Source organism: Gossypium raimondii, chromosome 7, assembly GCF_025698545.1.
Source record: "Gossypium raimondii isolate GPD5lz chromosome 7, ASM2569854v1, whole genome shotgun sequence".
NCBI classification, from domain to species: Eukaryota; Viridiplantae; Streptophyta; class Magnoliopsida; order Malvales; family Malvaceae; genus Gossypium; species Gossypium raimondii.
In genome coordinates, this window is record NC_068571.1 from 21,475,971 (window position 1) to 21,548,059 (window position 72,089).

A 72,089-nucleotide genomic window follows, 5' to 3' on the forward strand; every position below is an offset into this window, starting at 1 on the left:
CCATGTTTGAGACATGGCGTTGGCACTGAGATGAGAGGTCCCCCGTAAGACCATGTCTAGGACATGGCATGGGCACCGATATGAGAACTCCCATGTAAGACCATACCTGGGATATGGCATTGGCAATACAGGAAACATACCATGTAAGACCATGTCTGGGACATGGCTTTGGCTTTGGCTTTGACATGGCTTTGGCATGTTATTATATAAATTCTTTACAATAAGATAACTGATTTTTAGTGAAGAGGGGTAAAAACTATTGAGCAGTGAAATATGGAAGAATTTAACGAATAAACTGTACTATTTGGCTAAACCAAAAATTCTGGAAATTTTATGATAAGTAGATATATGAGTCTAGTTTCAGGAAAAATTTACGGATCTAAATTTCAAGTTTTGTAACTCGATTTATAATTATATTAGTGACTGTTACACAGGTGGACAGTTTTGTTGTGAACAATAAAATAAATTATTTTGATTTGTTTAAGTATTCGGAAAATTTTTAATGTTCTCGATTTGGAGCCGAACCATTTCTGTTGCATGTTTTAGGGTCTCGTGGGTCCCTTTTAGGTACATATTGATTGAAAAAAGCGAATTAATTTTAAAAGTAAATTTTTATGCTCCGATTTAGTAAGTTAAGTTAGATAATGCCTCGTGATCGACTCCGGCAACGGTCTCCGGCAACGGAGTATCAGAAATGAAGATTGATTAGATACTGATAGATAGTTAACTTATTGATGTGTTTCCTGAGGAGTTTCCTGGGTTACCAGTAGAATGGGAAGTTGAATTCGCTATAGAGTTAATGTTTGAAACTGCTCATATCTCAATTGCTGTATGTAGAATGGCTTTGACAGAGCTAAAAGAATTAAAAGCACAGTTGCAAGATTTGATTGATAGAGGTTTCATACGGTTGAGCATGTCACCTTGGGGTGCACCAGTACTATTTGTGAAAAAGAAAGATGGGTCGATGAGGCTGTGTGTTGACTATAGGCATCTGAACAAAGTCACTATAAAGAATAAGTATCCTTTTCCCCGTATAGATGATCTGTTCGACCAGTTGAAAGGAGGCACTATATTTTTAAAGATAGACCTTTGATCCGGTTACTATCAATTGAGAGTTGAAGAATTTGATGTATCGAAAACTGCATTCAAAACCTGTTACAGACACTAAAAATTTCTTATGATGTAGTTTGGTTTGACCAACGCATTTACTGTGTTTATAGATGTAATGAATTGGGTTTTTCAGTCATATTTAGACAGATTCGTAGTTATATTCATTGATGATACTTTGATCTATTTGAAGAATGAGTCCGAGCATGAACAACATTTGAAAATAGTATTACAAACTTTACGAGAAAAATAGTTGTTTGCGAATTTTAGTAAATGCAATTTCTGGCTCAGAGATGTTGGGTTTCTTGGTCATGTGATTTTAGCAGAAGGTATATGGGTAGTTTCGCGGAAGATATCCAAAATTTTAAAGTGGAAACCTCCGAGAAATGTTTCTGAGGTATGTAGTTTTCTCGATTTACCTTGTTATTATCGACACTTTGTTAAGAGCTTTTCAATAATAACATTACCAATGACAATGCTATTGCAAAAAGGTTTTAGATTTGTTTGGTCAGAAAAATGTCAGTAGAGTTTTAAGTAGTTGAAAGCAATGTTGATAGAGGTATCAGTGTTGGCTCAGCCAAAATTTGGGAAAGAATTTATTGTCTATAGCGATGCTTCACTAAATGGTTTAGGTTTCATTCTGATGCGGGACAGAAATGTTAGAACTTATTCATCCCTATATCTTAAACCACACGAGAAAAAATTATCAGACACATGATTTGGAGTTAGCAACAATTGTATTGGCTTTGAAAATCTTGCGACATTATTTGTATGGCGAGAAATTTCACATTTTTACTGATCACAAAAGCCTAAAGTATTTGATGAATCAGAAAGAATTGAACTTGAGACAACGCAGATGGCTTGAATTGTTAAAAGATTATGATTTGGTGATTGGCTATCATCTAGGTAAAGCTAATGTTGTAGCTGATCTACCACGAATTACACTATTATTTACATCCCTTTTTACACATAACTATAACTTGTTAATAGTAAATCAAATCATCTTAGTATATATTTATGTTTTCATGATTGAAGTAGTAATTTATGTTTTTAGTAGTTTTTATTACATATTAGACATTTAAATAAGGTTACATGGTCTTGTAGGATAAATCAAGAGCTAAAGATGCATATTTGGGCTGAAACTGCTACCTATGTCACGACTCCAAGACACCGATGTCACAACATTGAAGACAAAAGCGAAAACAAGTCTTGGAGTGAAACTGCTAGCTATGTTGCGACACAACCCCTACTATATCGCAACATCAGATCCTATGTTGCAACACCGTAGGCCTATGTTGCAACATAACTTCTGGCGACCCAAAAGTCCCTCCATGTGACAACTTTATTTTTTAGGGTAATTAGGAGTATTTTCCTAGTCAAACTCTAAGTACTTAAATGATAGTTTAGAAACTTTAATATTTAAAATTTAGCCTATATAAAGGCCATTGTAATAAGTTTAAACACACTACTGGAGGGTTTGATTCTGAGGTTTTTATTCCATTCTTAGTTTTTATTTAGTTTACATTATGTTCTTGTAATTGAAATATCCTATTCCAAGTTGAGACTTTCACGAGCGAAGATTGTTCTGGTGCCACACTTTCACCGATAAATCCATGAACATCTCTTTCCTTTATTCTATTCTTTATATTTCTTTCTTTAACATTGTTAATTGAATGTTTGTGTAAAGATTAGAATCAATTTATACTTTATGCATATTTCGCATGTTTCAATTGTACTAATCTAATTAATTTACTGACAAGTAAAGATTAATTTGGATTGGTTAGATTTGATTGAGTGCAATTAAACCCTAGGATTGACAACCCTAGGAAGTTATTTATGTAGGAATTAACCCAAGATCAATATTGCCTACCAAGCATCACTTTACAAATTAGTGGTTAGGGAAGGAAGAACGTAAACCCTAGGATTGACAATCCTAGGAAGTCATATAGGTGTGAATTAACCTAAAATCAGTATTGCCTATCCTTGAAAACCTGATTGATTGCAATTAAACCCTAGGATTGACAACCCTAGGAAGTTATTTAGGTAGGAATTAACCCAAAATCAGTATTGCCTACCAAGCATCACTTTGCAAATTAGTGGCTAGGGAAGGAAGAATGTAAACCCCAGGATTAACAATCCTAGGAAGCCATATAGGTGTGAATTAACCTGAAATCAGTATTGCCTATCCTTAAAAACCTTACCCTACCTAGTCTGAATTGTGTCTTTGAGAGGTGAGTAGTTCTTGCCAACTAGTTAGGTTAGTAGAAGGCTATGAAGCCTTGCTAGGTTAATTAGTAGCCAACTATTTAGAACCTTACATTAATAATTAACCAGGTAAAATAATTGGATCTAGGCTAAAGGAATTCATATAATTGAAACAAGGAATAAGAGAAGCCGATACATGAACTTAGGAGTAGATTTATATTAAATTCAGTTTATTTGGTTATTATTATTATCATCTTGATTCCAGATTAACACTAATAATTCGTGACTGGAGTAAATTAGTAGTTATTTTCGATAATTGGCTTAATAGAAGTTTTCCAAAACTACAATCCTTAGGGTACGATCCTCGAAATACTTACCAAGTGTTTCATTATGAACAAGATATATTACAATCTAATCTATATACTTGCGGACTTTTCCTTAATTCCTATATTTAGTTGCAGTATTCTCACTTCTGATGTTGGTACATTGGGAGGTGGTCAAGTTGTTGGTGCCATTGCTGGGGATTGCAACGGTAAAAATTGTAAATTTTTTAATTACTTTGTAAAATAATACTAATCGAAAGACAAACGAGCAAGATAGTGTACTAATTTTTATATTCATTAATTGTGTTCTATCTTATTCTCAATTTTTTATTTACCTTGTTGACTAGAAGATTTAATCATGGAGAAATTTGATTATAGGTGGTTTAATGAGTAGAGGACTTCCTGGGATGATGAATGGAACTACATAACGAGTTGGTCGAACGGAGCCTCGACAAACTAATGGAGCTATGATAGAGAAGGTGGAGAAACTAAATATGAACCTCTGTATGAGTCACATGATCAAGATAATGATATGCTCGAACATTCAAATGATCCCTCTTGTGATTTGTATCAGGTGCCCTCATGCGAAATGGCTAAGCCGTCCAACTCCGAGCTGTTATCAAACATGTTAGACACGGAGGCACAAATAAGGAAAATGCTCCAAGAAATATCTGAGGTGCTAGCTTTAAGGGAAGAAGTCGTGCATGATGTTCCCAACCTTGATCTTGAAGACTATCGTATGATCCTTGACCACTCTGAATTAGAAAATAGCAGCCAGCATGAGTTTTGAATCGGAGATCATGGGGATGAATTGAATATGGCCGAAGCAGTCTTTGATCCAATTGACATAATAGTAGACATAGACTTAGCAGTAACAACTGACACAGAGATTCAACTGATTTTGAGTGAAACTGTAAAAGAGTCGACACACTTTCTAGGCATAGTTGGAGAGGTGCTGACTAAAGGGGTCGAGGAGTTTGAATCATCCTCATTTGAGAATGGCAGCAAAGCTTGAGTAACCAAATATTCATAAGACATGGAGGGAGGAAGCTCGAGGCAATAATACCCCGAAAAATAATTTGGGGTTGGCTCGAATTTGGTACCAAATGGCCAGTAATGTGGATGTTGCGCCGATCGAAAATAATGCAATATCAATGTAATTAATTGAATGGGTTAAATCAGATACATCGGCAATGGAACAAACGATAGATCAAAGTTTTGAGAACCATCTAGAGGTTCTTCTATGGTGGTGACATGGATCGTCTCAGTTTTTAAAGAACTTTTATTTCTTGTTTTAATTTTTTTTATTTGTTTAATTTATTTTTATTAATCTTAGTTGTGTTTAGTTTCTTTCGTCCCATAATAGGTATAGATACCATGGAGTGATAGAATCAAAAAAAAAATTGAAGAAGTCAGAAACTGGGCTCAATGTCGCGACATCTAAGATAAAACGCCAATTTGCAACATTGAATGGCCAAGTTCATCAGAACATTTTTAGATGTCTTGTCATCCATTATTGACACTTTTTCTTTCTCTTCTCATTTTCTTTCTTTCTTTATATTATATTTCATATTTCTTGTCGTAATATTTTTCTTAGGTACTTTTTTGTCCGCCAAATCTCGAGATTATCGAAACAACACAGATTCAACCTACTCGGGGAAGCTTTCTTGTTTGTGCTTTCTAAAGTGTAGGGGGAAGTACATAGGATTATTTTGTGTGTTTACTTTGATTTAGTTGATTATTTATTTACAAAAAAAAAATCATTTGTAATGTGTTAAACTAAACCCGATTCACCAGTTCCGGATTTTGGGTGTTACTACACAAAACTTAACCATTAACAAAAACAATTTACAAGTTCCTATTTCTTTAAACACGTTCTTTGACATTTTCATTAAAAACTTATTACGAGAAAACAAATGAAGTATTTAAAATATATATGGCTACATCAATCTTGATACAAATCTTTATAAGTTAGAAATTTATTTAATACAGACTCAAAATGCGTATTCCTAGACTACGCCACAACTCCACTATATGCATAATAGCCCACTCGCCACCACCTTGGCATACTCCTGGAGTTGTCCCTCCAACCTAAGTCTCCTCTCAGACACTTAAAAAGCAATAATGAATATTATAAATACATTAGTACTTAGTGAGCTCATTATAGCAATACCTTGATGGATACTTTGCAATCTTGTAAGACCTTCTGGGTGCCAATTATTGCACATCTTATAATTCAGCGGATGCCACCACCACGTACCATTATCTTATACACCAACTATCATGCTCTTGTCATACTCAATCTTCCTTATCTAACTAAGGAATCCTCCTAACTGTTTCATAAATCTCTTGTTCCATAATAATTTATTAATAGAACTACCATCAGAAACCACTACCAGTAATCCTTGCCTTAACCCATACTCTGATTTCAAATAGTTGTTCACTAACATTTATCACAGGCGGATACATATATGTTTGAGTTAAGGAAAATTGTTATTACTACAATTTATCACTAACATTTTTAATAGAACTACCATAAGAAACCACTACGAGTAATCCTTGCCTTAACGCCATAATTCCTTATTAAAAAATATTCTCTAAAACTATCTAATTAGAGTACGCCAAATAGGCGATCCATACAGAGTATACCACAAAGGTTGACAGGATGTCACATAGGCATCCTAAAACTACTGTGTTTGCGATATGAATTTGCCTAAACTCACATTGAGTGAGGTTTGCCCATCACCGCCCTAGGACACATAGAGAACCCCATTAGATAAAATATCATTCAATAGTTCTCTTTCAAATTGTGCCATGGCCATGGACTTTTTCCTTCAAAATTTCATATCAAATTTTGTGTTTACTGTCCTGATGGACTTCTTAGCTACCATCGTGGTGACTCGACTCACTCTACAAACTCCACGAACCAAACACATCCTAGACCAAAAATTTCATAGTTTCATAACAATCTTCATACATTCCATAGAACTTATTTTCAAACAGACTAACTTATATCTTAATCTAATCATAAATTTATTCCTATAGTCATATAAGTCTCATAGTCATACTATACCATCCATGATTTCAAGTTTTCATTTTCATCACTTTCATATAGATATACTTCAGTATGAACAGTATACATGCAAGAGTCAGAGTAGAAAGTCACTTGATTCTCACTAACTACAATTGAAAACTCTAGATCTAGATATCAATCTCTAACCAACATCAATGACTTCTTAGAAACATAATTTCACTATTACTACTCTTGTTCATACAAATTACTTATCATATCGATCGTTGACAAAATCATGTAAAAACCTTATACTTATAGTCTTACTGTTTAGTTACGACATATAGACTTACTCATTCAGAACTTAACATACAGAATTGAAATACTTACCCTGATGTGAAATAACCACTGGTCATAAAAGAACCATAGCTTCTAAATCATCGATGTAAGATACATTTAGACTTAAGGAAGGTATCAATAAATGCCACTTAAGGAAGAGGAAGAAGAAAAAAAAAGAATTAGAACTCATATCTCACATATAAATATGACTTAACTTACTTAATTGAATTTAAAAAGTTTCATATGTTTTAGAACATGCTTTCTTAATGGCCTATAGTTTCTGAGAGAAATATTAATAAATGCCTTGCATCATAGTTATCCAACTTGGCTATCCAGTTGATTTACCAAGTTACTTAAAATCTAACTAGCACATTATTCCAGACAAATTAGGCGTACTATACCTTTGGAAAATACTCATTCAATGCTTCCCCTTTATCCCTTAACATAGACTTCTCCTTAAAATAGCAAAATATCATGAAATTAAAATTCTTACTAACTCATATAGCAGTTACTATACGCCTATATGTATACGCTAAACTAACCATTTAGGCAGATATCGCTACACCAAATAAACTATTTACTGCTATACGCTAAAACTTTAGACCCACTGGATTTGGTGTGTTACATTATTATTGTTTTTGTTGTATGGTGCTTAGATTATGTTAATACTGTGAATAGTGGTTGAAAATAATAAAACATGTAATGATTTTTTTCATGCATGAAATTTTTGATTGATATGAGATAAATTGATTATATTTAAGAGGAATTGATTAGGTTACTTAGTTAAATTGCATAATAGATTAGAAGTACCCAAGTAAGAATGTTTGATGATGCTATATGATGTTTGATGATGCTATATGAGATATAAGTCTTATAGATAGTCGTAGAAACATGAATGCTTGAATTGATTATTATTCATTTTTTTTAAATTCGAAACATGAAAGAAATTGTGTATGGTGGGATGCTTAGGGATGACCTAAGGCATTGTTTGAATACCTAGTTCTCAAATGACCATATCTTATTTCTATGAATCTCTAGTCTTCTTATTTGAGCCCGCCAACTCCATTTTGATGAATTAACGAAATTGAAACCCGAAAGCCAAAAATAAATTGAAAACTTGAACTCTTACCTATCCTTGGTCTTTTAATACATTATGAAATAGACGACAGACCATAGATATTGAGGGTTTAGGTAGATACATCATGGTGTTTCAAAAAAATTAGAGTGAAAAAGAAGAAACAATGTGATACAATGATAATAGGTCGGAGAAGAAAATGTGCGAAAAAAATCCAGAAAAAGTAAAGTAAAAATGAGAAGAAAAAGCATAGAACATAAATAAAAGCATTGTGAGCGACGAAAGAGTAAAAAGTCAACTGATAAAATAAAAGGTCACATAAGTGAAAGAAAACTCAATCATCAGTGCACTAGAACTCGTTAAGTCGACCATAATTGTTAGTATTATATTGTATGTTTCTACATAGAGAGATAATGAAGGTGAGAGAGGAGACAAAAGACGGTGAGCTTGAAAGAGACATTTAGGAGGAAGAGAGGGAACAACTTCATGTGCCTAATTATTTCTAGTGTTTGAACAGTTTTGAGTCATATGTTCCTTTGAACTAATATCGTCTTAGGCCTCAGAACATTGTAAGCCTAGAATATCAATGCGACTTAAATGTTCTCTATGCATAACTTTTTGGAATTGGTCAAAATCATACTTAATGAATATTTTTGATTCACTTTGATTTATGTAAATGGTGATATTGTTAAGCATTTGGTCATGGGAATTGCTTTTAATTTGTTAGTAATGTAACTTTGAAAACGAATCCTAATTTACTTCAAAAAGTTTTCAAGGCATTAAACTATAAAGATTAAGTTTCATGTGCAATAAGAATCGTTATACCTTTACTATTTAACAATCATGTTTGTAGTAGTAATAAAATTCAAGGGACGTCTTCTTTTTGCACGCTATATGTCTAGACCTGGTTTGCTTGAGGACAAGCAAAAAGTTAAGTGTGGGGGAGTTCAAGTGTGATCTGCCATGATCTAGGTTTTTATTTACATTCATCTTCACTAACTCTAGCTTGTTTAACGAAAGAAATCAAGTCATTTTAGTTTTAATTTTTTTCTCTCTCCCATAAGTGTGTTTTGGTGACTTAAGGAAAAGTAACAAGTTAAGTGTGGGGGAGTTTGATCTGCAATGATTTACACTATTATTTACATATCTTTTTACACATAACTATAGCTTGTTTAATAGTAAATAAAATCATCTTAGTATACATTTATGTTTTCATGCTTGAAGGAGTGATTTATGTTTTATATTAGTTTTTATTACATCTTAGATATCTAAATAAGGTTACATGGTCTTGTAGGATAAATTGGGAGCTAAAGATGCATCTTTGGGCTGGAACTACTGACTATGTCACGACACTAAGACATTGATGTTGCAACATCAAATAAAAAAGCAGAAACAAGGCTTCCTTTAATAGATATTAGTGACAAAGACTTCTTTTTTATAGAAACCACCACAAAGGCACTTCTTTAAATTGCACAACAAAGATGTCTCCTTATAGATCACCAAAATGGTATTCCTTATCAGAGATTTGTCAAAAAGGCATTTCCTTCATAGAAATAGCCGCAAAGGCTCACTTTTATGGAAATCAGTGTTTTTAAAGATAGGGATTCGCCTAAACTCACCATTGTAAGGTTTGCCCCTCACCGTCTGGTACTTACCCAACTTTCCTTTACATATTTCATATGATGCCATAGCCTAGCCATGGTCTTACACTATATGGTCTTCAGAGAGCCATGAAATTTTCCTTCCAGAGATTCATGTTTTTAGTCCCGATGGACCTCTTTAGACAACTCTGGAGACAGACACATGCTCATCATGTACATTCACACTTGATAGACTTATTCCTTTTAGAATGATTCATGAAAGATGCCTTCATGCTTATAGATGCAATGCACTTCTGATAACTCTTGAAAAGAGTTACATTTTAGGCCTCTAGATAGAATTAATTGTTTGTAATTAAGTAAATACATCTGTATTTTTAGGATGATTTTAGAACATTGCATAACAAAGCTTGGATTGCGTTATAATGGTCATTATTTGTTACTTTTATCACTTGGGGAGGAAGGTGTGGATTTGTGTGAACATAGGTGTAGGAAGAAGAAGAAGAGTAAAAGAGGAAGAATATGAAGAAGGAAATTAAGGAAAATGAAACATTGCCATGGCAAATGGTAAGATTGATTGCTAGCAGAATTGCCTTGGCAATTCGGGAAGATGACTCAGCACTCTAACCACGTCACTCTCAGCCAGCTGTGCATGTACGAGAAAAACCGAACTGAAAAGAGGAATGAGAAATATGTGTTGAGGTGGAATGGATCTACCCAAGAAAAGAAGGAGAGAGAAGAAGAAAGAGGAGGAGGAGAATTTGTGTGAGAAAAAAATCGATGACAACAGTTTTCTCGCTGCACAGAGAAGAACTCCATTGGAAAATTCTAGAGAAAGAAGGGTAGCAGCTAAGAGAGCAGAGCACATGTGTAAAGAAAGGGAAGAGACATCTACCCTGGGTTGACGAGTAATTTGAAGATCAGAGAGAAGCTGGAGTGTGACGAGAAGTTCCTGCATTTTTTCTTTATTTTCTTAATTTTGTAATTCAAACTTATTAGGGAATGTTGATGAATGATTTTATTTTGATGTTAACTTTTCCATCCATGAACTAAATCCTTTTGGGTTGGAGTTATTTTGGGTGACTATTTTATCACATTTAATGCCCACGATTAAAGCTTGCCTATATCACTGTTTCATTCAATTTATGCTTATTTTAAATACAAGCATGCAAGCTCTAGACAAAGTTGATTGTGTGTTATGTTCTTAAGTATTTTTAATTTTGAAAAGGTTAAATATACTGGATCTTGAATCATTTGATGCAAGTAAACACTCAACAGAATATTAGTAGCATTCTAGACATAGATGGTGCGAGTTGCACAGAGAAGAACGTTTATTATGGTTATTAATTCAGAGTTCTATAGACATAAGTAACTTAGATTTTTATCTTAAGATCTAGCTATCAACATAGGCAGATCACAATAGTGATTCTCTGGGCAATAGATTAGACATATTTTGCCATGGCATTATTTTGATATGAACATTTCACCTGAATAATTCAAACTCTATTCTTTCAGCAGCAGAAACAGTCTTCCTTTTCTATGTAATTTTCCATAACATTTTATTTGCCATATCAATTATTTGTTGTTTTTTTCCGCATTTGATTTCATTAATTCATTATTCAACATATTATTCAACTTGAGAATATTTCATGTTATTTAGTATAGTCACTAGGATTATAATAACTTACTCAAATTCTTACCAAATTTCGATCCCTGTGGAGATGATACTTACTTATCACTTTATTACTTGAATGGTGTGTGTAACAACCCGGTTTTGACCCTAATCGGAATAGTGGTTTCGGGACCACAAATCTGAATAAAAAAAATAATATTTTAATATTATTTCATGTGTTTATTATATGTTAATTTACATGTGTGAAAATTTCGTGAATTAATTTTATTGTTGTGTGCTTAATTTAATAAAAGGACTTAATCGCGTAAAATGTGAAATTTACTAATTAATGTGTAAAGTGCTAACTTGCTAATGCCTTTATAATGTGAAGTCCTTAATAGGAAATTAGGCCATTATTCAAGATAGTGGATGACATTATGCTTATAAATTATAGTTTTATATTATGTATAAAGGTTATAATAATATATTATATTATAAAGTTAATATATTAAAAGACAAACAAATTAAAAGCCACACTTTTCATCTTATTTTGACCGAAACTAGAGAAAAGAAAAAGAAAGAAACCTAAGCTAGGTTCGACCATCTTTTGAAGCTTAATTCAAGGTTAGTTTTTGTTCGGTTTTTGATAACTTTTACGTTTTTGAGATCGTTGCTTTGAATACTACCCGACCCATGCTTGAATTTCTAATTTTAATGAATATTTTGAGTTATGCCATTGATGAATATTTGTGCTTTGTGATGTTTGATGATGAATAATGGAAGATATGTCTTAGATTAACATGTTTTGTCTTGGGATTTTTGATGAACTTGAATATTTAGGGCTAAATTGTGAAAATAAATTTTTGAGGGACTAAAATGTGAAATAAATGCAATGTGTGGACTTGTATGAGAACCATGAATATTCGGCCCTTGTGTGGTATGGGCAAATTTTGTGTATTTTGTGTTTTGTGCAAAAAGGACTAAATTGCAAAAAGTGTAAAATGTTAGGGGCAAAATGGTAATTTTCCCATTTATGTATTTTTGGACTTAATTGAATGTTTTGATGAATAAAAAGGTTAAATTTGATTATGTTTAGATCAAGAAACGAAGAAAACGAATTTGGATCGGGGAAAAACGAAAGTAATCGAATAGTCGATCGTGTCCACTGATATCCGAGGTAAGTCTATTAGCAATTAAAAGTTATTAAGTTAATATTTACACATGTATACTAATTGTATTTTGTGTTGAGCTATATTTAAAAGTATATTGATTGAATAAATTTTGAAGTATGGATGATATTTATATATATAGCATGTTCGAATATACAAGTATAATCTTGTATAGATTTATGGGTTGAAATTGTTGGATATATATACATATATATATAAGTTATTGAAATTAGTTAAAGTATGAATGTTGCATAGGTATAAATTCTTGATTTTAAGCAGAGGTATGTATAATACATATATATGGTACGAATATATATATAAGTGGTTCAAGGTATGTTTCAATTCTTGTGAAATGAATCTAATGTTATGAATTAAAGATATTTATATATTGTTCGAATATATGTGTATATAAATATATAGGGTTTTTGAATTCGATTGAAGTATGGAAGTTATGAAAATATGTATATGAAGTCTCAATATATATATGTATATAATTGTATAAATTTTTTTGGAATTGAATTTAAGGTATGAATTATATATTATGGAATAAGTGTGGTTTGAATGGGTATAAACGTGTATACAATTATTTGTATTGAGCTAAAAGTATGGATTGTAAGTACAGATATAACTGAGCTATGGTCTGCCAATTTCTTGAAAGTGTGGTTAATGCTACATAAATTATACGTATATGTTTTAAACATGTGTAATGCCAGTATGAGAAAGTATTCTTGTATTTGTGATATTTAGGTTCTGTACCTAGCAGGCTTTATGCCAGTGAATTTTTTAGACTTTAAGTCTAGCAGGCTACGTGCCGGTGATCTGAATCAGGTTATAAACCTAGCAGTGCTACGTCTTGGGTGATCCGAATCGAGCTATAAGTCTAGCAGGCTAAGTGCCGTTGAATCTGTTTAAATTAAGTGATTCTATGTATTGAGCATAAATATATATGATTTTGTTTATATGAAATGGATAGGTTTATGAACATTGTATCAAGGTGGTTGATGATTATATAATCGTTCAATCTTTGTGAATAGTAAGTATGTATATATATATCGGTTGTTATGAAATTGTTGGATATATATATATATGTGTATATATTTATGCATTCTAGCATAGGTGGGTATAGGTGTAAATGTGCATTCGACACTTATAGTGGATAAGTATAAAAATTATGCTTTTGGTAGATGTATTTGAACAATTATATTTAAATGGATCCGATGAAGTACGAACAATAAGTACTATAGAAATTAGTATATGCAGTTAATGATTATGTTAGTAAATTGATTATATGCATATAATGTATATACATTTGTTCGTTTATGTGTATTAGATAAATACACATCCATTTAGATTTAAACAAAATGACTTAATATAGCAATGTTTGATTAGTAATTATTATTGATAATTGTGATTTCAATAAATTTAATTAAAGAATTATATGATTCTTTTATATGTATTTTAGATATGCTATAGACTTACTAAGCTATAAAAGCTTACTTTGTTTGTTTTCGTCCATTTGCTTTTATAGATTTTGGAGACGTTTACGAGCTCGGGGATCATCAAGATAGTCCATCACACTATCGACTTCTTTTGGTATTTTGTTAAATATTTGAACTCAATCTTATGGCATGTATAGATTTGAGTACGATGTTAATTACATTTTGATTGTAAATTATAATAGCTATGCGAAAGTAATTAAATTTTTACGTTGTGATCAGTTTGGTTTTAAAAATGTTGAATTTGTTCGGTAATGCCTCGTAACCCTAATTCGGCGACGGATACGGGTTAGGGGTGTTACAGTGTGTACACTTGCACAATTGCATTAGTTATTTACACACAACAACTTCACATCAGACTCGTTCACATCTGACTTACTCATGACAGACTCTGTCAGAACAAACTTGTTCATGTCATCAAAACATACATGGATAACTTTATTCATTAACCATTATCCTTAAAGATCATATCCATATTCCATATGAATCACTAATGCAAGTTCATTAGACATACATTTCTCATAGAACGATCACATCATGTAATTTTAGCTTATTTTCACAGAAGGTTCTAACATGCACAATACATTTGCAAGAGTAGGCTTAGGGGCTCACCTTATAACCTAGAAGGTTGTCAAAATTCAGATCTAATTTGTCCTTGTGACAAGAGCAGATTGAGTTTCTAGATATTCCCTTCAACCAGATATTATGGCTTCCTCGCCTCGTCAAACAGAGACACTTTGTTAGAACTCATTTGGGTAGCTTTTTACCTCTACTTTAACTCAGAAATATCACTAAGCCTTATTTCTTTAAAAATTCCAAAATTTAAAAAAAAAAAAAATTTGAAAAATTTAAAGGGGTTTTTTTTAAAAATTTTAAATTTAAAGAATTTAAAAAAAAAAAAAAATAAAAAATTAAAAAACAAAAAAAATTTTTTAAAAAAAAAGGTTTTTTTAAAAAAAAATTAATTTTTTAAAAAAAAAAAAATTTGGGGAAAAAATTTTAAAAAAAAATTCAAAAAAATTTTTTTTTTTTTGGGGGGTTTTAAATTTTAAAAAAAAAAAAAAAAAATTTTTAAAAAATTGGTTTTAAAAAAAAATTTTTTTTAAAAAAAAAATTTTGTTTTTTTTTAAAAAAAAAAAAAAATTTTTAAATTTTTTTTTAAAATTTAAAAAATTTTTAAAAATTTTTTTTTTAAAAAAAAATTAAAATTTTTTAAAAAAAATTTTTAAAAACCCCCCAAAATTTTTAAAAAAAAAATTTTTAAAAAAAAAAATTTTTCCCTTTAAAATTTTTTTAAAAAAATTTTAAATTTCCTTTTGAAAAATTTTAAATTTTTAAAAAAATTTTAAAAAAAAAATTTAAAAAAAAAAAAAATTAAAAAGGGGTTTAAAAAAATTTTAAAAAAAAAAAAAAAAAAAAAAAAAAATTTTTAAAAAAATTTTTTAAAAGTTTTAAAAAAAAAAAAAAAATTTGGTAAAATTTTTTTTATTAAAAATTTTTTTTTTTAAAAAAAATTTTTTTTAAAAAAAAGGGAAAACCAAAAAATTTTTCCAAAGGAAAAAAAAAAAATTTTTTAAAAAAAAACCCCTTAAAATTAATTTTAAATTTATTTTTTTAAAGGGTTTTTTAAAACCCAAAAAAAAAAAAAAAAAAGGGGTTTAAAAAAAAAGGATTTTCCAAAAATAAAAATTTTTTTTAAAAAAAAAATTTTTTAAAAATTTAAAAAAAAACCCAAAATTTTTTTTAAAAAAAAAAAAAAAAATTTTTTCCCAAATGGTTTAAAAAAAAAAAAATTTTTTCCAAAAGGAAATTTTTTTTTTTTAAAAAAAATTTTTAAAATTTTTTGAAAAAATTTAAAAAAAAAAAAAAATTTTAAAATTTTTTAAAATTTTTTAAAAAATTTTTTTTAAAATTTTTTTTTTTGGGGGGAAAAAAAATTTTTTTTCCAAAACCCAAAAAAAAAAATTTAAAAAAAAAAAAAAAAAAAAAATTTTTAAAAAAATTTTTTTTTTTTTTTTAAAAAAAAAAAAATTTTTTTTTTAAAAAAATTTTAAAAAAATTTTCCTTTTTTTATTTTTAAAAAAATTTTTAAAAAAAAAAAAAAATTAAAAGAAAAATTTATTTTTTTTTAAAAAAGAAGGAAAATTAATTATTTAAAAAATTAAAAAAAAAAAAATTTTAAAAAACCTTTTTTAAAAGGTTTTTAAAAAAAAATTTTTAAAAAAAATTTTTAAAAATTTTTTAAAAATTTTTTAAAATTTAAAAAATTTTTTTAAAAAAAACCCAAAGGTTTCCAAAAATTTTTTTTTAAAAAAAATTTAAAAAAATTTTTTTTTAAAAAAAAAATTTTTTAAAAATTTTTAAAAAAAAAAAGGTTTTTAAAATTTTTTTTAAAAAAGGGAAAATTTAAAAAAAAATTTTTTTTAAAATTTAAATTTTTGGAAAAATTTTAAAGGAATTAAAAAAAATTTTTAAAATTAAGAAAAAAAAAAATTTTGTAAAAAAATTTAAAATTAAAAATTTTTTAAAAATTTTTAAAAAAGGGCCAAACCCTTTTTAAAACCCAACCCAAAAAAAAAAAAAAAGGGGAAAAAAAAAAAAAAAAAAAAAGGGGAAAAATTTTAAAAAAGGGCCCTTTAAAAGGGGGAAAAAAAAAAAAATTTTTTTTTAAAAAAATTAAAAAAAGGGCAAAAAAAAAAAATTTTAAAAAAAAAAAAAAATTTTTTTTAAAAAAAAAAATTTTTTCCCCAAAAAAAAAAAAAAAATTTAAAAAAAAAAAAAAAATTGGGAAAAATTTTTAAATTTAAAAAAATTAAAACCCTTTAAAAAAAGGAAAACCCTTTTTTTAAAAATTTTTTAAAAAAAAATCCCAAAAAATAAAAAGAATTTTTAAAAAAAGGTTTAAAATTTAAAGGGGAAAAAAAAAAAATGGTAATTTTAAAGGAAAAAAAAAAATTTTTAAAATTTTCCAACCCTTTTTTTTTAAATTTTAATTTTTAAAAAATTGGGAAAAAACCTTTGGTAAAAAAATTTTTTTCCCTTTTAAAAAAAAAAAAATTTTTTTAAAATTTTAAAAATTCCAAAAATTTTTTTTTTTATTTTTTTTTTTTTAAAAAAAATTTTTTTTAAATAAAAATTTTTTTTTAACCCCCAAATTTTTTCCCAAAGGGAAAAAGGGGAAAATAAATTTTTTTTAAAAAAATTAATTTTTGTTTTTTTTTTTTAAAAAATTTTTTTTTTTTTTAAAAAAAAAAAAATTTTTGGTTTTTAAGGGGGAAAATTTGGGGGAAAAAAAAAAAACTTTAAAAAAAAATTTAAAAAATTTTTTTTAAAAAAATTAAAAAAAAAAACCCCCCCCAAAAAAAAAAATTTTTAAAAAAATTTTAAATTAAAAGGTTTGGTTAAAAAAATTTTTTTTAAAAAAAAAAGTTTTGGGAAAAAAAATTTTTTTAAAAAAAAAAAAAAAAAAAAAAAAAAAATAATAAAAAAAAAAAATTTAAAAAATTTGGGGGAAAATTTTTTTTAAAAAAAAAAAAATTTTAAATTTAAAAAAAGGGAAAAAACCCCTTTTCAAATTTTTTTTTTAAAAAAAAAAAAAATTTTTTAAAAAAAAAAAAAAAAAATTTTTTCCCAAAATTTTTTTTTTTTAAAAAAAAATTTAAAAAAAAAAAAAATTTTTTTTTTTTAAAAAATTTTTAAAAAAAAATTTTTTTTTTGGAATTTTTTTTTTTTTTTAAAAAAATTTAAATTTTTTTTTTAAAAATTTTTTAAAAAAAAATTTTTAAGGGGAAAAAAAAAAAAAAAAAAGGGGGAAAAACTTTAAAATTTTTAAATTAAGGGAAAAAAAAAAAAAAATAAATTTAAATTTTTTAAAAACCCTTTTAAAAAAATTTCCTTTAAAAAAAAAAAAAAGGGAAAAATTTAAAAAAAAAAATTTTTTAAAAAAAAATTTTTAAAAATTTAAAAAAAATTTTAAATTTTTAAAAATTTTAAAAAGGAAAAAAAAAATTTTTGGGAAAAAAAAAAATTTTAAAGGTTTAAATTTTTTTTTAAAAAAAAAAAAAAAAAAAAAAAAAAAAAAAAAAAAAAAATTTTAAAAAAAAAAAATTTTTAAAAAAAAGAAGGAAAGAAAAAAAAAAAAATTTTTTTAAAATTTAAAAAATTTTTTAAAAAAAATTTTAAAAAAAAAATTTAAAAAATTTTTTAAAAAAAAAGGGAAAGAAAAAAAATTTTCCAAAAAAGAAAAAATTTAAAAAAAAATTTTTAAAAAATTTGGAAAAAAAATTTTTAAAAAAAAATTTTAAAAAAAGGTATTGGATTGTTTTGAGTATGGTGTCTTTTTGAATTTAAAATGTTAAATTGAGGTGTCAATTGTGGCATATTGGTTAGGAACTTAGGTTGATTGTTTAAGTGATAATTTTGACATGCTGGAAATGGGTAGGTATGTCCTCAGTTGATGGCTTTTATGTTTATAATTGTATCTAAGGGGTTACACTTGAGTTTAGGTAATTTTGGCTTGAAATATACATTTTAAAGATGATATTTTACCATTTTTACGCTTAAGTATTGATATTTTGGCATTTGGTATCGATACATGGCCATATGAATAGTTTTTAAATAAACAGAATGCCAAAATGGTATCGGTATTTATATGAGTATCGATACTTTCCATTAAATATCGATACCCTTGTTTTGCATAACAAACCGAATTGTGTTTTGGTATCAAATTTTAATAAGGTATCGGTATGGTATTGATACCTAGCTATTAATTATCTATACCAATTTTGTAATTTTATGATTTGATCCTATTTCATGACTGAATTTCACAATTAAGTCCTTGTAGACTTCAATTTATTATATTGTAATGTGTATAAATGATACTTATTTAAATTGTAAATAATTATCTTATTTCTTCATGTAGCATCCTATTATTTGGGTTTGGCGACCAAACCGGGTAAAGGGTGTTACACATTAATGGGTTTGAGGAAACAAAAGATCATAAGGATAAGAGTTTATCGTTGCGTACTGGAAACAGAACAAGCGTGGCAACTAAAGTAGTGAGAGATGTACATCTTTATTTTGATAATTTTAGTAAGATTATTTTAAGAGATGTTTTTTATGTACCAAGTTTCAAAAGAAAATTAATTTCTGTTGCATGTTCATATAAATACAGTTTGATTGTGACTTTTAATAATGGAATTGCAATATTTAGAAATTGCAATCTTATCTGTAATGGATGGATATCAAATATTCTCTATTTTATCAAACCAAAGATGTATACACTGCTTGAGACTGAAATATCAAAGTAAAGACTTAAAACTTCTTACTCTAATGAGGCGTACCTTTGGCATTTGAGACTTGGTCATATTAACTAAGAAAGGATACTAGGCTTGTGAAAGATGGGATCTTCAGTTCATTTCAAGAAGTTGATCTTCCATAATGTGAAACTTGCCTGGAAGGTAAGATGACTAAGCGATCTTTTAATACAAAAGGAATGAGGGCTGGAAACCCCCTAGAACTTGTGCACACTAATGCATGTGTCCCCATAAGCATTAGTGCAAGAGGTGGTTATGATTATTATGTAACCTTTATTGATGACTATTCCAGATATGGTTATGTATACGTAATGCACCACAAGAGAGAAACCTTTGATAAATTCAAAGAGTTTGGTACAGAAGTGGAGAAACAACTAGGTTTACCCATAAAGGCACTTCAGTCTGATCGATGTGAGAAATATTTATCTGATGTGTTCTTAAGGTACCTCATAGAGAATGAGATTTTATCCCAGTTAGCCATGCATGGCATTCCATAATAGAATAGCGTGGTAGAGAGAAGAAATCAAACGTTGTTAGACATGGTACGTTCGATGTTAAGTTATTTGAAGCTGCCAATCTCTTTTTGGGGATATACTGTACAAACGACTTTCTATATTCTGAATGATGTGCCAACTAAGGTAGCATCAACAATCCTATACAAATTGTGGCATGGAAAGAAGTCATATCTTAATCGTTTTAGGATTTGGGGATGCCCAACCCACGTATTGAAAAAAGATGCGAGAAAGTTGGACTTACAAACAGAATTGTGCATGTTTGTTGGATATCTAAAGGGAACAATGGGTGGTTTATTTTAAAACCCGGTAGAGCAAAATTTTATAGTGTCAACTCATGCTACTTTCCTTGAAGAAAATTACATGAATGACTTTACACCGAGAGTAAAGAGGTACTCAAGGAAATTTTGGGAAATATATAAAACCCTACTGAAATAATTCCAGAACCAACCCTACTGAAATAATTCCAGAACCAACTCCTAATAGTAGACCTACAAACGATCAACAGCATAGGGTGTTTCTTTGTAGTGGTAGGGTCTCTCGTAGGCTGGATTTCTTCCAAACTAGCAGAAGTGTTTTTAACATTGAGTTTGCTGAATAGGAAGATGATGACTCACTTACATATGATGAAGTGATGCAAAGTGATGATTCCAACCTTTGGGAAATAGCTATGAAATATGAGATTGATTCTACGTATTCCAACTCAGTGTAGGAACTTGAAGACTTCTCGAAGGGATAAAACCCATAGGGTGTCAGTGGATCTACAAGAGGAAAAGAATTGCAGACAGAAAAGTGGAAACTTATAAGGCTAGAATTCTAGCAAAATGTTATTTTAAGAAGTAAGGTATCGATTACGAAGAAACCTTCTTTTCGATTTCCATGCTCAAGTAAATCCTCATATTATTATCCATTGTGATGGCTCTCAATTACAAGATATGGCAAATGGATGTCAAGACAACATTTTTGAACGACTATCTTGAAGAAAGCGTCTATATGATGCAACCCACTGGATATATAGTGAAAGAAAATGAGCATAAAGTTTGCAAACTGCTTAGATCCATATAAGGACTTAAGCAAGCATCCCGTTCATAGAATCAAAGATTTGATTAAGTGATTAAGACTTTTGGATTTGAATGAAATGTAGATGAACCTTATGTTTACAAATGCTTAGGGGATGGAAATGTGATCTTTCTCATTCTATATGTCGATGAAATTCTACTCATTAGGAATGATTTAGGGACATTGTCATCGGTTAAACTGTGGTTAACCCAGCAGTTTAGCATAAAGGACTTGTGAGAAGCTAATTTTGTTCTAGGCATTCGAATCCTAAGGGATCAAAAGAACAAAGTGATAGCACTATCTCAGGCTTCGTACATAGACAAGATATTGGAGTGTTATTAAATGACCCATTCAAAGAAGGAAATTTACCCTTCGAATCGGGATTTCATCTCTCTTTAGAGGATTGTCCTAAGACAACAGAAGAAAGAGAGAATATGAAAAAGGTTTCTTATGCTTCAAAAGTAGGAAGTTTCATGTGTGCTATGCTATGCACACGCCCAAAGATCTGTTTTACAGTAGGGTTGGCGAGTGGATATCATGCGAATCTAGGACCAAGACACTGGCAAGCAATTAAGCATATACTTACGCATTTACAAAGAATGAGAGATTATATGCTTATGTACTCCGGATAAGATCTCACTCCTACCGGACATACCAGTTCTGACTTCTAAATGTGTTGAGATTTGAGAAGTGTAAAGTAGACTTGTACTACTAACTCCACTATGGAGGCTGAATATGTGGTTACCAAAGAAGCTATCTGAGGTTACCAAAGAAGCAATATGGCTTCGAGAGTCCCTCATAGACCTTGAAGTTATTCCTGGTATGGAAAAACTATCACACTTTATTCTGACAACAGTGTGGCAATAACTAATACCAAGGAAACAAGAAACCACAAGCTGACCAAACATATCAATCGAAAGTATCATATCATATGGGAAGCAATTGTGAACGAAATCATGGATGTATTCAAGGTCACATCTGAGGACAACCTTGCGGACTCCTTTCCTGAGACTCTACTAGCTAGGACTTTTGAGAAACATGTGGAGAGCATAGGAATAAGGAATATGGTTCATCTACTTCACTAGGGCAAGTGGGATATTGTTGGATCTGGTGCCCTGAGTGTAGTATATTTGTTTGTAAACTTGTAATATTTTTAAACAGGTTGATTAATAAAATAAATTCATTGATTACAATTGATATACTTTGTACTGTTATGTGCAAAAGGTTTTTGCATGCAAAGCAAAATGGAAGCAAATGTTGGTAATTGGTTGTCTAATGTTTAACTAATACTAAGCGATATTACGTGGTCGGACCGTAATACTATTAGTATTATTGAGATTTAAAGTTAAACCAAATTACTTTATTGCCATTACAGATCCTCTAATAGAAGAGTGTCTTTGCCTTAGAATTCAGACAAAGAATTCTGATATTAATGATTTACCAGAAGATCTGGCAATTAGTTGGACTTCTATTAGTGAATATACAAATACGGCAGAAGTAGAAATAAAAGAGATTAATAACAAAATTATTGAACTCTTTGAACCAAACAGGTTTACTACTGAAATTCAGCCAAATTATCAGATTTAAGAGATCTGTCAATTCTAAGAGATTGGATCAATAGTTCTAGTACTTCTAAACCAGTTAGTACTATAGAATATATATGTCATCAGGCAATAAATTGTATTTTAAAAACAATTGTATAATAAATACAAATGAAAATTTAGTTTTACCTCTAGTTCTCAACCAGAAGAAGAAGAGGATAATATTAGTACAAATAGTACACCAATAGGAATTAAAACTGTTCAAATTCCTATATTTCCTCCTGAACCTAGTAATAATTCTAGAAAAACTAGAATGGAAGAAATTCAACTTCAACAATTGATAAAAAGTCAAAAGTTGGAATAAATATCAAAGTTACATTTCAGTTTAGAAAATATAAAAATATTCTCTAAATGCCTTGATAGATACTAGAGCTACAATCAGAAGTTGCGAGAAAATGCGATTCTGTAAAAAATGGGAATTAATAAAAACCCATAAAAATAATAGGAATAGATGGTAGTAAAACTATTATAAAACATAAAGCTAAAAATATACCAATCTCTGAAATAATGTTAGATTTGTGATTCCTAAAATAGTATGTTTTCCTAACATGAAGAGAGATATATTATTAGGTAATAATTTTATATGTAAGTATTTACCTTTTACAATTGATAAACATTCTATTTGGCTATTAGTAAAAAAAGACTTTACGGAAATTCCACTTGCAGAAAATAATAAAATTGTGTGTAATAAAAAAATTACACCAATTAAAATTATAATTTATTACTAATACTTGCTGATTTTTTGAGCAGGCCTATTAATGGATAGAGGTAAAAACCCTCTAAAAGAAATTGTAGGTGAATGAACTACCGTTCACATAAAACCCAACAAAGGGAAAGCAGAATCAAACTTCAAAAAAGGATTTGTACCTGCACAAATACCATTTTATCCAAACCAAGGATATTATGTGTTTTATCCAATGGCAAACCAACCACTTGGACCAAATGTTTTAAATTATCCAATGGTAAACCAACCAATTGGAACCTCTTTTTCAAACATGGTGTATCAATCACCAATGTCACAAAATTCGAATTTTGCATCACAAACCAGTTATGCTGAAATCATTAAAGGTTCGGAAAATTTGTTGAAAAAACAACAAATTGAAGAAGAAAAAGAATTTTCAAAAATAAAAGATTTTTATAATCATGGTTTATCACCAGAAAATTATGATTTTATAAATGAAATATGGAAAACCCATATTTCAAATCAAAGAGCTAATTTCAGAAGAGCTCTTACTAGATTTTCATTATTTTTAGTTGGAAAAACAACTAAAGAAAATGAAGCTGAAGATTTATTATTACAATCAGTTTTATATCGAGATTGGGATGAATTCCAACTCTTTATCATGGATATTAAGGAGATAAACAATCTTCTTGATATTATTCAATATTTTATTCATAAAGGAAAAACAATCCTATTATGAATAAAGTATTTAGAATATGTATGTATAATAAAGCTAAGAAATTATTACCTAGAAATATTCACAAAAATAAATGAAGTAATTTGCGATAGCAAATTCAATTTCAAAAAGCTTTTTCATAATATTTTCTACAAGCATATGTTTTAATGATTATTTAGATAATGAATTTCCTACTTTAAATTACAGACTAGATCATGAACCATTTGATATAACCAATATTGAATGGGGTTTTACTAAAGAAATAGTTTTACAAAACATCATAAACAATGATGATTTTTATTACTATTTTCATATTGAAATTAGTAGTTTAATTGGTATAGCTGAACAAGAAAAATTTTATCAGCCGTATCAAATTTGGATAATTAAAAAGATGATTGGAACCCCCTAATTATCTTCTGTTAATGAAGACAAAGAACATTTGTCAAAAACTATGATGAATGTTATAATAAATTTAATCATTATCAAGTCCAAACAGGAATTGATTTATTATCACAAGCCTATTATCTTCTCCATGATGGTGTTTATAAATTATGGACGGATGGAAGAAGGATATTGGTATTTCCTAATGGAAACATCCAGGAGGAAAAAGATGAAGAATCTGTGAAGCTATTAAAAAAGATTGTTGAAATGGAGATGGAAGAATTTCCATCTCATATTACAGAAAAAATAAAAAATACATGGGAAACTTGGAACTGACCACCAAGACTTTAATCAGATTCTTTACATTTGGATGAGATTGAAGAAATGAATCTCAATAATATGCAAGAAGGTTGAAGTCAACAAAGATAGCAACCTGAAAGAAAGGCAACCCACATACCAACAAAAAGTTTGGCAACGTGGAAATCATGATGATGTAAGCCATGATGGAAGCAACCATGAAGGCTAATCAATGACATCCAGATGCAGACAAAAATTCTTGCAATGTGGAAGATATCATCAAACCAATGATGATGCAAGCAATTATGGAAGCAACCATGACACAAGCAAGTGATGGAAGCAGCCATTAATTTAAGCATGCAACGTGGAATCAACCAAGACCATGCAATTAAAGATTTAAGAAGACAAATGAGACGTGGAAGCAACCACATCCATTTGAAACCAAATCCTTATCAGAAACACTGTTCGGGATTCAAAATACAATTGTATAGAATTTTTAATCTCCGCTATAAATAGAGAGGAAAGATCAATTGTATAGACATCTTGTAATTACCTAATAGTTTTACTTTTTAGTTTTCTCCTTTGTAAACTTTTCCTTTTTGCTAATAAAAGAGTCTATATTCCCTTCCGCTCATACAATCAAATCCCTTCCCTCCCCCCAAATTGGTATCAGAGGTGACGGTGTAACGACTTTCTGGAGTAATAATATCGTAATATTCATTGTAAGTTTTCGTCTTTGATTTGCATTTCTGTTTGTTTCACAGTTGTATGTTTTAAAACCCATATATCTGTTATTCTGTCTTCTTGTTGCCGTTGAGTCTAGGGAGGACGTTAGGCGTTGTGTGAAGACGATATAGATAATAGACAGTCTTAGGTACCAGAGACAAACATTATGGAACAAATCGAGTGTCAATTTCAAGATAAAACTTGTAATCATATTACGCATATAAACTCTAGAAATGAAAACAACATGTCATCTCTGAGTAAGGGTATTAATAGTCTTGTTAATATGACTTCTTTTTATTTTTCTAAGTTATATAATAAGGTCAGTTCGGTAGAAGAAAAAGTAAATAATTTAGGTGATATTAAAAATTTAGACTTAAACTATGAGTCTAAAGAAATATTAACTAGTGTTAATAATAAATTAGATCAAGTAATTAATTATAATATTGAGTCTGATGTAGATTTAGGTCCTTTATATTACGGTAATGGTAAAGATCATATATTAGTTTTATCTGAAGAAGAAAGCACTTCTTCCGATGAGTCAACATCTATGTTAAAAAATTATAAAAAACGTAAAAAAGATGATGAACAAAAAGAATATGGTTTCCAGTCCTATAAAATACTTATAGAATATTGGAAAGAAAAATTTACTAATAGTAATGATCAACTAGAAAGAGTTGAATATTTAAAACTAATAGAAGAACTTTATGAAAAACATAAAGATCTTTTTAGTATGTTTAATTATCATTATATGTTAAAATATGATGATAGTAGTAGCTCAAGTAATTTTTAAAACACAGAATTATTTAAGAAACAATTTGATAAAGAAAAAACTTCAACAGATCAGGACAAAGACATAAAGGTCTCAACTTATAATTCTGATGAAGAAACCACTTCATCTGAAGATGAAAATATTGATATTCCTGAACAAACGGATACTGAACAAACAGATCCTTGTGGAAAAAGAAAAATAGAGTCAGATAGTCAAACAAATGATTATCTTAGGTCTTTAAACAAAAATTATAAAATCAATCAAGATACAAATAGTATTTTGAATAGTAAAGTAAAAATTGAACTATTAATAAGATAAATTCTGATAAAACAGAGAGACCTTTTAGTAAAGATTTATTAAGTTTTAATGCTTCAATTAATAAAACTTTACTAGGACGGTTAGCTTTAAAACCTAATTCTTTTCATAGACATAAAAAGAAAATTTATAAATTAGATGGAAGAAAATCGAAATAACAAGTTTTCGATAATAAATATTTTGAGAAGAAAAATTTCTAAAAATAAATTATAAATTTTTTAACTATTAAAGAAGGTCGAATAGTAAAAACTTTTCTAACAAAAGAAGGGATATTAAGAAAAGAATTAAAATTTTGAAAAACAAGATTTTGAAATATGTTATAAAAAAGAAATAAATCCTTATAATATAGAATTTGATAAAAATGAAAAATATTTTTGTTAGAAAATTCTAGAAACACTAGAATTGAAAAAGTAAAAACTATTATTCAACAAACAAAAATTGGAAAAATGATATTATTACTTTTCAAATTTTCAACCTAAAAATATTATACTTATATTGAAATCAAGTTTCAGTTTAGAGAATATAAAAATATTCTTTAATAGTTAAAAAATTATAATTTTATTTTAGAAGTGTTTCTTCTAAAATATTTATTACCGAAAAACTTGTTATTTCGATTTTTCTTATGTCTAATTTATAAATTTTCTTTTATGTCTATGAAAAGAATTATGTTTTAAAGCTAACCGTCCTAGTAAAGTTTTAGTATTTGAAGCATTAAAACTTAATAAATCTTTACTAAAAAGTTTTTCTGCTTTATCGAATTTATCTTATTAATAGTTCAATTTTTATTTTACTAGTCAAAATACTATTTGTATCTTGATTGATTTTATAATTTTGTTTAAAGATTTAAGATAATCATCATTTGACTATCGACTCTATTTTCTTTTTCATATATGATCTATTTGTTCATATCCATTGGTTAAGAATATCAATATTTTCATCTTAGATTTTTCTTCATCAAATTATAAGTTGAGACTTTTATGTCTTCTTTTAAGTTTTTTTTTTCATTAGATTACTAAAATGATCTTTATTTTTCATTTTCTTCTATTATTTAAATATTCAACTCTTTCTAGTTGATCATTACTACTATTAAATTTTTCATTCAATCGATTTTATTATATAACTTTTTTACGTTTTATAGAAAAGTAAAAAGAAGTCATATCAACAAGACTATTATCTTAATATCGTAATATTCATTGTAAGTTTTCGTCTTTGATTTGCATTTTGTTTGTTTCACAGTTGTTTGTTTCAAAACCCATATATCTTTTATTCTGTCTTCTTGTTGCCATTGAGTCTAGGGAGGACGTTAGGCGTTGTGTGAAGATAATATAGATAATAGACAATCTTAGGTACCAGAGACAAATATTATGGAACAAATCAAGTGTCAATTTCAAGATAAAACTTGTAATCATATTACGCATATAGACTCTAGAAATGAAAACAACATGTCATCTCTGAGTAAGGGTATTAATAGTCTTGTTGATATGACTTCTTTTTATTTTTCTAAGTTTTATAATAAGGTCAGTTCGGTAGAAGAAAAAGTAAATAATTTAGGTGATATTAAAAATTTAGACTTAAACTATGAGTCTAAAGAAATATTAACTAGTATTAATAATAAATTAGATCAAGTTATTAATAATAATAATATTGAGTCGATGTAGATTTAGGTCATTTATATTACGGTAATGGTAAAGATCATATATTAGTTTTATCTCAAGAAGAAAACACTTCTTCCGATGAGTCAACATCTATGTTAAAAATTAGAAAAACATAAAAAAACGTAAAAAGATGATAAACAAAAGAATATGATTTCTAGTCCTATAAAATACTTATGGAACATTGGAAAGAAAAATTTACTAATAGTAATGATCAACTAGAAAGAGTTGAATATTTAAAACTAGTAGAAGAACTTTATGAAAAACATAAAGATCTTTTTAGTATGTTTAATTATCATTATATGTTAAAATATGATGATAGTAGTAGCTCAAGTAATTCTTAAAACACAGAATTATTTAAGAAACAATCTGATGAAGAAAAAACTTCAACAGATCAGGACGAAGACATAAAAGTCTCAACTTATAATTTTGATGAAGAAACCACTTCATCTGAAGATGAAAATATTGATATTCCTGATCCAATGGATACTGAACAAACAGATCCTTAAGGAAAAAGAAAAATAGAGTCAAATAGTCAAACAGTCAAACAGATGATTATCTTAGGTCTTTAAACAAAAATTTTGAAATTGATAACGATACTATAAGAATTTTTGGTAATAAAACCGAAAAAATAGCAACCAATGAAGTAAAACCTGGATATCCAGGAGAAACTTCTAATCAACCTATTCAACAGAGAATAGATGATTTAAATAAAAGAAATGTGGCCCAATGAGGAATTTTTTTAGATCTAACTAATACTCCAATTTCAAACTATGAAAAAACTATAGATGATTGGGCACAATCAATGACTATTGTTGTAAACAACAACACATGGTCAAAAGAAAAATTTTTAAATTACTTTGTTGGAACATTTCAAGGAGATGTTCTACAATTTCTCAGACGATGGGAAGAATCTGAGAAAGGTAAAGAACAAAAGGGGCAATTAATCAACCAAATAGGAACCCCTAAAGATCTTTTAAAAGGATTAACCTTAATTCTAAAAACAAAATTTTGTGGATATTTTGATAGAAAAGATCAAGATAGCACATCTAGTTATATCATTTCTAAGATTAAATTATGTGATATTAGATATTTAGAAGATTTTTCTAAAAAATTTCTTCATGAATATCAAAAGTTAAAAAATGAAAATATAGAATTTTGGAAAACCAATATTTTCATAAATTACTCCCACCAGGATGAGATATGTATAAAAAATGTATATCTTATTTAGAGAAGCACAAAAACATCTTGTCTTCCAATAGAAAATTTAGATTCTATAGGAAATAGGATAAATTTTGCATCGTGAAAGAATAACTTTACATTATTTGCAATGTAAAGTCGCTAAACAAGTTAAGCATAAATTAAGTGATAGATATTGTAATAAAATATTAGAAAATGAATGGGAGTTTGGATGTAAACAAATATATCCTAATATTTATAAAAAGAGTAAAAAATATATATTAAGGAAATGGAAACCAGGCAATAAAAAATTTCTTGGTAAAAGTCAAAAAGTAGTTTGGAAAAAGACTTCTAAACCAAAGAAACAAATTTGTAAATGTTTTATTTGTGATGAAGAAGGTCATATTTCTAGCAATTGTCCTAACAAAGGGAAAAATGCTAGGAAAATGATAAAAGGTCTTGAAGAACAAGACTTAGAAATTTGTTTTCAAAAGGAAATAAATCCTGAAGAAATTTTATATGAGTTACTATCAGAAACATACTCGATAATAATGATGAATATATATTTATGTTTAATATAGGAAGTAGTTCTAATAATCAATTAGAAGAAATTCAATTAAAAGCAGGATATTAAATTAGGTAATTTAATCGGAAAGGAAAAGACTTTTCGATGAAATGATAGAAAAGATTAATAAAATCATATTTCTAAAGAAGAAATATATAAAATATCTAAGTTTAAAATAAGGACTCAGAGACATATAGAAAAAATTAGCGGTAACACAGTCGCTAAAGATACAAGAGGAGGATTAACAGAAATCCCTCTCTTTACTAAAGATAAAATGAAGAAGATTAAAAAGAAATATCCTCATGTCAGATATATACATTTAGGTATAATCATGATTACTATTAGAGCCTTATTTAGAAGAGGTCATGATATTCCTATTATAGCTGTCCTTTTAGATAAAAGATTTGAGAATCCAATAAAAGCACTTATTGGAGGAATTCAGTCTAATTTGCATACAGGCGTAATAGGATTTAAAGTTAAACCAAATTACTTTATTTCCATTATAGATCCTCTAATAGAAGAGTGTCTTTGACTTAGAATTCAAACAAAAAATTTGATATTAATGATTTAGCAGAAGATCTGGCAATTAGTTGGACTTCTATTAATGAATATACAAATACGTAAGAAGTATAAATAAAAGAGATTAATAACAAAATTATTGAACTCTTTGAACCAAACAGGTTTACTACTGAAATTCAGCCAAAATTATTAGATTTAAGAGATCTATCAATTCCAAGAGATTAGATGATGGAAAGAATCAATAGTTCTAGTACTTCTAAACCAGTTAGTACTATAGAATATATGTCATCGAGCAATAAATTGTATTTTATTATAGAATATATGTCATCGGGCAATAAATTGTATTTTAAAACAACGTATAATAAATACAAATGAAAATTTAGTTTTACCCTCTCATTCTCAACCAGAAGAAGAAGAGGATAATATTAGTACAAATAGTACACCAATAGGAATTAAAACTGTTCAAATTCCTATATTTCCTACTGAACCTAGTAATAATTTTAGAAACGCTAGAATGGAAGAAATTCAAACTTCAACAATTGATAAAAAGTCAAAAGTTGGAATAAATATCAAAGTTACATTTCAGTTTAGAAAATATAAAAAAAATTCTCTAAATGCCTTGATTGATACTGGAGCTACAAACTGTAGTTGCAGAGAAAATGCGATTCCTGTAAAAAAATAGGAATTAATGAAAAAACCCATAAAAATAATGGGAGTAGATGGTAGTAAAACTATTATAAAACATAAAGCTAAAAATATACCAATCTACATAAATAATGTTAGATTTGTGATTCCTAAAATAGTATGTTTTCCTAACATAAAGAGAGATATAATATTAGGTAATAATTTTATATGTAAGTATTTACCTTTTACTATTGATAAACATTTTATTTGGCTATCAGTAAAAGAAGACTTTATGGAAATTCCACTTGAAGAAAATAATAAAATTGTGTGTAATAAAAAATTTACACCAATTAAAATTAATTAGTTAATTTATTACTAATACTTGCTGATTTTTTGAGCAGACCCATTAATGGATAGAGGTAAAAACCCAACAAAGGGAAAGCAGAATCAAACTCCAAAAAAAGGATTTGTACCTGCACAAATACCATTTTATCCTAACCAAGGATATTATGTGTCTTATCCAATGGTAAACCAACCACTTGGACCAAATGTTTTACATTATCCAATGGTAAACCAACCAATTGGAACCTCTTTGCCAAACATGGTCTATCAATCACCAATGTCTCAAAATTCGAATTTGGCATCACAAACCAGTTATGCTGAAATCATTAAAGGTTCGGAAAATTTGTTGAAAAAATAACAAATTGAAGAAGAAAAAGAACTTTTAAAAATAAAAGATTTTTACAATCCTGGTTTATCACTAGAAAATTATGATTTTATAAATGAGATATGGAAAACCCATATTTCAAATCAAAGAGCTAATTTTAGAAGAGCTCTTACCAGATTTTCATTATTTTTAGTTGAAAAAACAACTAAAGAAAATGAAGCTGAAGATTTATTATTAAAATCAGTTTTATATCGAGATTGGAATGAATTCCAACTCTTTATCATGAATATTAAGGAGATAAACAATCTTCTTGATATTATTCAATATTTTATTCATAAAGGAAAAACAATCCTATTATGAATAAAGTATTTAGAATATGTATGTATAATAAAGCTAGGAAATTATTACCAGTAGAAATATTCACAAAAATAAATGAAGTAATTTGTAGACAAGAAATTCAATTTCAAAAAGCTTTTTCATAATATTTTCTACAAGCATATGTTTTAATGATTATTTAGATAATGAATTTCCTACTTTAAAATACAGACTAGATCATGAACCATTTGATATAACCAATATTGAATGGGGTTTTACTGAAGAAATAGTTGTGCAAAATCTCTCTTTTCATCTTTTAAAAGATTTTCCACTATTGTAAAATCGGTTTTACAAAACATCATAAACAATGATGATTTTATTACTATTTTCATATTGAAATTAGTAGTTTAATTGGTATAGCTGAACAAGAAAAATTTTATCAGCCGTATCAAATTTGGATAATTAAAAAGATGATTGGAACCCCCCAATTATCTTCTGTTAATGAAGACAAAGAACATTTGTCAAAAACTATGATGAATGTTATAATAAATTTAATCATTATCAAGTCCAAACAAGAATTGACTTATTATCACAAGCCCATTATCTTCTCCATGATGATGTTTATAAATTATGGACAGATGGAAGAAGGATATTGGTATTTCCTAATGGAAACATCCAGGAGGAAAGAGATGAAGAATCTGTGAAGCTATTAAAAAAGATTGTTGAAATGGAGATAGAAGAATTTCCATCTCATATTACAGAAAAAATTAAAAATACATGGGAAACTTGGAACTCACCACCAAGACTTTCATCAGATTCTTTACATTTGGATGAGATTGAAGAAATGAATCTCAATAATATGCAAGAAGGTTGAAGTCAACAAAGATAGCAACCTGAAAGAATGGCAACCCACATACCAACAAAAAGTTTGGCAATGTGGAAATCATGATGATGTAAGCCATGATGGAAGCAACCATGAAGGCTAATCAATGACATCCAGATGTAGAAAAATGTCTTGCAATGTGGAAGATACCATCAAACCAATGATGGAAGCAAGCATTTCACAAGCAAGTGATGGAATCAGCCATTAATTTAAGCATGCAACGTGGAAACAACCAAAACCATGTAATTAAAGATACAAGAAGACAAATGAGACGTGGAAGTAGCCACTTCCATTTGAAATCGAATCCTTATTAGAAACACTGTTCAGGATTCAAAATACAATGGTATAGAATTTTTAATCTCCTCTATAAATAAAGAGGAAAGATCAATTGTATAGACATCTTGTAATTACCTAATAGTTTTACTTTTTAGTTTTCTCCTTTGTAAGCATTTCCTTTTTGTTAATAAAAGAGTCTATATTCCCTTCCGCTCATACTCTCAAATCCTTTCCCTTCCCCCAGATTGGTATCAGAGGTGCCGGTGTAATGACTTTCTGGAGTAATAATATCGTAATATTCATTGTAAGTTTTTGTCTTTGATTTGCATTTCTGTTTGTTTCACAGTTGTTTGTTTCAAAACCCATATATCTGTTATTCTGTCTTCTTGTTGCCGTTGAGTCCAGGGAGGATGTTAGGCGTTGTGTGAAGACGATATAGATAATAGACGGTCTTAGGTACTAGAGACAAACATTATGAAACAAATCGAGTGTCAATTTCAAGATAAAACTTGTAATCATATTACACATATAGACTCTAGAAATGAAAAACAACATTTCATCTCTGAGTAAGGGTATTAATAGTCTTGTTGATATGACTTCTTTTTACTTTTCTAAGTTTTATAATTAAGTCAGTTCGGTAGAAGAAAAAGTAAATAATTTAGGTGATATTAAAATTTAGACTTAAACCATGAGTCTAAAGAAATATTAACTAGTGCTAATAATAAATTAGATCAAGTTATTAATAATAATAATATTGAGTCGATGTAGATTTAGGTCCTTTATATTACGGTAATGGTAAAGATCATATTTTAGTTTTATCTCAAGAAGAAAACACTTCTTCTATGAGTCAACATCTATGTTAAAAATTATAAAAAACATAAAAACGTAAAAAAGATGATAAACAAAAGAATATGATTTCCATCCTATAACATACTTATAGAACATTGGAAAGAAAAATTTACTAATAGTAATGATCAACTAGAAAGAGTTGAATACTTAAAACTAATAGAAGAACTTTATGAAAAACATAAAGATCTTTTTAGTATGTTTAATTATCATTATATGTTAAAATATGATGATAGTAGTAGCTAAAGTAATTCTTAAACCACAAAATTATTTAAGAAACAATCTGATGAAGAAAAAACTTCAGCAGAGACGAAGACATAAAAGTCTCAACTTATAATTCTGATGAAGAAACCACTTCATCTGAAGATGAAAATATTGATATTCCTTAACCAATGGATACTGAACAAACAGATCCTTATGGAAAAAGAAAAATAGAGTCAGATAGTCAAACAGATGATTATCTTAGGTCTTTAAACAAAAATTTTAAAATCAATCAAGATACAAATAGTATTTTGACTAGTAAAATAAAAAATTGAACTATTAATAAGATAAATTCTGATAAAACAGAAAAACTTTTTAGTAAAGATTTATTAAGTTTTAATGCTTCAATTAATAAAACTTTACTAGGACAGTTAGCTTTGAAACCTAATTCTTTTCATAGACATAAAAAGAAAATTTATAAATTAGATGAAGAAAAATCGAAATAACAAGTTTTCGATAATAAATATTTTAGAAGAAAAATTCTAAAAATAAAATTATAATTTTTTTAACTATTAAAGTAGGTCGAATAGTAAAAAACTTTTCTAACAAAAGAAGGATATTAAGAAAATAATTAAAATTTTGAAAAACAAGATTTTGAAATATGTTATAAAAAGGAAATAAATCCTTATAATATAGAATTTGATAAAATGAAAAAATATTTTATTAGAAAATTCTAGAAACACTAGGATTTTCAACCTAAAAATATTATACTTATATTATTACTTTTTCAAATTGGAAAGTAAAACTATTATTCAACAAACAAAAATTGGAAAAATGATATTATTAGTTTTCAAAATTTCAACCTAAAAATATTATACTTATATTGAAATTAATTTTCAGTTTAGAGAATATAAAAATATTCTTTACATGCTTTATTAGACACTGGAGCTACAACCAGTAGTTGCAGAAAAAATACTATTCCTATAGAAAAATGGGAAGCTATGAATATTCCTATAAGAGCAATAGGAATAGATGGTAAGGAAACCATAATCCAATACAAAGCTAGAATTGTACCAATCTACATAAACAATGTTGGATTTGTTATTCCTAAAATTTTGTGTTTTCCTGAAATGCATGGAGATATATTACTAGGAAATAATTTTATATATAAACACTTACCTTTTTCTATTGATAAAAATGTTGTTATTTTATCCGTAGAAAATTACTCAATGGAAATATCACTTGTTGAAAATCATAAGTTTGTGTGTGATCAAAATTTTACACCAACAAAGAAAGAACAAATTAAACAACTAGAAACAAATCATTGGTTGTTTAAAATTCTTGAAAATAATTTTAGTGAAGAACCATTAAAATTATGGAAAAACAGTCCTAGGTAATCTTGTGAAATAAAACCGATAAATCCTAATAAAATCATTAGTGTTAAACCTATAATCTATACTAAACAAGATATAGATGAATTTAATGTTCAAATAAATGAACTATTAGAAAAAGAATTAATAGAAAAAACTAATGGTCATCATTCCAGTCCAGCTTTTATGGTAAGAAACCATGATGAAGTTAAAAGAGGTAAAGCTAGAATGGTTATTAATTATAAAGGATTAAATCAAAACAATATTTTTGATGGATATTTTATTCCAAGAAAAGAAGTTTTAATTAATCAAGCTAAACATGCTAAATACTTTAGTAAATTTGATTGTAAATCGGGATTTTGGCAAATCATGCTAACTGATGAATCAAAACCTTTAACAGCTTTTAGTGTCCCTAATGGTCATTATCAATGGAAGGTAATGCCATTTGGTTTATGTAATGCCCCACAAATCTTCCAAAGATGGATGGATTCCATTTTTAATAAGTATAAAAAATTTTGTGTGGTATACATAGGTGATATCTTAGTCTTTTCAGAAACACTTGAAAAGCATAGAAAACATCTAAATATTATTTCTCAAGAATTCCTAAAACATGGAATTATATTAAGCCCTAAAAAGATAGAGCTAGAAAAAACGGAGATTGAATTTTTAGGATTAAAATTATCTGCAGATGGTCTTCAACTCCAAGATCATATTATTGTAAAGATAAAAGAATTTCTGAAAAATTGAAGACAAAAATAACTTCAACAATTTTTGGGAATTGTTAATTATGGTAGAAATTTTTTCATAACTTATCTGAAAAAATAGGTGAGTTATATGAAAATTAAAAAGAATATATCTTTTAGCTGGTCTAAACAAGATTCAAAAATTATTAAAATTTAAAATCAAATAAATCGAATCCTAAAGTTTATTTACCTAAACAAGGTGATAAATTAGTTTTAGAAACCGATCGTCCTAAAACTATTGGGGATGTATTTTAAAGGCTAGAACTACTAATAATGAAGAATTAATATGTGGCTATAGTTTTGGAAAATTTAAACCAAATGAGGTTAATTATGTCATATATGAGAAAGAAGTTTTAGCTATTAAAAAAGGAATAAAAACATTCCTTATATATTTAGCACTTGAAAAATTTATCATAAAAACTGATAATCAGGCAGTAAAACAATTTCTAACTAACAACAGTTTAGAAACTATACCTAGAAGAATTAGGTGGTATAATGATTTATGTACTTTTAATTTTGAAGTTATATATATAAAAAAGTGTTGAGAATATTCTTGCTGATTTTTTGAGCAGGCCTATTAATGGATAGAGGTAAAAACCCTCTAAAAGAAATTGTAGGTGAATGGACTACCGTTCACAGAAAACCCAACAAAGGGAAAGCAGAATCAAACTCCAAAAAAGGATTTGTACCTGCACAAATACCATTTTATCCTAACCAAGGATATTATGTGTCTTATCCAATGGTAAACCAACAACTTGGACCAAATGTTTTAAATTATCCAATGGTAAACCAACCAATTGGAACCTCTTTTTCAAACATGGTGTATCAATCACCAATGTCTCAAAATTCGAATTTGGCATCACAAACCAGTTATGCTGAAATCATTAAAGGTTCGGAAAATTTGTTGAAAAAACAACAAATTGAAGAAGAAAAAGAACTTTCAAAAATAAAAGATTTTTATAATCCTAGTTTATCACCAGAAAATTATGATTTTATAAATGAGATATGGAAAACCCATATTTCAAATCAAAGAGCTAATTTCAGAAGAGCTCTTACTATATTTTCATTATTTTTAGTTGAAAAAACAACTAAAGAAAATGATGTCAAGATTTATTATTAAAATCGGTTTTATAACGAGATTGGGATGAATTCCAACTCTTTATCATGGATATTAAAGAGATAAACAATCTTCTTGATATTATTCAATATTTTATTCATAAAGGAAAAACAATCCTATTATGAATAAAGTATTTAGAATATGTATGTATAATAAAGCTAGGAAATTATTACCAGTAGAAATATTCACAAAATAAATGAAGTAATTTGTAGACAACAAATTCAATTTCAAAAGCTTTTTCATAATATTTTCTACAAGCATATGTTTTAATGATTATTTAGATAATGAATTTCCTACTTTAAAATACGACTAGATCATGAACCATTTGATATAACCAATATTGAATGGGTTTTACTAAAGGAATAGTTGTGCAAAATCTCTCTTTCATCTTTTAAAAGATTTTCCACTATTGTAAAACAGCTTTACAAAACATCATAAACAATGATGATTTTATTACTATTTTCATATTGAAATTAGTAGTTTAATTGGTATAGCTAAACAAGAAAAATTTTATCAGCCATATCAAATTTGGAACATTAAAAAGATGATTGGAACCCCCAATTATCTTCTGTTAATGAAGACAAAGAACATTTGTCAAAAACTATTGATGAATGTTATAATAAATTTAATCATTATCAAGTCCAAATAGGAATTGATTTATTATCACAAGCCTATCTTCTCCATGATTATCTTCTCCATGATGATAACAGGAATTGATTTATTATCACAAGCGCATTATCTTCTCCATGATGATGTTTATAAATTATGGACGGATGGAAGAAGGATATTGGCATTACCTAATGGAAACTTCCAGGAGGAAAGAGATGAAGAATCTGTGAAGCTGTTAAAAAATATTGTTGAAATGGAGATAGAAGAATTTCTATCTCATATTACAGAAAAAATTAAAAATACATGGGAAACTAGGTACTCACCACCAAGACTTTCATCAGATTCTTTACATTTGGATGAGGTTGAAGAAATGAATCTCAATAATATGCAAGAAGGTTGAAGTCAACAAAGATAAGCAACCTGAAAGAAAGGCAACCCACATACCAACAAAAAGTTTGGCAACGTGGAAATCATGATGATGTAAGCCATGATGGAAGCAACCATGAAGGTTAATCAATGACATCCAGATGCAGACAAAAAGTCTTGCAACGTGGAAGATATCATCAAACCAATGATAATGCAAGCAATGATGGAAGCAACCATGACACAAGCAAGTGATGGAAGCAGCCATTAATTTAAGCATGCAACGTGGAAACAATCCAGAGCATGCAATTAAAGATACAAGAAAACAAATAAGACGTGGAAGCGGCCACATCCATTTGAAACTGAATCCTTATCAGAAACACTGTTCGGCATTCAAAATACAATTGTATAGAATTTTTAATCACCTTTATAAATAGAGAGGAAAGATAAATTGTATAGACATCTTGTAATTACCTAATAGTTTTACTTTTTAGTTTTCTCCTTTGAAAACTTTTCCTTTTTGTTAATAAAAGAGTTTATTAATACTAATAGAAGACAACTTGTATTAGTAGATGAACCTGAACATGTGGTTAGTCTAATTAGAAATGATGAAACTAATTGAAAGACTAATAAATCGTGTATCAAGTCCGATTGGGGAGATGCCTTATCTTGGGCATCGAAGCGGATGACTCCTAGAAGATAAAGACATAGATGTGGCTGATTAGACTGATAGTAGATCAAATATTATTCAAGCAGAATAGATCTTGAATCTGTCTATGGATTTATTCATGTGTGATGTTCATAGTGTGACATACCAAAATCCTGAGTGGATGACGGACTATGTATGTATGACTTGTACACTTTGATGTAAGTAAAAGTTTGAGTTCGAATAGATAAGGAACCAAAAGATGATGGGTTGGGTGTATGACTTCTGCAGTATGTAGTGTCATTCAAAACAGTAGAATTCATAGCTTGAGAAATGGATAAATGATATCCTCTCATTTGCATTATATGATTGATGAAAAGGAAACATGGCCATGGGTCTTTTGACTTTGTGATGAATGACTTAACTATTATTCGATGGTAATTGACTTTTCATGAAGGAATATTAATGACTACCATGAGATAAAATAGGATCATATTGAGAGAATGAATTTTATCCCAAAGAGATCAAGGATATCGTATGAGGATAACACACTTATGACAAGGTCATTGGAATGAGCACTAAGTAGTTGCTTTCGTATTGATATGTCATTGGAGAGAGCTTAGTCACGATATATAGTAGAATGAATTCATGACTAAATGAGTTTATAATTAATAGGCAAAAATCCAAAACTTAATTATAAATCATTTGAGCCCTAATTACATAAGTCCAATTAGTCCCTCCGCTAGCTCGTTAAAACTAGAAATTAATTGCGAGTTCAAATAGAAATGAACAAAATGAATAGAATAACAGAAATGGAAGACATTCAGGAATGATTATGTTTTTTTTCGAAATGGAAAAATGGAATCATTTGGAAATTAGTGTAGGTCTCAAAAAATGGAAATGGAAATGATCCATTTGCAATTCTATATGGATTACTTAGAAATGATTGGAAGAATGAATTTATGTTATTGAGATATTTTGAAGCACGAAAATAAAAATAAACCATTCAGTCACTGTGAACATGTTGAGTTACGAAATATTGAACATATTTTCTCAAAATTTTACAACGGGCAAAATCATCAAAATTTTATTGAAGGTAAAATTTTCAAAATTTTACCAGGGTAAAATAGGGATAAGAAAATTGTTTAATATAGAATATTAAAGTTTATTTTGAGAAATAGAAAGATCGAATCAGGTTGGATCATTTTACAGAATACTATGTCAAAAAGGCCCAAGAAGTATTCGTAATTTGACACGATGTGAGAAAGGCCCAAAACCCCTCATATAACATGAAGAGGCGACAACCCTAGTAGGCATACTAGGATGTGTCATCCACCTCACTCCATCTCTAAGTAGGAAGTTGTTTTTTTATTTGAAATAAACTACTACAACTCAACAAGGGTTCTACCTTCTCTTCTTATAAATAGATGACAATGGTAGAGCTATTTACACAACTTAGAGAGATTGTTACTTTGCCGAAAAATAGAGAGAATATATTCTCAAATTTCAAATATATTTTTCCAGAACAACAATTCTACCAATTTCTATTAAAGAAAAGAGAATTTTTTCTTTCACCCCAAATAAAAGAGGAAATTCTTTTTTCTAGTTCTGTGTTTCGGTTCAATTGGTTTGAGCCCACACTCGAAACAGTTCGTGGTACGAGCATAGGGGAGAAGATCATTTAATTGAAATCTAATAACAATAAATGTTCGCTAAGCTAAAAACACGGGTATGAATTCGGTTAGGATTTATTGCTATAAATATCACAAACCAAGTCGATTTTGAATATTTTAATTTTTTGCTGTGCAAGGAAACCATTTTCAAACCGGATTTTTCCAAAAAATTCTTTTAAAAATTCTTCCTAAATTTAACAAAATAAAGATGCACATCTCCCACTACTTCAGCTACCCTAGCTGTCTCATTTTCGGTTTGAAACGATAGACTCTTATCTCTAAGAGCTTTCGTCTCTTCGAACCCTTGTAGAGAAACACATACATGACCAGTGGTTGCAAAATTAATGACCTAGTGGTCTATTGAATCTTCCACTAAGCAAGCTTCTTTGTGACCATTGATACTCCCTGTGGCGTAGAAGAAAAAAATATTCCGGCGATCCACAACAAATGATCCATGTACGAGGAACGAATCGAGTTGAAATAGGGTTGAAAATATACCTTCTTGAATGAAAACATTGAAAGAATGTTGTTGATTTGATGTCGATCCATGCCACAGTGAAAACGTCCTAGCCTCTACGTAGTCCAGCTTGTCAAAAACGAACAACCACTTTCTCTTGAACTTTTCAGAGAGAATTAAAAATGGTTGCTAGACCTTTTAAATTATTAAACTGGTAACCTTAACACACTAAGGGATTATCATCCGTTTATCCTCCTTGATATCACATATTAAAAAGGAAAACCAGGATTATTCCTTTATTAATAGAGAATGCAAATGGAAAGTTAGAAAATGAATTATATTCTTTCCCAAAAGAATTTAGGATTATTCCCTTATTAATAAAGAAGGCAAACGAAAAGTTAGAAAAAGGAATTATATTCTTTCCAAAAGAATATAGGATTATTCCTTATTAATGAAAAGTAAGAACAAAGAATTATATTTTTTCCAAAAGAATATTAATTTCCATGTATTTTATATTTTGATCGAAATTAATTAACATACTGTTTATATTAATAAATTTGGTAAAATATATACAATTAATATTTTGCATGAATCAAATTCATATATTAATTATATCTATGTTCTCTATTTGTGTATAACAAGTTTGTACATAAAATGTGTTTAATATTTAACTATCAAATTAAATTAATTCAACAATTAATTTAATTGAATTCATGTGACAACTAAATACATTACCAATTGTATTTGGATGCTCTTCGTTTCAACTATAGGGTGTGATCCTGCCGGCTCTTGTAACATTGGTAGTAATAATAGAACATTTCTAACATTACAAGAAATGAGTGGCATCTAGAAATGCATCATTGCGACCCAAGTTAGAAGAAGTCGTGATTCAACATAACCTTTCTGTGATAATCTTTTCATGTATTATATCCTTTAATCCTTAATATCTAGATTGACACAAGTCATGGAATAGTCACACTTGTATAATCCAATCTCATATTTCTCGATTTTCTGAGCAAACTAGAATAAACAAATAAGTGTGATATCTCATATAAACTTATTCGAGCAAGACCATGCATTTCTAGTCTCACTTCATCAAAAGGCCTAAGATATTGCTCCCATTATGTAGAAGGGATAAATCCTATCTTGATTAACCATATCCCACTACATGGATTGTGATATATCCAACATCAATCTTTGTAGTACAACCTATTACGGTAGACGTTTTGACTGTATCAAAATATACTACTCACGATGTTGAGACAATGATGATCTTAAGTCTGAGGATTATACATAGTTATCACTATGAGTAATATTGTGACTATTACATAATAATCCAAGAAACATACTTATAACGGGTCTGTCCAATATGTTGTTCTCTAACACATACTCATGTATTGATTTTGACATCCATATGCCAATGACAATTCTTTGTCATCAATCAACTACACATTAGTCTCAATGCATTATTGTTGTCTAAGCCCACAATAATAATTGACTAAGGACCTTTTCAAGAATAATCATATTTTCTGAGGACTTTATTACAATCCAATTTATTTATATACACAGAAAAGAAACTAAAATAATAATGGCAATGCATTATATTAATAAACAAGGTAAACGAGTATGTGATTACAATAATCTCATGATTGGTATGTAGGCATACTCTAGCAACTTCTATCATAAAGAGTTTCATACCTTTGCCCTTAGTGGTCAAGTAATCGTTCCACTCTTTTCAGTTCGCCTTGAAGTTCCCTTTCGTGCTGTAGAAGACGTATTTAGACTTAAATAAGTATTTAGGCTTCTTGATTCTCTTCTTTTCCACTTGTGATGACCCATAAACTTAGTCTTGCTTTTCTTAGCACAGTTTCTCATCCCTTTTGAGGAAGAAGCAACAACTAAGTTTCCGTCTGCTATTCGAACTGAGTGATCACCATTCAACATCAATTCATAGGATTGTAATTCCTTCATGAGTTGTGTAAGCGTGAGATTCTTGTTACCAAGGTTTTATGCGGTACGAAAGCCTATAAAATCCTTGGATAAGCTTTTAACCACCATCACAACTTGAGTGGTCTGGTCCAAATTGGCCTCATTACCCATGGCGTCGGCAAAGTATCCTATAAAAATAGTCATATGGTCTTTGAATGGTGTTTCAGACTTTTGTTGGTAATTTATCAAACTAGTAATAGTTGACTGTCGAGCCAAGATAGCTTGGCCTCTGAACATATCTTCTAGTTTGTCTAGAATTGCTTTGACAGACTTACAGCTCTTCAATTGCTTATAAAGGGCGTTGGTCGTGCTTGCCAGTATATAGCGAGGAGTTAACTCATCAGAATCCTCCCAACATTTTCTAGCCTCATCTTGAGTGGTTAGAGGGCATTTATTGTCAAGAACTATCTTTAGTTTATCACAACTTAGGACAATCATCAGGTTCCTTTTCCATTCCTAATAGTTATTTTTGTTTAGTTTTTTTGCAGTGAGTATATTTAATAAAGGAGTGGGTTTCATTTCCTAACTGAAAATAAAACATTCATTCATTAATATATTTGTATTAAGCAAATATTTGAAAATATTTTGCAACTTTACGATATGCATTAAGATGATGCGTGTTTCTTGTATTAAACCTTGAAAAAATTTGTAAGTCGTTGCAATGATAATTCCTACACCCATTAAATCAAGTCACTGTGGGGTAATCTTGATCAACTAGTAAGAACATGGATTTCCATCCAATTAGTACATGAACCTAAATCCTTAGGCATTCATAGATACTAATAATCGTTTAACGTTTGGTCATCATTCTAACTTAAGTAGAGCTTTATGGGAAGTTACTTAACCAGAAGATCTTGAGTGTATAACCATCAACACAACACCTATCAGATCATGTACCACAAATGAGTCATCGTGGGACAATCTCACTGAGTAACATGTTGTGACTAGTTGTTCTCTTTGAAGAAATAAAATCTTGTTATATTACATGATAATACCTACAATAGGGTCACCAACTATCATGTGATTACAAAAGAGTTCTACTTAATTTCAAGAAATATCCTTAGTGAGATCCACATGACAATCCTACTGTGGGGTAGTTAAATTGTCATGTCATCACAAGAGAACATTGATGGATGCCGCAGGTCTTGTTTAGGGCCCTTCTCCCCCTTAATCTCTTAAAAACATGCAAGGTTTTTAATGTTCGGTTTCAGTCATGAATGATTAATATATGCATAACAAGTACATCTGACATTCTATCACTAAACTATATGACATGCTTATCATGCATATGAGAACATACATTCGGAGTTAAATAAATATCATCATGCTACCACATATATAAGCATACTTTGGGTCTTTTATTTTGCCACCACAGACTGCTACTGTGGTACTGTTTCATGCTGTCACCGTCGTCATCTTTTGCCACCATTTTCGTGTCATCACCGCTTCCAGCCATCTTCGGACTATCTCAGGTCACCACTTCTGACCATCACTAGCCACCGTCCTTGGCCTCCATCTTTGGCCCTTTTATTGTTGGACCACCATCGCTCTATTACCGATTTGGCTGAGCCAAGTTTGCTTCATCTTGATTGACTTGGATGCATCTTGGTTCTCTGAGTTACGCTAAAAAATATAGGTTAGGTAGGTCCTATGTACGTGTAACAACCTGATTTTTAGTGGTACTGAAATAGGTTGTTTCGGAACCCCATTTCCATAAATTGAGTTTGTAAATATTAATATTTAAAATTTTAGAGGCTATTATAGAAATATAGTAAAATTTGGTCCAGTAATTTTGTTGAATCGATAATTAATTAAGGTAAAGGGACTAAATTGTAAAAGTTTTATCACTAGATTTTAAATAGATAAAGGTTCAAAATGACAATTAGACCATTTTAATTTTTCCAAACGGCGATGGATAGCATTAAAAATCCACTAACTTGGCTAATTATAATAAACTTTTAAATAATTAAGGTTTAATTAAATAAATTATGGTTAATTAAGTTTTAATTAAAGTATATATGTTAAAATTAAAAGAAAAGCAACCAATTTTTTTCACCATCTTCTTCCTCACCATAGAAAAAATTAAAGTAATAGGGTTCGAAGCTTTCAAACTTTCAACAACAAATAGGTAAGTTCATTTAAGTCCTTTCCTAGTAATTTTTATGTTTTTTGAAGTCATGGGAGCTTGATTTAGCTACCTATGTACCAATTCGAACAACTATTAATATTTTTGAAAGTTATCATTGATGGTTTCTTGAAGAAATTGGAGTTAAATTGATAAATTGTAAGCTTAGATGTGAAAAACGACTAGATTGTAAAGTTTAATTGTTAGTTCTGTTTGAAAGGACCAAATTGAATAAATTGAATATTTGACGCAACTTCTTTTTCATTATAAATAGTATAAGGTCCTAAAAGGACATTATTGAAATTGGTTCTGAAACCGAAGCTCAAAATTGAAAGTTATGGCTATTTTGATTTTAGGAACTAAATTGAATATAATGTAAAATTTTAGGGGCATCTGAAAAATGAAATTAAATAGGTACATGCATATCATGGAATGGTTTAAAATGTTTAGTTTATTGAATTGTCAAGGTAAGTTAAGTAAATTTCATATGAACTTACTAAGCTTTCTGTAACACCCGTCACCGTCATCGAATTAGGGTTACAGGAAATTACAACAATTAACAGAACACAAGTAGAACACTTCAATTAAAAAAATATTTTTGAAACAATCAAAAATAATTTCATTTAATAAACATATCATTCAATCATATACGAAGCTTAATTCGAGCCTACAAGGCCATAAAAATGATTTAGAAACAATCAAGGATTAAATTGAATCAAGATATGAAAACAGAGTAAAAACTAAAAAAATGGGTCATAAGACCGTGTAGAAGAGACCAGCCCACGTGGCCTTAGACATGGCCGAGTGACTTTTTCACACTCCCGTGTCCCCAAACTGTGTAGAAATTAAAATAGAGTCACACGACCGTGTCGCCTAGTCATGTAACAAATTGAACCCATGTGGAAAATCTTGCACCTAAAAGTTAATAAGACACATGGTCGTGTGGGGTGGCCGTGTGTGGCACACGGCTGTGTGACAGCCCGTGTCTCATGCCGTGTGCAACCAAATGACTTCACATTCAAGCTAATTGATGAACCATTACTTAGGTCCCAAGCGAAACCATTTCCAACCACTTTCACCTATTCAAAACACATATGAACTAGCCTAAATCATACCAAAACCACAGAACCTAAATGCCTAACCAATATGCCCTATTGACACCACAATTTATCTTTATTAACAAGTAATAAAACCAAAAACATAACCATCTAGTAAATCTTATTCAAACATCATTAAAGATCCAAATACCAAATGCTAAGCTTATTCCTTTATACCACATATCAAGGACCAACATATTTATCCAAAACTATAAACTACTTAGACCATAATGTCCATTTCATATTTATGCATAAATGATACATCAAAGCTACTACCATATCAATGTAACAAACATCCATTCATGCTTTCCATATTAATGACACAAAACATTTCTCTACCCATTATAGCCATCATGACAATTCAAATAGACTTTTCCACCAACATCACAAGTTAAACAGAAAACATGATATTACTATTATATAACATTATGAACCAAATTTACAAATCCAACTAGAAGTCTAAACTCATTAACTTCAAAGCCCTATATGCATGCCACAAACCAAAATAGTCAAGTTAGAAACTACCAAGCAAAGGCTGGATAGTGTGAGCTTAGAAGTTGATCTGTTCAACCAGTTCCGCAAAACGTCAACTACAAAAAACAAGAATTAAATGAGTAAGCTTAAGAAGCTTAGTAAGTTCATAGATATTTAAACAAAAAGCTTACCTCAGTTTACAATTAAGTAAACGAATATAACTAAATTTAATACGAGTTCCTATCAATACATTGAAAACAATTAGGTAAGCATTTCACATATCAATTGTATAATCTCTCAATCATTTAATATGAAATATTTTCATATCTTTCAATAGGAAATATTCGACATATAAAGCATATAAACCATGTGATCATGCCAATTCATATTAATATTCCATTTCTTTTGAACACATGAGTCTATCACAAATATCACATTTACAAAGCAAGCGTTTCACATCTATAACTATAAACTTTCCAGATATTTCATATCGTTTTAAACAACCTTTAAACATATAATCATTATTTAGTCAATTTCAATAGTCAGATAAATATATCATCTCCAAATAATTCATGAATCTAATACATATATTTTCTTTCAACATATGGCCCAATGAACTATAGCAAAGTAATTCGGATACTCGGGTACAAAACACACAAGAGAGCATCGAAATGTTAACAGAGGCACTGAAGTGCAAACTTGTACAAGTGTGCGTTCTAACCCTATTGGCATGCCAATCGTATCCTAATCGTTTACTATGAACAAAAGGACATTTAAACAAAATTTTAACATTTATAAATTAGAGGCACTTCCATAATATTCATACATATGCTACAAATCTGTTACATTCATTCCAAGATTGTATAACTCAAATTACACAATCATTCATCAATTCCAATTAAATACCCTCTCATCTTATACTTAATTGTAAACGATTTATAGTTTTAATTTGATATTAAATATTCAACCATGTATCAATTTAATCTAATTCAAAATAACATAAATTATAAATATTTATATATACATTCATCACATTTCAAGTAATTCTTACTCACCTTACATTCAATCGTAAACAATTAATATCCTCAATTCAATATTAATAATTTAACAATAGATTAATTAACTAATTCATACAACATATCACATGAACATATGAACATTTATATATATTCTATGAACTTACCTAATACAACCAACAAGCAAATTTATTTGTAGGGTCTATTCTACAATTTTTCTTTTTTCCGATTTTCCTCTGTACAATTCAATCCTTGACCTATATAATAATCAAATTCAATTTATTAAATTGAAATACATTATCATATTCATTATTTTGTATATGACTTGTAATTCTCATTTTACAAATTTTCCTGAATTTTTACACTTTGTTTAAATTAGTCCCTAAAATCGAAACTATTAAAAGTTTCACATTTAAGCCCCATTACACATAACCAATTCTACTTTAATCCATAATCAGCCTTCATTCACTTAAAAGTTACAATATTTTCATGCTAAGTTTAACAAATTTACAAATTAGTCCTTAAATGCAAAACTAACCAAATTCACTTAACAAAGTAGTCCTAAAACATTTCCAAACTTCAAAATCTTCCATTTAACATCAATAACACCTAAAAATCATCAATGGTAATTTCAAAAAACTTCAACAGTTTTGAAAATAGAGATACGGGTTAGTTGGACCTAGTTGCAACGATCTCAAAAATATAAAAATTACAAAAAATACCTCAATTAAATATCCATGCATGAGGAACAATTTAGCCAAATTTGAAGCTTATATGGTGTTTCCATGCTTTACATTCAGTAGAAGATGAAGAAATAAACAAAATAATGGTTTTGTTTTGTTTAATTCTAACATATTATAAATTAATTATAATTATTTTAACAATTTATCACTTAAAACAAAGCACTTGTACTCCACTATTATATACTAAGGTCTAATTACCATTTAGATCCTTATATAAACATTAATCATGCATTTTAGCCATTAAAAATCAACATGGATTAAATTTTATAATTTTTATGATTTAGTCCTTTTTACCTTAATTAACCAACCAGTCATTAAAATTTCTGAACCAAACTTCAACATTCTAAAATAATAGCTTCATAAATATTTAATAAAAATATTTACAGGCTCGATTTAAAGAAATGAGGTCTCAAAACCTCATTTTCCAAAACCACTTGACTTTAGGGACAAACCACTTAGACTTAAATTTTTGTTCAATTAACAAAAATTTTCAAATCAAAATTTAATAAACATTATAATTGAACTCATAAATTTTAATAAATAATATTTACAGACTCACTCATCAAAATTGCAACCTCGAAACCATTATTTCTAGCAGCACTAATTAACGGTCTATTACACTTTCATTATGCTTCGTTGTTTTCCCTTCCCTTATAGATTTCTCCTTGCGAAACACGTCAAGCAGGTTGTTCAAAGCTCACACTATCTTGGTTTTGAATCGGTAGATTTTTAATCATTTTAAGTTCGAATTTGTGGTATGTACATAGGTGTTTTACAAATGCTGCCTTTGAATGTTGTATATAGTTGAAACTTACCTAATTCACGATTTTGGTAATGTTAACTTGTTGAAGTGATATGATTTAATAAATGGTTTAAGATGTGTATGTGGTAATTGAATTGGCATATCTGGATATGAATTTGTAGTAACAAGTTTGCATTTAGATGATTGATTGATATACATATTTGTGAACTAGTTGTTGGATTTGTGTATGGTTTAAAATGCATGATGTAACACCCCAAAATTTTAATTTTGGGTATTGTGAATGTGTGACACAAATATCTTTCTGCTTCAGTGGTTAAGTGTTTTGGGTGTGTGTATAAGGTCCCAAGTTCAAGCCAGGACTTAGGCAAATTTTGGTATTTTTATGGGCCTACTGGTCTGGTGGATAAGTGGAGTGTTGGTGTGAAGAAGGTCCTGTGTTTGAATCTTGGCATGGGCATTATTTTTGCTCGTGCATCCAGAAGAGTTTGTGATGGACTAAAAATCTGAGTAGTGGATTTAGTGGGGAGTTTGATAGAGAGAAATAAGGGATTGGGGTGGTTATCAAATATTTTGTTCATCTTTTTTTTTTTTTACTTTTCCCAAAATCCCTCTACCCTCTTACCATTTTTCTCTTCATTGCTGCCAAATTTCTGCTCTCTTTCACCCTTTATATTCTTGATTTTTCTTTTCCCACTCTGCCTCCTGTCGCTCCACGTTTGTCTGCGATCGTTCGATAAGTTTTAGGTAAGTGATTTGTCTTCGTTTGTTAGCTTTCTTCTGAAGTATTTTGTTTATGCCAATTAGGGGAGGATTCAAGGGATCGTAATCACCAATCGGAGTCTTAGTTTGTGTGGGAATTACTGTTCATCAGTTGAATGTAAGGTTTAGTCGCTTATGGGCTAAAATCTTGATACGAGTTCAATTTGGGATCACATTATGTGAGATTAAATTAGTGTTTTTTGTTCAATTATAGGCTTTGGAGTGCTCAGGGACTGTTTTAGCATCAAACGTTACCAGGTGTGTACCCGAAACTCAAACAAAACCAGGTGTGTACCAGAAACGTAAAAAATGGGACTCGACGAAAAGTCGAAATTGCTTGCTGTTTGGACAACAACAGTAGGATAACTTTGAAAAATCACCATAAATTTTGGAAATCGAATTAGAGGATGAAAAAATATGGAATTAAATCTTATTGAGTCTAGTTTGTCATAGAAGAAACAGTGTAAGTAATGGAATTGTAAATCATGAGATATAATAAGTTTTGTGAGACAAGGTCAGAATGAATTCGGTTCTCCTGTTCTGACTTTGGAAAATCATCAAAAATTGGAGAAAAATAATTGGGGTTAAAATTTACATGTTTAAATTATTAATGAGTTTATTTCAATAGAAAAAAATGGTAACTTTATCCAATTTTTTTACTAAGAGATAATTAATTTTTAGCAAAAAAAGGTCGAAACTGTCAGACAGCAGAACAGGGGTAAGATTGAAGATTTTACTGTACTTATTGGCTAAACCAAAAATTCTAAAAATTTTATAGTAGAAAGGTATTTGAGTTTAGTTTCAAAGACATCAAGCGGACCTTAATTTGAAATTCTATACCTCAAGATATAAATAATTTAGTAACAATGACTCAAGTAGACAACTTTGAAGGAACATATAAGTAATTAGTGAAAACATATAGGAATATTTAGCTAGAACGGGTTACATTAAAAAAGGACAACGCGGCCAATGCCAATTTGGGCCAAGTGGGCCACACAGGCAGACCACATGGGCGCGTGAACCCATTTTCACTGAATTGATTTCTAAGGTTGCACGGGTCGCCCAAGTCAACTGTGAACATACTGTAGGGTCGGTAAGCATCACTTAGACCCCTAATTGTACGAACTGACTGTTTGATTTATATATGTGTTGAGCATGATGATAATATGCTTGTATACTGAACTAGTTATATGTACTGATGTCCTGAGATAGCATGTTATGACTTGTATGTTACATTGTATGGGGTTGGGTTAATTATATTTGGAGGAAGTGTACTGAGAGGCTCTTAAGCCTAACATATTGGCAGCTCAGCTGCAAATTATTGTTTTGTGCTGCATTCGGTACTACTTGGAGTGTAGGGATGGGTGGGTTGATTTGATCCCCACATGGAGTTTAGGGTTGAACGGAGAGGGGTGTAGAGGCTAGTTGGTTAGGGCTTTGTTACTGAATAGTGCATGACTGCTACTGATACTGTGATGGGCTAAGGCCCTACTGCATATTTGAACTGTACTGAGATGGGTTAAGGCCCAAACTGTTACTGATACTAAAAATGGGCTTAGGCCCAGGACTGCTTTAACTATGCACCGTGATTTGCTATTGATTGTTTTCTATGGGATTACACAATGAATTTTCGTAAACTCACCCCTTTTGTTTAAATGTGCACAGGTAATCCCCAGATCTAGAAAAATCGGTGCGGCGGAGGACTCGGCGGTGACCATGTTTTGGACTTTCATGGTTTTTAACCCATATATACGATAATTGGTTTTATTTCTATTCTATTTTTACTGGCTAAGTTTTTGGGTTGTAATTGGACTTTCAGACTTTGGTTTTGGGTTTTAATTATCTTTACCTTATGGATTACAACTATTAGTAGTAGGAAACCTCAGTTTTGAAAAGAAACAAATGTTTTTCCTAAATGCACGATTGTTTAATCTGTTTTAAAAGCTTCCGAAAACTAATAACATTTTGAAACTATCGATTAAATAAGCAACACAATTTTGGAACTAATAAGATATTAAGATAAGGGATTCAATGGAAATGGTTTTAACGCGACGACATAGTTTTCAAACACCCTATCATGTGACATCACTAGATCCAGCCATAATGTCTGGGTCGAGTTTGGGGTGGTACACATGAATTGACATTCGGGATGCCTAGATGAATGGTTGTATTTTGATTAGGATTGTAAGACATGTATGGCACATAGATTAGCATAGATGAGAAGTTAATTTCAAAAATTAAATTAAGATTGTAATTTTAAGTAATTAAATTCTAATTTTACATAATTTTAATTTCTGTTGCTACATTTTGGAAATTACATATTTTTTGCTAAATTGCTGTAACTTGGTGCACTGATGTGCTAGATGTTTGAAGCCATTATGGATGATCCATGGACATGAGGTGAATATTAATCAGCATAGGACAAAAAAGCTTAAGTATTGGACTCAATGAATTAATTCTAGCCCACTTTGGAAGTGGGTCGATGAAAGAAACAAGTCTACTTTTAACATTGAAGCCCAAACCATCCATTAAGGGGGAAAGAGTACAAATTTGACAACGAGCAACCCAACTAGACTTGCAATAATTAATTAAGGGTCCCTAAATGTGTGAAAAAACACAAAATAGTCTCAAAAAATTCTCACGGTTGCTATGAAGCCCCCTCTGTTCAATCAAGCAAGAATCATGCTAAAATCAAGAAAAAATCAACCTCTCTTTCCACAAATTATGATTGACCCTGCATGAGAGACTTTAAAGGGATGTTCACGCTATTTTTTACAAACTCTCAAGCATTCTCTCAGGTATAAATACCATTATTCATTCATCAATCATGGAACACATTCACTTAATTCTCCTTTCTTTCCCACGCCTAAGCATTCCGTTTCCATTCAAATTTCCCATCCTCTCTTTGAGAGTTCCCTTAGTAGGTAGTTCTTAAGAGAAAAGCTCTCTTGGCCGGCCACATTGAGGAGTAATTTGCATTGGAGCAGGACAAAAATCAGAGGAGGCCACCACGGATAGTTCTCGGGAGATCACCTAATTCATCTCAGAGTTTCTTCTTCCTTTCTCTTTAAATTGTTCTTAGTTTATAAACACGTTTGAAAATTATTTGATTTCTTTTTCATTAATGATAATGAATTAATTTGTTTCAACTTGGGTGATTGCAATTTCATGATTCAAATATGATTAAATTATTTCAAACTTGACTGCTCTCACACTTTGCATAAATTCTAAGGAATGTTTATTTAAATGTTGACATGGATGTATGCACGCTTTTCTAAGTGATAAATATAATATCTCGAAAGAGCTTATGATTTTAAATTCCAAGTTCATAAATAATCGAGTTGCCATGGAATTTTTCTAGAACATTTGTTAAGCATGATGATGAATGAATTGAATTAAGAGTTGTAATTTTTTAAAGTTATTCATGTTCTTGTTGTTAAATGTTGTGAATTGCTACTAAACATTCCATTCCATTTCTCACTTATTACTTAATAACGATTGTGTATACTTGCACATTCCGTCGCGAACCAAGTTTTTGGCACTATTGCCGGGATTGTTAATTTAATCACTATTTGTGATTTTTTTGCAATTTGGTTTATTTATTTTTTTATTTAATTAATATTTTATTTTTGTGATTTTCTTTCCATGTGTTTATGAGCATTGATCGAATCATCAATTTACCCCTTCTAGACCCTGAAATCAAGCTGACATTTAGACAAAGGAGACGTGAAAGACTAACCTAGAGACAAGCCATAGAAACAGACCCTAAAATTGAAAAGAAGTACAAGGGAATGGAGCTGCTAATGCTTGTAATCCAATCCTTGTTACCTATGATAGAAACTACGCCATTCAGCAATATGTTTTTCCTCTCTTCGATGAACTCAATTCGGGTATTGTGAAACCCAAATTTGTGGCCCCATAGTTTGAACTGAAGCTTGTGATGTTCCAAATGCTTCAAAAAATTGGCCAATTTAGTGGGATGCTTACTGAGGATCCGCATCGTCTTCGACTATTCATGGAAGTCAGTGATTCATTCACATTAGTTGGGGTGACCAAGAACGCTTTGAGACTAAGATTATTTCCATACTCCTAAAAAGATAGAGCACAAGCGTGGTTGCACTCTCTACCGCTTGGTTTCATAACTACATGGCAACAGTTGGTAGAATGTTTCTTAATGAAATACTTTCCCCCATCACTGAGTGCTAGGCTCTGAAATGAAATCAATTCATTTCAGCAATTTGACAAAGAACCTTTATATAAGGCATGAGAGCGGTTCAAGGAGTTATTACGAAAGTGTCCTCATTATGACATTCCTTGTTGCATTCAAATGGAGACTTTTTACATTGGTCTTAATGCTCATATTATAATGATGGTGGATGCTTCAATAAATGGAGCCCTTTTTTCTAAATCTTACAACGAGGCTTACGAGATTATTGAATGAATTGATAGTAATAACTATCAGTGGCCATCCAGCCAAGTAGCATCTGGAAAACGACTAGCAGGAGTAAATGAAGTCAATGCGTATACTTCTTTGACAGCCTAGGTATCCTCTATGGCTTTTATGCTTAAGAACATAACTGTTAGTGGTTTCAATAGTAATCTGATAGGTCAGTAGCTGAACCAGTTTGAGAATATTTCTTATGAATACTGTGGAGATGGCCATTCTTTTAAAAACTGCCTATCGAGTCCAGAGTTAAAATATTACTTGGGAAATTAGAATTTGAATGGTCCACAATCAAATTCTTACAACTCTTTATGGTAGTATGACTCAAAATTTCCATGGAATAATTAATGGGCGAACCCTAGCAACTCTTTTATGCTATCTCGACCATATTATCTGTCAGAATATTCTCAACAAGTGCAACAATCCCCACCAACTAAATCTTTAAGTGATCCTGAGAATATGCTGAAGGCATGCATAGTGAAGTATGATGTCACTTTAAGAAATTTGGAGAATCAAGTGGGTCAGCTAACCAATGAAATTCAAAATAGACCCTAAGGAGCTTTGCCCAGTAATATTGGAAATCCGAGAATTTCAGGCAATGAACATTGTAAAGCGATCACTTCAACTCCAAGGTGGTGGAGGTTGAAGATGAACCTGCTATAGCTCAAGACAAAGAGGAAATTCAACCAAGTGTTTAAGCTCCTAATTCATTGAAGTTGGATTCGGTGATCCTTGATGAGGTAAACTCTAAACCAGTCAGTTCTAATAATCTAACACCTTTGTCACATGCAGAGAAATTACCATAGAAGAGTTTTCCTGTTAAAGCTAAGATTCCACCACTGCCATATCCTCAACAATTCCAGAAGTAGCAGCAAAATACTTAATTTAAAGAAATTTTTGATGATAGAGTGACTTGTAATATCTTCAATGCTACTAAATCCCAAGATATAGTGGAAGACTGCTCTGCTATTTCCAAGATAGAATTTCAAACTTCTACAAAATTGGAACTCAACTCTCTAAACGATTTATTAGAACGTATTCTACTAGTGGATTTGTCAAGTGATGATAAAGACAAGGAATGTTTGACTGTTCTAGAAGCTAAATTAAAGGGTTTCACTCAGGAAGTTCTACTGGAATCATTAGACTTATCATCTCGGGAGTACACAAAACAAAAAGTGTTGATTGAAGAGCCAGCTGAATTGGAACTTAAGATTGTGTACCCTCATTTGAAATATGATTATTTGGGTCTATCTTCAATTTTACCTATCATGAATTTAATTGAGTTCACCAGGAATCAAGAAGATGAGACACTTATGGTATTGGAAAGGCATAGGAAGGGTATCAGATGGATTATCCTAGGTATTCAAGTCATAGGTTGGAGGATTTGCATGAATTATAGGAAGTTAAACAAGACCATCAAGAAAAATCAATTTTGGTTTTCTTTCCCTAGTCAAATGTTTGACAGATTTGCTAGGAAAGAGTACGATTACTTCCTAGATTAGTATGGTTGGCATGAAAGATGGCCCTTTGACACTGTCACTGTCAGCGATGATTCTAAATAAAATGGAGGGAGTTCTCTTAAATTTTCTTTTTCTTTATTTTATATTTTCAGTTGTGTTTTTATTTCATTTTCCTTTACTATTGTTTTACATCTTTAGCATAATAAAACATGAAATTAGAAGAATTAATAAAATTGAGCAAATTTGCACATTAGTTCTTAAAGCTTTCGAAAAATAAAAAGTGTGGTAATAGAGATGTACATGTCTAGTATTGGATCTGTCGAGGAAAGGCTTGGTACTTAAGAAATCAAATTTGAGTCACCTCCCTTTCTTGGGATCCTACTTGGTGTACAGTTCACATTCACATATTTCATTTCAAAAAATCAGGACATTGTTTATTTTTAAGTAGGGGGACCAAAAATTGAATTATTCAACAATTCATTTTTCTTATCAAATTGTGATTGAGTTAAGTGTTGCCCAAGAATTTTAATTTTTGTTGATTATGTTACGTTTTAGTACAAATAAAGTTCTATTATCTCAATAATTGTTATGTTAGTTGAATTATGACACAAATGTTAGTCTTAATAAAATATGTAAATCAAACCATGAATTTTTTTAATTCCTTAGAAAAGCTAAGCATGAATGAAAGTTTAAGTCTCTAAAGTTGACTCAGTAATTTCTTGAGGTGAAATCCTACGAGGCATAAAATTTTGAAAATGATTTAGGCAGACTTTGTTTGGACCATTTGAGCCTTTCAAGCCAACCTTAATGAATATTTATCCCTTGAAACCTGAATTTGAGCTATATGACCTAATTTTATTGGAACCTTGCATAAATAAGCCATCCATTCTTTAATATTTATCTTTAAATTGTCCAAAATATTAGACTCAGTCTATCTAGAATATTCTTTGAAAATAAGTTTGGGGAGTTGAGAAGAAGTACCAAATGCTTAAAAAATATTGTAGTATATGTAGTAATATGCTCGAGTTTGTTGAAAAAAAGCATATGTACTCAAAAATAGATGTACGAGCAACATGTGTACTCAAGTTCAAAAATAGTTGGTGAATTTTGGGGCATTTATTCTGAAGGTCTGATGCAAGTTGAGTATAAGGTTTTTAAACTTAAAATTATCTATCTTTTACCTACCTTTAGCCAAGCCACATTACAACCTATTTAAAAGATCTATTGATTCAGATATTTGTACTGACTACATTAGTGGAGAGAAATTGCTAAACTCAACTTATGAAGGCATAATTAAACTTAGAAATTGCGACTTAATCTTAAATGAGGGAATAAATTTTAATATGTAAGAATTTAGTATATATTTATTAAGAAAGCATTTATTTTATATTCTTGTTGTCATGATAATAATTGAGAATAATTGAACAATGTGTATACTTAAGTTACATAATTTCAGAATTTTTGTCTTTGAGTATAATTGTACTAAATTCAAAATTCTGGGAAGAAAAGATTTTTGAAGAAATTTTCAAGGTTGATTTTTTTAAACCTCTTTTTGCAATCTGAGCATTACTCGGGACGAGCAATGAATTAAGTTTTGGGGTGTGATAACTCTAAATTATATAGACTTTTAAAGCACCTTTTAACTTGGAAATTATGCAAATTCAAAGTATTTTGATAGCAAATTTTGTATTTTTAGTGCATGTTTGAGAAATTGGGAAAAATTAAAGAAAGATTGTAATTTTAAGTAATTAAATGCTAATTTTATATAATTTTACTTTATGTTGCTATATTTTGGAAATTACATAATTTTTGCTAAATTGTTGTAGCTTGGTACACTAACGTGCTGGATGTTTGAAGCTATTATTGACGAAACATGGACATGAGCTGAATATTAATCAGCATGGCACAACAAAGCTTAAGTATTGGACTCAAGGAATTAATTCTAACCTAGCTTGGAAGTGGGTTGATGAAAGGAACAAGTCTGCTCTTCACATTGAAGCTCAAACCGTCCATTAGGCGGGAAAGAGTCCAAATTCAATAATGAGCAACCTAACCAGCTTTGGAACAATTAATTAAGGGTCCCTACATGTGTGAAAAAAAATCACAAAATATCCTAAAAAAATTCGCATGGTCACTGTCAAGCCCTCTCCCTTTAATCAAGCAAGAATCAAGCAAAACTCAACCTCTTTTTCCACAAATTATAGCCGACCATGCATGAGAGAATTTCAAGGGATGTTCATGCTATTTTTAGCAAACTCTCAAGTCTTCCCTCATGTATAAATACCACCCTTCATTCATCAATCATGGAACGCATTCACTTCATTCTCCTTTCTCTCCCACGCCTAAGCCTTCCATTTCCTTTCATTTTTCCCATTTTCTCTTTGAGAGTTCCCCTAGTAGGTAGTTTGTGAGAGGAAAGCTCTCTTGGCTGACCACTTTGAGGAATAACTTGCATTGGAGTAACGACAAAAATCAGAGGAATCCATCAAGGATAGTTCTTGGGAAATCACCGAATTCATCTCAGAGCTTCTTATTCCTTTCTCTTTAAATTGTACTTAGTTTATAAACATGTGTGCAAATTATTTGATTGTTTTTCATTAATGATAATGACTTAATTTGTTTCAGCTAGGATGATTGCAATTTCTTGATTCAATTTGTTCAAATCATGTTTATGATGTTCTTTGCCTCAATTATTTATGCTTCCAAATAAAAACATTCATGTTGTTCATGCATTAAAATATGTTTGACTGCATTAGAATGAATTACTTAATCTAAACCGAATGGTGATTAATGGACACAAAATCTAGAGGATGCATGCTTAGTTTATATCTGAACAAGAATAAATTAAAGGTTCATAATAATTTCAAAAGAACACTATTACCTTGCATAACTTTAAATTTATGTGAATAAATTGTTCCAAACCTGACTTGTCCATGTTACTTTGCATAAATTCTAATAAATCCGTTAAATGTTGACATAAAAATATGCACATTTTTCTAAGTGATAAATATAAGATCTCGGAAGAGCTTATGATTTTAGATTTCAAGTTCATAAATAATCGAGTTGCCATGAAAAATTTTCGTAATGTTCGCTAAGCATGATGATGAATGAATTGAATTAAGAGTTGTAATTGTTCTAGCTTAATCATGTTATTGCTGTTAAATCTTGTGAATTGCTGCTAAACATTCCATTGCATTTTATTTTATCTTATTTGCATATTAGTTGTCAATTTAATTAGGACATTTATCACCATCAAATATTTTATTTTCATAACAAACTTGTAAAACATTAATTTTACAATTGTTGTTTATCAATCAAATCCCTATGGAGACTATACTCTTTTTACTCACTTATTACTTGATAGTGACTGTGTATACTTGCATATTCTTGACCTGTCCTATTACTTTGCATAAATTCTAATAAATCCGTTAAATGTTGACATAAAAATATGCATGTTTTTCTAAGTGATAAATATATGATCTCGAAAGAGCTTATGATTTTAGATTTCAAGTTCATAAATAATCAAGTTGCCATGAAATTTTTTCAGAACGTTTGCTAAGCATAATGATGAATGAATCGAATTAAGTGTTGTAATTGTTCTAGCTTAATCATGTTATTGTTGTTAAATCTTGTGAATTGCTGTTAAACATTCCATTGCATTTTATTCTATCTCATTTGCATATTAGTTGTCAATTTAATTTGGACATTTATCACCATCAAATATTTTATTTTCATAACCAACTTGTCAAACATTAATTTTACAATTGTTGTTTATCAATACAGTCCCTATGGAGACTATACTCTTTTTACTCACTTATTACTTAATAGTGACTTGTATGCTTGCACATTCCATCGCGAACCATAACGTAAATCACTCTTCAATAGAAACTGGTAGAATTTTTATTCTAGAAGATATAATTTATTCTTAGAAAATATATTCTCACTATTTTTGGACAGAATAACAATATCTCAATGTTGTATTTTTAGTCATATTAGTGCCATCTATTTATAGGGAGAAGAAGTGAAACCCTTGTTGAATTAGTAGAAATCTATTTCAGTAGAAAAACTAAATTGTAGTCTAAGTAGGATTAGGGGGTAGAAACCCTAGTTAAATAAACTAGGGTCTGTTGTCCCTTGTATTAACATGAGAGGCTTTTGGGCCTTTGCCATATTGGGTCCAATTATAAGTACTTCCTAGACTTTTAACTCAGTACTTTATAATCCAATTAAACCCAATACTTGTTTTTCTATTTCACAAAATAAATGTCATAAATTAATTTAACTAGAAAAATTAATTCCCCAATTAAATAATTTTCTTAACCTAATTCTAATTCTGCTAAAATCATGACGACTTTACCGTAAAAGAATTTATGAGAAAATATGTTTAATATTTCAACATTCAACAGATTCGCAATGACCAATTAATTTAATTCCATTTTTGAACTTGAATTATTGAATTAATCAATTAAATAATAATTCAAAAAACTATAAATTAATTTTCAGGTCATTTCCATTTAGAAAAACCACATTCATTTCCAAATGTTTCTCATCTCTAACTTTACCATTTCTATCCATTTTTTTCATTTGATTCAACATGCAATTCATTTTTGGTTTCAGTAAGCTAGTGGAGGGACCAATTGGACATATACGATTAGGGCTTAAATGATTTATAATTAAATTCTAGATTTTTTTCCAATTAATTATAATCTCATTTAGTCACGAAGTCATTTCACTATAGTATCGTGACTGAGCTCTCCCTAATGACATACCATTACAAAAGCAATTCGATCAGTGCTCATCCAATGACATTTTCATAAGTGTGTTACCCTCATAGGATATCAATAATCTCATTGGAAAAAAATTCGCTCTCCCAATATGATCACATTTTATCTCATGGTAATCGTTACATATTTTTTCATGTATTGTCAATTACTATCAAATAGTAATCAAGTCATTCATCACAAAGATGAACGACCCATGAACATATTTACCTTTCATCTATCATGTAATGTCAATGAGAGGATATCATTTACCCATATCTCGGGCTATGAATTCCACTATTGTGAATGATGTTACCTATTGTAGAAGTTGTGTATCCAACACACTAGCTTTTGATTCCTTGTCTATTTGAACCAAGGCTTTTACTAACATTAAAGTATATGAGTCACGCATACATAGTCCATCATCCACTTAAGATTAAGGTATGTCTCACTTTGAATGTCACAAGTGAGTAAATCTATAAATGAATTAAGAATCTATTCTCCTTAGGTCAATTCGATGTACTATCAGTGCAATCTGTCACATTTATGTCTTTATCTTCTGGGAGTCATCCACTCTAATGCCCAAGACAAGACATCTCCCCAATTAGACTTGATAGATGACATATTAGTCTTTCAATAGGTTTGCTTATTTTTTATTAGACTAAGGACATGTTTAGGTTCATTTACTAATATAAGTTGTCTTTTTGTATTACGATCCAACTATGTACTACCTCTTAGTATTAGTATAAACATTAGCCAACCAATGAGCCAATATTTGCTTCTATTTTGCTTTGCATGCAAAAAAACACATGAGGACATTATACAAAGTATATTAATGTAATTCGTGAATTATTTTATTAACCAATCTATTTGAAAAATTAAAAGTTTACAAACGAATATACTACACTTAAGGCAACAGATCCAACACTTCCCCTCCAAAACTTTGCATTTAAGGAAGTCATTCTAAAACAAAATCAGTGAATTTTCACCTTTTTAGGTAGGGGTAACAACTTTCTTCTATTGAATGCTCAAATCAAGTTTTGTCTCACAAAAGGCCACTTTGAAGCCTATTATTCGACTAAGGGATTATTGTTATACCTTTGCACCACTTGGATACGTGTTAGCATCAGAGGTATTGTTGACTTCCCTGTTGACCCTATCTAAAGTAATGCCTTAATGGGCACACCCGCTCTGATTAAAGGAGCATTAGCACCCCACGCTATCTACTACTCACTCTTAGCACCATTGAGTGAGACCATTTGCTCCTCTTGTAAAAAGCCATCCACCTGCTCGTAGCTGTTAACACTCTCCAAGTGTATATTGTTGTACATTGTATCAATAATTTAATTCAATATTTGTTTTGTATGAATTTTTTTATTCAATATGATTCTTATTTTTCTCATGCTAGTAACTCTATTAAAAATACATTGAATCATTTTCATTTAAAATTTGCATTCAAAGTGTGGGACACTTCTTATTTTAGAGATTTCATTTAGCTTTAAAGAGAGTTTCTTTTCATATATTAAAATATGTCCTCGCTAAGTATGATGAAAGTTTTAATATAATATTGGATTAATAAATATTAGATGTAATAATGTAATATTCATGTAAATGAATTTAAAATTAAAATTGAATCATTGAAACAATTTATATAAAATATCAAATGGATTGAAAATGATATGATATATAATTGAATACACAAATATGTTAAAATCTATATAAGACTATTCTTTTTAAATGATAAAACAAATTATTAGTGTATCCAAGTTTATATAAATATAAATATTTTGAATACAATTATGAGTCATATAAAATAAGATGAATGTGAAAACGATGATAAATGACACAAAATTACAAATTATTTAATTCATTGCCAATCAGAGTTAACAATTTGAGAGATAACATGATTACACTATACAAATACAATTCGATAAAGTAATATAAAACATTACCTAAATAGATTAACATATAAATATAATATGAATATGCGTATAGAATTTTAAATTGAAAATCCTATACTTCACAATTATTTTGTAAATAATAATAATGTAAATATGCATATAAAAGTTTTAAATTATTGATGGTGCTTTTATTTATTTTTATTTGAGTGAGAGTTCTTTTATGGGAGTGAATAGTTATTTTGAAAAATAATAAACATTTTAGGATCAACTTTTAAAAAAAATATTTTTAAGGTATTGTCATATAAAATATTAAAATATCTGAAAACCCTTACAATAATATTGGTTAATTTGAAAATTGATATTTTAGTTTTTATAATTAAATGATTTTCTATTAATTTGTGACACTAATTTAATAGAAGTTTTTATATATAATATAAATAAATTAAACATTCAATAAATAGGCAAATGTAAACTTTTCAAATTTAAATAAATAATATAATATTTTAAATAGGGGTTTCCTAAAAATAATGTAAACTAAATTAATTTGTTTTAACCTCAAAATTATGCTTAAATTAATACAAACCATTCGTTATTGACATTGCTTACTTGGCGCAAAACGATCTCTTAAACTTATAAATCAAGCAACTCTATTGTTTGGGGATAGCTTATAATTATTGCCTTTTCTTTTTGAAATATTTTTTGACACACTACTTGGGACTACTTATAGCCTCTTTTTAATCTATAAATAGGAGGATAATACACTTAAACACACTTGAACCCACATCCTCCTGCATCGACAGCAATATTGATGTCAATCGAGCTAAGACTCATAGCGTATACAATACATGAAATAATATAAGTTGTTACACAAATGTTATTATTTGCAAAATAAGGTCTAAAAAGAGGATAAACACAAACTCACAGTAAATACAACACTAAAAAAGATTCAAAAACAATCCAAAAATTCATCACGTTGATCAAACAACTGATACTTGCATCTTAACCCCTTGATCAAACTACTAGCACTTGCATCCTAATTCCACCATCATTTGACCAACTTGATGATAAATACTTGTCAATCAAGAAAATATTGCCAAAAGTCTTAAGAAACCCACTACATCATATATACAAAAAGTCAAGTCTCAAATGACCTATCCTTCTTAACATTTCAGAGTTCAATTTTGCAAACACTCTTCTGATAAGATTCTATATACAGGCAAAACAAAAAATAAAAACTAAAGCTAATATTAAAACTACCACTCCTTTATGAGAAAACATGGTAGACAAAAATCATCCTAGCTTCAGAAAAAAATAGACTGGATTAAAATTAGAATCATTATTTAAAAAAAAAAAGTACTGAAACTAAAAACAGAAAAAAGTTTGTTGAAAAGGTTATTGTCGACAACTAGCCGAAGGTTAACCATATCGCCAATATGATCAAGTTTTGGTTTCAAGAAAGTTTAGCTGCTAGGATTTGTGAACTGAGAGAATTAAACAAATGGAGCTTGTAGACACATTTAATTCACAAGAGGAATACATTGGTTTTAAATTGTAGTTATAGATTGGATTAGATTAGATTTTAGGACAACCGTAATGGGTGGGTTTAATTTATATATTGGTGGGTCAACTGGCTTTCTTTAAGCTAACCACTAAAGATGTTACCTACTTACTCCCACAAAACTAATAATAAAGAGAATTTATTATTATATTTATTAAAGTTTTTCCTTTTTCATACCAACTTTTCCATTAAAAATAATATAATAAAAGTTAATTTTGTTTACTAAAAAAATTCATTTTGTTGTAATTATTTTTGGATAAAAATTATTTTGTAATATTAAGTTTGTGGGATGTGCCTCGTATTTTTTATCGAACAGACGGCGACGTCACAATAGAAAGCTTCCTGACATTGCGACATGGCAACATGTTCCCCACATAAATCAGATTTCTTCTCCTAGTTAAACTCTGCTATCTTTTCCTGGTCGAACTCTGATTATTTTAGGAATACAATTAAGAGGCAATTGAATACGTAGTATATTTACTCATTGAAAAGTCGAAGCCTTCTTTGCCTGTGGTTTTTATATTCTTCGGGGGAGTTTTTCACATATAATTTGTATTTGATATTCTCTACCTTTTCTATTTCATTGTTTATACAAGTCGATCCCCAACAAAGTTTATAATTTATTTTTTGAAACAAAATTCAAACTATTTTCTCTTGTAGTTCATGAAGCAATGGTTCATGTACAGGGTTCGTGACTATCCCTCTCGACAATGTCACTTTCACATCTCGAACTCTGTTCTCACCTTGAGAGTACAATATGACTTACCAGTATACTCAACACTTGTTGCTCAGTCAATTTTTGATGATATAACTTGTTTCCTTCCAAAAAAAAAAAACTGATGATATAACGTGTTTTTATAAAACGTGCGATGCACATATTTACTTTATATTTCTCAAATTATTTAATTAATATATATTTTTATTAAATATTATAGATTTAAATTATTTTAATTAACTTTTTAAAAGATAAATTAAATATTATTAAGAGAAACCATAGTAGCATAAAAAAGTGAAGGACAGAAAGTAACACGAATCAATAGGCTCTACCAATCATACATCACTTAAATGAGAGATATCAAAATATCACTTAAATAATTATAGGACCTTATCCCAACTATGCATATGTGCATTAGATAAAGCTACCCTCCCCAATGCATAAATTGTTTTATTAGCATCCACTATTTTTATAAAATAACTAAATAAAAACACTTAAAGTAAATAGAGAATTTTCTTTTATCCTCTTTTCATTTACACAAGAGTTTTATATATAAGCCATTGACAATCAATGCAACATAAATGAATGAAGCTTATTTAACTACTTTATTAACACGTACATTAAGCATCTTTAATAATGAATTGGGGGGGATTTAACTCATTACTTTCATAAATGTTGAAGGTTATAGACATCCATTTAATGTATTTACAACACTCCCCCTTGGATGTCTTTTAAATAAAAATGCGTCTCATTAAAATCTTTATTAGGAAAAACCCTTTGGGATAAAAACCTAATGAAGGAAAAAGAGTACACAATCTCCTATTACAAGTTGCCTCATTAAAAACCTTTACCAGGAAAACCCAGTGGGACAAAACCTTGGGTAAAAGAACTAGTACATGTTTTTGACTGCCCCTAATGACAATATCACATTACATCTTTCAGTTGACGCATTCCAATCATGTGTAGTATTCTTTCAAATGTTGAAGTTGGCAATGCCTTGGTAAAAGGATCTGCTAAATTATCACTAGAACGAATTTTTTGAACATCTATATCACATTTCTTCTCAAGATAATGAGTGAAGAATAGTTTTGGTGAAATATGTTTCGTTCTTTCACCTTTGATATAACCACCCTTTAATTGAGCAATACATGCTGCATTATCTTTGTATAAGATAGTTGTCATATTTTCCTGTAACAGCAAATTACATATCTTCTAGATATGTTAGGTTAATAACCTTAGCCAAACACACTCTTGGCTTCCCTCATGCATTGCAATTATTTTAGCATGATTTGAAGAGGCAGCAACTAATGTCTGCATTTTCCAATGCCATGATATGGCAGTACCTCCACATGTAAATAAATATCCAACATCAGCATAACCAGCTAACAGGAATTTAGAAACATTTGAATAAAATAACCCCATATCAATGGTCCCTCTAAGATATCTAAATACATGTTTAGAACTAAATCTTACTAACAAGTTTACTGCAAAAGCTATATCAGGTCTTGTGTTGTTTGCAAGATAAATCAATGCTCCTATGACACTTAGATGTGGTACTTCAAGATCAAGAAACTCTTCATCATTCTCGCAAGGACGAAATTGATCTTTATTTACATCTAACGATCGTACAACCATTGGGGTGCCCAATGGATGTGCTTTATTCATAAAATTTCTTTAAGATCTTTACCGTATAAGTTGATTGATGGACATGAATTCCATCTTTTAAATGCTCGATCTGTAGGCCAAGACAAAACTTTGTTCTTCCAAGATCTTTCATCTCAAATTCTTTCTTTAAATAATTTACTATATTTTGAAGCTCTTTTGATTCCAATAATATTTAGATCATCAACATAAATAGAAATTATCACAAAGTTTAATCCATACCTTTTTATAAAAACACATGGGCAGATTGGATCATTTTTATAACCTTCTTTTAACAAATATTCACTAAGACGATTGTACCACATACGTCTAGATTGTTTTAATCTATATAAACTTTTCTTTAATCTGATTGAGCAATTTTCCTGGGAAACTCTATATCCTTCAGGGATTCTAAATCCTTCTGGGATTGTTATATAAATTTCACTATCAAGTGTGCCATACAAATAGGCTGTAACAACATTCATTAGATGCATGTCAAGTTTTTCATGTACTGCCAAACTAATAAGGTATCTAAACGTGATTGCATCCACCACAGGAGAATATGTCTCTTCATAATCACTACCCGACCTTTACGAAAATCCTTGTGCTACAAGTTGTGCTTTATATGTTACGACTTCATTTTTCTCATTACATTTTCACACAAATATCCATTTATATCCTACTGGCTTTACTTATTTAGTTGTTTGGACTATAGGTCCAAAAACATCATGTTTAGAAAGTGAATTTAATTCTTCTTGAATTGCTTCTTTCCATTTTGGCCAATATTTTCTATTTCTACATTCCTCAATATATTTAGGCTCAGGGTCCTCATTTGCTTTTGCTATTTGAATAGCAACATTATAAGCAAAAATTTTGTCGACAACTATATTTTTTCGCCTAAAGTAACATAACTTATTGAGATCTCTTTGTTATCACCATTTTCAAGTACCTGAACCTCTTCTGGGGGTTTTTGATTAGTTATATCTTTGGTCTCTTCTTGGGCACTTGGCTCCACATATTACCATCTAGAATAATTACTTTTTTCCTTTTACAAGGATTTTTATCTTTGGAACTAATTGGCCTTCCACACTTCAGGCGTGGATTACTTTCTTTTGCACTAACAATTTGCCCTATTAGAATATCAATTCATATTGGAGCATTTTCAGCTGGTATGTGAGATTTTGTAATTCTCTTTAGGTTCGTAAATGAATCTGGAAGTTGATTGATGATGTTTTGTAAATGTATGATCCTTTGAACTTCTTATTCACATTGACTTGTGCAAGGATCTAATTGAGATAATGATGATCCATTCCATGTAATTTCTTTTACCAGTTGTATTTTCTCTCCCCCTAATGTTGGGAATGTTGTTTCATCAAAATCACAATCAATAAATCGTGCAATAAATAAATCTCCAGTTAATGGTTCAACATATTTAATTATAAAGGAGATTCATAACCAACATATATTCCCAACCTCCTTTAAGGACCCGTCTTTCTGTATTGTGGTGGAGCAATTGGAACATATATTGCACATCCAAAAATGTTAAGATGGGAAATATTTAGCTCCTGACCAAAAACCAATTGTAATGGGGAGTACTTATTATAACTTGTTGGCCTTAAGCGCACAAGTGCTACTGCATGCAAAATAGCATATTCCCAAGCTGTAACAGGGAGTTTTGTTCTCATAAGTAATGGTCAAGCTATTAGTTGGAGGCGTTTGATAAATGATTCAGCTAAACCGTTTTGTGTGTGAACATGATCTATAGGATGTTCAACTTTTATCCCAATTGATATACAATAGTCATTAAAAGCTTGGGATGTAAACTTACTAGCATTATCAAAACGAATATTTTTGATTGCATAATCTAGAAATTATGTTCTTAATCAAATCATTTGAGCAAGTAGTCTCGCAAATGCTAGGTTGCAAGTCGATAATAAACACACATGTGACCACCTACTAGATGCATATATCAATACCATAAAATATCTGAATGGTCCACATGGTGGATGAATGGACCCACATATATCACTTAAATACGTTCTAGAAATGTGGGAGATTCAATCCCAGCTTTAGCTAGTGATGGTCTAATAATCAATTTTCCTGGAGAACAAACAACACCAGATAAATCCTTGAATTCAAGAATCTTCTAGTTCTTTAATGGGTGCTTAATTGAATTCTCGATGATTTTTCGCATCATAATAGATTTGGGATGGCCTAACCAGTTATTCCAAATAGTAAAAGTATGTAGTTCTACAAGCTTCTGGTTTGTAGTAACATGTGACTCAATTGCACTAATATGTGTATAATAAAAACCTGATGAAAAAGCAGGTAGCCTATCCAAAACATATTTCTTTCCACATTTAACATTTGTAATATATAGATATTCAATATTTTTCTCATTCATAGTATCAATATGATATCCATTAAGATGAATATCTTTAAAATTCAATAAATTTCTTTGAGACTTAGTGAAATGTATAGCATCATTAATGACAAATTTTGTGCCTTTAGGTAATAATATAATAGCTCTCCCAAAGCCTTCAATAAGTTTTGAACTACCCGATATTGTATTAACATGGCCATCACTTATTGTCAAATGAGAAAATTATTTTTTATCTTTGAGTATCGTATGTGTTGTAGCACTATCAGCAAGACACATGTCTCCATTGATTTTGGGTCCAACGAAATTCTATTGAATATTCATATTCTTCATAAAACTAAACAAAATATAATATGAGAAACATTGACAATATTTATTAATAAATTATTCTTTATGCAAGAAAATAAAACATACTTAAAAAACATAAAATGTCAAAATAACATAAATTTTTCTAATGATTCTCAAAGATATTTAACACATCTAGGTGAGTTATATTATTAAGGTCATTAAATTTATCACCCTCACAGGCATGGTCAGTTTTACTATTATAGTGAATAACTTCATCTTTTGCCTCCATTTCATTATTTTGGGATATAAAATTTGTCTCCACATGCTTTCCCTTCTTTTTAGTGGATGTTTGATAAAATTTCACTAAATGCTCAAATGTACGATAGATACGTGACCAATGCCCCTTCATACTACATTGGTAGCATATATTCACAACAATTTTTGAAGGATTATTTTGACCACTTCTTTCTTGCCTTTCATTGTTATTCTTTTTCTGGTAGTTAGAAATATCATTGTTATGACCACCATGACAATGATTACTAGTACGTCCTCGACCATATCCCCCACTACGTATACGACCACGACCTTTATATTTTCTATTTTCATAATTATTGTGTACTGCTACATTCACTTCAGGGAATGGTGTAGAACCAATGGGACGAATTCCATGATTTTTCATCAACAACTCATTATTTTGTTCAGCCACCAAAAGGCATGAAATCAATTCAGAATACCTTTTAAAACCTTTTTCACAGTATTGCTACTGAAGGAGCACATTAGTAGCATGAAAGGTCGAAAAGGTTTTCTCTAACAAGTCCTCATCAGTTATGTTTTCTCCACATAATTTTAGTTGAAAACTAATTTTGAAAAGTTCTTAATTGTATTCACTTACAGTCTTAAAATCTTGCAACCGTACGTGCATCCAATCATAATGAGTTTTAGGAAGTATAACCATTTTCTGATGGTCAAATCATTCTTTCAAATTTTTGCACAACTCAATAGGGTCTTTCACAGTGAGATATTCCACTTTTAATGCTTCATGTAGGTGATGACGGATGAAAATCATTGCTCTTTCCTTGTCTTGATTAAATGCTTCTTTATCTTCTAATATAGTATTTCCTAGACCTAACATCTAGGTGAATTTCAGCATCTAACACCTATGACAAATAATTCTTGCCTAAGATGTCTAGGGCCACAAATTCAAGTTTGGCAAGATTTGACATTATAATCACTTGAATCAAAATAAAATAAAAATATTAGTAAAATAATATGCATTCTCAATCGTGAAATAATTCAATTATATATACCAAATTTGCTAAATAATAATATGTATGTCAAATATTGGCATAGAGAGGAATAACCATAATAATAACTTAACACAAATTACATTAATTAAATTTTTTAATAAAAACGTGTATATATAATTATCATTATTAGATTTGAGTTGTAAAAATAAAAGTGCAAATTTTACCCAAAGTAAATATTTCATCTAGAAAATAAAATAAAAGAATTATAAAAATACATATATCGTATATAGTTTAACGGAGTTACACGGAAAAACATAAAGTTGAAATGATGTGAACTTCACTATGAACTCTTAGAAGCTCGTCTTGATAACATGTTATAAAATAATTTAATAAAAGAACACTTAAAGTAAATAGAGAATTTTCTCATATCCTCTTTTCATTTATAAAAGGGTTCTATATATAAGCCATTGACAATCAATGCAACATAAATGGATGAAGCTTATTTAACTGCTTCATTAACACGTACATTAAGCATCTTTAATAATGAATGGGGGGTTTAACTCATTACTTTCATAAATGCTTAAAATGTTATAGACATCCATTTAATGTATTTTCAACAATTATCAAATTCTTCCTTAAGATGAATACAATCTCAAATAATCAATACAAATTCTAAAACATTACTTGATAAACACTAAAGTAATTTGTTTATATCACCAACATTTCCTAACTAAGACATTTTAGCCATGAAAGGAAATCTTTAATAGTTAACACTTTATATGGCACCCCACAGCCTACCCGACTATTGGGTTCGAATGCGTGACATCACATTACATTACCGGAGTATCTTAAGACTGACTCAATATCATTTATCCAATTACAAGCTAAAATAAATAAAATTACATATAATCTCAATTGAAACACATGAACATAATCAGTAGATGTTAATGGAACACATTTAAATGTATTGGATGTTGTAAGAGTTAATAAATGAAGCTAGGATTCAGATCCTAACTCATTTATTCTAATTTCCACTAGTGGTCTCGAGACATGATGTATTTGATTTTTGGTTTGCTGTTGAAGTATCTCGAGACATTAGAGTCTATGTCTCAAGACTAAAGCCTACTTGTCTCGAGATTGGTTTTGAGATGTTCTTTCCCTATTTTCTTAATTTAGCTTTAATGTTTGTCTATCACGAAACAAGGTGTTCTTAACTCGAGACTTGAATAAGGGCAAACTATTTTAGTTTTGATGTGCCCTTGTCTTGAGATAGAAGCCATTCTGTCTCAAGACCTTAACCATGTTGTCTCAAGACTTGCTTGGTCAGTCTTGAAACTTAAAACAATAAATGCACCAAATGGTCAATTTTGTTCTTATGGTGTCGAGACATGTTACAGCTGTCTCGAGACACTAACGTAAATTACCTAAAATGAACATTTTCAAGCAAGAAACTTACCACCTATTTCACACCTAACTTAAGCAAACTTTATACCAATTTCATATGCATCAATTAACAAATGAATATATAACCAAACATCTTAACAACTTAGAAATCAAATCATCTCACCCTCACATAGTTAAATAAAAGACTTAATACTTACAACCATGAATACGCATTCATTACTCAAACCATTAAAACTCAACAAAAGAAACCTTATAGATCGATAGCTAACCAAAGAATACCATATTGACCAAAAATAATATTTAACAACCAAAAC

At 29.6% G+C, this 72,089-nt stretch overlaps 1 long non-coding RNA gene and 1 other non-coding gene across 2 annotated transcripts; one reads left to right on the top strand and one right to left on the bottom strand.

The window, feature by feature from the left end:
* Positions 1-25,022: 25,022 nt before the first annotated feature.
* On the top strand, positions 25,023-38,693 carry LOC128042377 (uncharacterized). Its single transcript, XR_008197701.1, has 3 exons — positions 25,023-25,218; positions 32,466-33,290; positions 37,974-38,693. It is a non-coding gene; the product is annotated as an uncharacterized LOC128042377 (long non-coding RNA).
* Positions 38,694-54,181: 15,488 nt separating this feature from the next.
* Positions 54,182-54,288, bottom strand: LOC128042797 (small nucleolar RNA R71). The gene has a single exon (XR_008198308.1). It is a non-coding gene; the product is annotated as a small nucleolar RNA R71 (small nucleolar RNA).
* Between the last annotated feature and the right edge of the window lie 17,801 nt (positions 54,289-72,089).